Source organism: Helianthus annuus, chromosome 12, assembly GCF_002127325.2.
Source record: "Helianthus annuus cultivar XRQ/B chromosome 12, HanXRQr2.0-SUNRISE, whole genome shotgun sequence".
NCBI lineage: Eukaryota > Viridiplantae > Streptophyta > Magnoliopsida > Asterales > Asteraceae > Helianthus > Helianthus annuus.
The window spans coordinates 63,213,456-63,285,544 of NC_035444.2; the positions used below are offsets into that span (position 1 = coordinate 63,213,456).

General features: G+C 39.2%; 1 protein-coding gene across 1 annotated transcript; it reads right to left on the reverse strand.

Moving 5' to 3' along the window:
* Nucleotides 1–24,777: 24,777 nt before the first annotated feature.
* On the reverse strand, nt 24,778–26,403 carry LOC110892995. The gene has a single exon (XM_022140121.1). The coding sequence runs from the start codon at nt 26,401–26,403 to the stop codon at nt 24,778–24,780; it is 1,626 nt and encodes a 541-aa protein (XP_021995813.1).
* Nucleotides 26,404–72,089: the final 45,686 nt, after the last annotated feature.

Below are 72,089 nucleotides of genomic sequence, written 5' to 3' on the forward strand. Positions count from 1 at the left end.
TATTATCGAAAGGCGATCTACCATCGAAGCAAAGAAGAGCCAAAATTAATTGAAAACAATACAAAAGAAAAGTCAAGAGCTTGTGCAGTTTTCCATGATGATGAAGGATATGAATGGAGTGAAATTCTTCCAGAAGAAGATCGTATTGATTATCGATTCAAAATTAGAACAAAGGAAGATGCAGAAATTCTTCATAGAAAACATAATCATTATGCTTTTGTTGCTGAGGTAAAAGAGAAAAGCAGAGAAGAGATTTTGAAGGAGAAAACATCCAGAGAAAGAAGTATAGTTGGATACAGAATTGATAAAATGCAAGAAGATTATGAAGATGCTGTCAGCAGTAAAAGATGGGACAAGAAGCGAGAGTGTTATGTCAACAGAGATGGTGAACATGTTGTCCACAGGAGGGACATAGTTCATGATGATGTTCTTGTAGTAATTTCTCGATCTGGCGAATACTATTCAAATGTTGAAAAAGATAAAACATATGTGAAAAGGCTGGATAAAATCATAAGAGATGCCATGACATCAAGTTTGAGGAAGAGGGATGAAGCAAGAATGAAGAAAAATGTTGAGTGTATGGTAGAAGAGTTGAAGAAGGTGGCTGAAGAAGTGAAAGAAAAGGAAGAAAAAGTTGTGGTGAATGAAGAAGCTGTGAAAGAAGCTGTTACTGAAGAACAGCAGGTTGAGAAAGAAAAGAAGAAAGAATAAGAAGAAATGAAGAATGAGAGTTTAGTTGTTGGTGATGTTGGTGATGAAACTAATGATGGTGATGAAGCTGAAGGTAAAGAAAGAAAAGAGAATGATGCTGATCAGACAGAAGTTGCAGCAAACACCAAGGTGCCAATCACTGAGGTAAATTCTAATTCTGAAATCTTAATCAAAATCATTGAACAGTGCAAGAAATGCATGGAACCATGCAGTGCTTGTACTGAAAAAGACAAAAATTTCAGAACAAGAGATCTTGAATTTGCTAAAATTGAAGAAGTTTTCAAAGAAAAATGCAAAGAGATGTTAGAAAATGAAAAAGTTTTGAAAGATAATCATGAAAAGCTCACACAAAAATGTAAAAATTTTGAGAAAGAAAATGAGATTTTGAAAGAAAAGGTTTCGAAAAAGACTAAAGAATGTTCTCAAAAAGAAAATGAATGTCAGGAAATGAAAAAGGAATATGATTCAATAAAATTGGCTTATCACATTACTAAAAAGTCATATAAAGATGTGAAAGGTCAAATGAAACTTGTTCAATCGAGATTGAAATACTGTTCTGAAACAACTGATACGTTTAAGCGACAGTATGAAATAAAGCAACAAGTTGTAAACTCTTACATTGAGGATGTTGCTAAGCTAAAGCGTCAGATTGCTGATTTAGAACAGGATAACAACAAGTTAAAAAGTTATCATGCGTCATCATATGTGCTTGAAAGAATTTTCAACATAAAACCGGCTGATGATGATTCTGAGAAAAACAAAAAGGCATTGGTTCTGAGTATCATCAAGTTCCTCCATAGGAGAAGTTTGCATTTTATGATGATGAAAGGGTCGAAAAAGCTTTCAACATGGTAGATCAATTGCCAGATAACATTGACGTAACCTATTCCAAATCTGATGATTCTAGTGATTCAGAGGTGGTAGGTAAGGTCGTTGAAAGTGTGTTGAAAGAAGAGTCAGTTGATATAGGTAAATTTGAATCACATGATGAAAATGAAGGAAGTTTTCATGAAGAATATCTAAAAGACTCAAAATCTAAGAAAAAATTGAATGATGATTCAAAAGGATTGGCTTATTCCATGATTAGATCGGACAAATTATTCTTAGATATTGTATTCCCGATTCAGAATGTGACTTCAGAAAAGATTGACAAAGTTTTTAAAATGGTTGAGATTGAAAAGTCTGAAGTTCCAAAGTTTGTTGGAAAAGGTCACAAAACTTTTTATAACAAACCTGGTTTCAAGAAGAAAAACATGAACGCTGGGTTGGGTTATAAAAAGAAACAAAATTGGAAGAAAAATGAAACACTAAATTATCTGGAAAAGATGAATTTTGTTCACGGAATAAGTTCCGAAAAAGAGAAAGAACTCCAATTTAGACGACAGTCTAATGAAGAAGTTCCGAAAAAGAGAAAGAACTCCAATTTAGACGACAGTCTAATGAAGAGTTCTATGCTCAAAAGAAAAATCAAGAACAATAGGTCAAAGATGTCTCAAAAAGAACATGCTTTAAATATAATCAAACAGGACATCTTGCTAGCAAGTGTCCAAATATGAAACCTGTTGGTGTTGAGACGAAAAAGAAGTCTGTTTATGTTCAATAACAGAAATATGAAGTTGTGACTCAGAAGTCAACCAAGTTTGATTCAAAGCAAACTTGGAAGCCGAAAATGTCAAAGACTGACTCACAACAAACATGGAAACCAGTGACGTCCAAATTTAGAACAACACAAAGTTGGAAAACAACTGTTGATGCAACAAAACCAAACCAGTTTTGGAAACCAAAAGTTGTTCAGAATCAAAATGTTCAAAAAGAGTCACATTTTTACAAAAGAGGGACTCCAAAAGGTCAAACATGGTCTGTTAAGAAACAAATCACTTCACTAAATGATGAAAAAGTTGAAGTCAAAATTGACAAAGTCTTTGTACAGAATGACGAAGATTTTCCGAAGTTGAATGAAGTATATTGGGTTGAAATGCCTAAGGTCAAAAAGACCTGGGCTAAATTGTTCAAGTAATTGAATTAAGTTGAATGTGCAGGTGCTTCAGAAAGAGGACAAAAATCAAATCAACGGAGGAAGCAGCCTGGCACGAAAGGAAGAGGCTGCTGGTCCCTGCTACTGTTGAACAGGGAGTTTGTTTGATTTTTGTATATAAATAAACAATATTTCAAAAACCCTAAAAATTGAAAAATTTAAAAACCAAAAATATATTTTTATTTTGTCAAAAAATTGAAAAAAAATAAAAAAAAATATGTTTGTTTTTAAATTTGTCAAAAATTCTAAAATTCAAAAATTTGTTAAGTGAATATGCCGAAACCCTCACGGCGGAACAAACATGATTAATTTCACAAGATTGAAAAACGGTTTTCAAACTGTAAAATATCAATGTGTTGTAAATCATGGGGGTACATTATATTTTCTGCAAAATCAGTGCATGAGAAACAGAAAATGGATAGCGAGACGAAGCTATCAGTATCAGGTTGTCAAATTTTCTTTTAATGGTTTTGGATTTTAGGGGGAGTAAAAATTTTGAAAATACAAAAACATTAGAAAATTTGAAAAAGCCAAAAACATGATAAAATTCAAAATGATTTTTTGTGTAAAAAGAGGAAATGATAGTACATCAGTAGACAATCACAGTACGCTAAAGAAATGGAATGTTTTAAAGGGATAAACGGTCCCACTGATGATATGCCAGTAGGTTTTTACACGCTTAGTAGATTGTTTTCGAGATATAAACCTAAATATCAATACGTTACTTATCTCGTGGGAACATCTCTCGGATATATGGGTAACCCCCGAAATCTTGTTTGAGAGATTGCCTGATTCTGAGATACTAGGTCTTTATACTGTTTGATATCTGGGGTATTATACCTGGTCTTCTGATTTTGCGGAAGCAATGGCCTAGACCTCGTATATGTGACAACCCTCACCAAATCAGGTATCCGTACGAATTAATTAATATTTAATTAATGCTTAATTATTGTGCTTGCTTACAATTGTGGTTAAACTGCTACGTGATTTCTACATATACATGCATCATACTTTATTAACTGTCACTCCATTATTTACATACAAACTATAGTGACAAACTTGATGCACAATAGCACAGTAGCACAATGAACGGATAACCCAGTAAACATGCTGACATAGCCAGCATCAGACAGACACTGTCTCTAAGGCCATTATAAGCCGGGAATAGTTTGCTACACAAGTAGGAAGTGTAGGGAGGTGAGGATTGTAGAACTGCGTCACTAGGTGATAGTTATAGTGACCGGATGTTCCTAAAACATGTTTTAAACACAAAATCCTGCACTTTATTACAAAATTCAACATTTAAACTAACTAGTAAAGTGCAAAAACATGGGAAAATAATACTAGACACTTTCCAAAATGTCGGGAATTCATTGTGTCACTAAAAATAATGCTAAAGACACTTTAAATGCTTATTAAGCACTTTAACGGATCAGTATCCAACCGAACAACCGGACTTTACCCGGAACATGAAAATATTGTCAATGACATTGTTTTTCCTTTTTTGAGCTAGTTAGGGTCCCCGAACACCCTAACCCACGTTATATCTCATAACACACTAATAACTAATCTTAAACTCCTAACTAAACTAACCAACACCTAACTAGATGATTGAAATTCAACCAAACCCCCCTATAACCGAATCGGTCCCCCAAGGGGACACACCCTTACAATTTTGAATATTTTAATCCCTTGTGTCTCATATCTAGAATGCACATAATCTAATGGTTAATCAAGTAATATGGATTATAAATAGGACCAAGAGGCTACCATTTCATTCATAACCACACTTCAAAAATTTTCATCTCTCCCTCTCCTCTCAATACTCTCGGCCGAACCCTCACACACACCCACCGTCACTTTCCAACTTTGATCTTGTTAAACCACATACATCCAAGTGTGCTAGAGTTCATACGAGGAGGCTCAGTGCTTATGGAATCACAAGGACCTCTCTACATCACTATTAACCACCTTGTTTTCGCTTTGGTTCTTCCCTAGCCTTGAGCTAGTTGTAAGTGCTTCTACTCACTCTCTTGTTCATGTTTGAAGTGGTTAATAAGAAATTTAACGGATAAAAATCATGAACACTAAAGATCAAAGCTTAAAGACTTAAAAGTATGATGAATATGGTGGTTAAAGAGTAAATAATGGTGTAAAACTTATGAATCTTGTATAGTTATGGTTATTTTATGTTGTTGATTGCTAGTAGTGGAACGGATCGTCATCGAACCACGCTAGATCATGTTCATGGAACATGAACTAGCATTATGTTAAGTAGGAAAGTTATAAGATGACGAACCCTTTCATACATAAACATGAACTTGTGTAAAAATAGTTTTTCTTGTAAAATGGAGTTCTAAAATAGTAGATCTACAAGTGGTATTTTCGAAGAACCAAGTGTAAGATGAAACCACGTTTAAAAGCCGGATCTTTCATGAACCAAAAGCATTTTTGTGAACAAACAAGTGTGTAGACACTTGTGTAACGAAAGGATTTAACAAAGAAATGTTTTCTTAATTTTGACTAAGAAGTTGTAAAGTTACATCTTCTTTGAAAATAAAGTTTTCAAGAAACCGGGTTTATTTTTAAAGATAGAAAGATCTACTAAAAATATTGGAAAGTTACTACATACTTTTACACAACTTACAAGTTCATATGTTTGCGATTTATACTTGTTTTGACTAGTTCGATATTTGAATATTGTTTGTTGATGATGGGAAAATTGTTGATTGAATTTTGAAAAGAAAATGATACGCTAGTGAGCGTGGCCACCTCCAGTTACAGAGGAAACTCTGGCGAAATTTTTCCAGAAATATAACACTTGGAAAATATTTTTGTAACAAGTGTTGTGAATATATTCTTAACTTGTTTTCCTAAATAAAATTCGCCATGATTTTTATTACAAAACTTCCAAGTGTCGGAGGTGGATTTTCGTAAATAAAACTTGTTAAATATATATTTAGAATATATATTTTCCATAGTAACACTTGTGTAGATTTTATGATTATTTTGTGAACTACATAAATATTATTTTTAGGGTAAAAATAATATTACTGGAATACACTGAACAGTAACGACTCCAAAATAATACTAACGCTCTCACAATAAATATTTAAGTTGCACCGGTATTATTATTACCACGCGAACCATAAAATGTAACTTATGTATTTTCAGAAATACTCTTAAATGCGTATTTTGATAAAAGTATTATTTTGGAAAATTGTATGGAATGAAATATAATATTTTTGGGGAAAAATATTTATATTTTGGAAGTAAAATATATTTTATTAAGTGAGACTTAATAATATATTCTTGGAATTATACAAACCCACATGTATTAAAACCCCCATCCTTGGGAAGGAATATAATTAATAAATAATTACGAAGTGTAAATACGAAATAGTTGCCTAACTATTTCCCAAAAACGTTAAACCTTAAGCCAAGGCACGGCCGTCCGTCTAATAGAAGTTAGTACGTGTAGGTCGTCACGCAGCAGGTTGACGGGGATGTTACTATTTCGAGACGCACTTCTGTGAGTTCATGTCCCCCTTTTTCTCTTAACTGTTTTTAGTTTTTATACTTCGGGGGTGAAACACATGTTACTATGATTACGAATACATTTTACGTGGTATGGTTAGCGTAAGGAGGGTTACTACTTAGATCATGTGAGTGGGTAGGCGGGAACTGGAGGCCATTAATCCTCATTGTAGGACCGAGGGTCTTTAGCGGTAGATCTATCTGGGTGTAGCGAGCCCAGCCCTAGGCCCAACAGTACGGACCTCGGGGTGACTTGGTACCCGATGCAAAAATCTGCTAGGTTTGAGTCTTCCTACTGCACTTCACACATATCAATGGCCTTGCAAACCATTGGTGATCTCTTTATTTCCTTATTTGCTACATACCAGGGATTTTCATACTACAAAGGTTTTACATACTCACTACACATGAACTCGCTCAACATTTTTGTTGATTTTTCCAACTTACATGTATTTCAGGGAATTAAGGATCTGGCACGGTATGCTACGTTTTCACGTTGCGTAAGAGTTATGGGGTCATCCAAGTTTAGGGGTTGTGGCTTTTACCTGGACGAGTCACGGTTCTTAAACTACGTTTGTTTCATGTTGGTGGTTATGTCTTCCGAACAATGTTTTTTATTTTGTTATGTTGTAATTCCATTGCATGTGTCGACATTTTAAAAACTATGTTATGGTACTTTTATTTTAAAACATGAATCAATGGATGATCTGCATGGTTTTACTTTCATATAGCTTTGTTGTGATTAAGCTATGGTATTAAGAAGTCACACCAAATAAACTCACGCTTCCGCAAAGCCAGGGTGTGACAGCTTGGTATCAGAGCTTTGATCATAGCGAACTAGGATTCCTTCTCGAGTCTAGACTATGATCACTAGGGCTCTGATGTGCGTGAAGTGTGTTATATTTTTAGATGTATATTTAAGCCCTTTTTACACTTTTAACCAAGTTTTAAATTTATAAAACACGATATTTACTAACACTAAACACACATATGGGCAAGTGCACCCATCGTGGACGTAGTATAGTGTTGGTAAGATACCGAGGTCGTCCAAGGACACAAGAGCTTTTAATACCGGTTTATCCTCAACGTCTAATCAAATCAAAAAGGTTAGAAAAAATGATTTAAACTAAAAAATAAAAACTAACTAAATGCTGAAAATAAAAATAAAATAAAAACAGATAGACAAGATGAATCACTTGGATCCGACACGTGTATTAGTATAACCTTTGATTATTTTCGCACTTTTGCACTTGTTTAAGAGATTATCTTAGTTATTGTAGTAGGCCCCTCTTTTGAAGGCGACATTACCCTCAACCTAGTAGTTTGAGTCAGCAAGGATACAATCCTAAAGGGTCGGATTATTGAAAGATAATGAATTAAGTTATTAATGCAAATTATGGTAGGCCCCGCTTTTGGCGGTGACGTTACCCTCGGCTAAGTAGTCTGAGTCAGCAGGGATACAGTCCTAAATAGCCGGGTTATAGTATTAATAGTAGTTAACTTATGAGGGGGTCAAAGAGTTTGGATCCCCGCCATCCAATACCTATGGGCATTGAAGGAGATCCTACTAAATTTGACCCAGGTCCCAAGCAGGACCTCTAAACGCTGAACAAGGGCAAGACCCTTACCAAACCGTTCCCTTAACCCCCGACCAGGTAGCCAACATACCTCCATATAGACCGTGGAGATATGAATGGTGAAAATCTTTTATTTTATATAGACAGTAAAATAATGCCAAGACACCACGGACAAACGATAAGGAAAGATCACCTTCAACATAAGTAACTAGTTATTAAAGTCATTAATACAAAACCAAATAAAAAGTGCAAAAGATTAAAAATAAAAAGTATTATACTAAACACTTGTCTTCACCAAGTGATGTAAGAGACTTAGGCAAACATGGCCTTGATTGTCAAGAACTCTTACGATCAATCTTGGATCCCGAGACGACTCACACACTCTACGATGGACAATGGATGATGGTGGTGGATGATGGTGTTATGGTGGTGGTGGGTGGTGGATGAGGTGTGAGAGAGGTGGTGTGCCAAGGGATGAGGGAGAATGAAACCAAGCTCCTCTATTTATAGGCTGGACAGAACGCTGGACACGGCCCCGTGTCCGCTGGACACGGCCCCGTGCCCGTCTGACACTCTCTCTCTTCATTAATTGTAATTGCGAATTACAATTAATGCGCCTGCTGTACTTTCAACACGCCCCCGTGCCCGCTGGGCACGGCCCCGTGGTGAGCAATGGAAGCTTCTACTGGTTTGTCTTTTCTGCTGCTTCCTGGGCACGCCCCCGTGTTCGCTGGACACGGGGCGTGTTCAGACTCTGTTTTCTTCTCTTTGTTTTGGGAGGTGCCGTTGAGGGTCCGGGCAGTCCACTTTTGCTCCTTTTCTTGTATTTATGGTAGAATTAGTGGTCTTTTTGCTTCTTTTGTGATTTTGAGCTCATTTCATCCTGAAAATACAAAAGGAAGACAAAAACACTCTTTTTCCAACATTAGTACTTAAAAAGGGTTAGTTTTATGCCTTAATTGATGTGTTTTATATGTTGCATTTTACACACATCAGGCTCTCACGAAAACATTTTTACATTGCATACACTACGTCCAGATCCAGAGTACAATATATTTTTACCAACAAAAAGTATGAACATTTTTTTCTAAAGTTATGGGTCAGTCATATAGACTGAGGGGCCAATCTGAGAGATTGGGAAGGTTCTGGTCTGAGAGGCCAGGGAGTCAGTCTGGGAGGCTGGGAGGATTCTCTAGTGGGACTAGGGAGTCGGTATGGGAGGCTGGGAGGTTAGTCTAGTGGGACTAGAGAGTTCAGTCTGAGAGGCTGGGAAGGTAGTCTGGGAGACTAGGAGGTTCAGTCTGAGAGGCTGGGAGGTTAGACTAGTGAGACTAGGAGAACTATTTGATTGCTTATTGGTGACTAACATGTTTATTTGACTATGTGATTGATTATTTGTGCATATGTGTGTTTGTGTTACAGACGACATGCCTTCATCTGGTACTGGAGAGTCAGACACTACGGACCCCATGGCTATAGTATCAGACGACATAGTTTCATCAGAGCACGAGGTGTATACTTCAGATACTACCAGCACGGACGATGACGACTTCCAACCCTTTGCGCTGCCCGATGTCGTAGTAGAGCCTGCTGATGGCCATCTTGTTGGGGATTTGCCACTCGCGGTGATCCCTGCCCTTGTGCCCCTTGCCGCTTACCCTATTGTTAATATGCCCCTCAACGTAGTCGCTGACAACGACGTCGACTTGTTTGAGGAGGACCCACTCGAGGATGACTCTGAGGGCGAGGCCCATATTGCTGCTGGTGATATCCTACTTCTTGCTGATGCTCCTGCAGAGGAGGCACCCGTCCATTCACCTGTCCCAGACTCCTTTGAGTCTGTGGCATCTGCACCTTCACACACGCAGGGAGTGCAGCACCATTCGCACGACACAGACCCTGATATGGCATCATCCGCTGCACCTGCACCTGCCCCTAGTTTTGAGTTCGATCATGATATTGATGACGATTCGGATCATGTTTTTCCACCTGGCTTTGATCCCGATCATGACATTGAGTTTATTCATTTAGATCAGCCCATGGAGGATCCTGTAGCCCCTGTTGATCGCTTGTTTGCTGATCCAGCTGATTTTGAGATGGAGTTTGTATATCCGGAGCCTGCTGTGGCCCTTGAGCCGCTAGTTGCTCTTGACCCCGCGTTAGAGCATAACCTTGATCATGCTGATGCACCTGCTGTTGCTCCTTTGGTTGATGATGTACTTGTTGATGATCATCCTGTTGTTGTTCCACAGTTGGTGGATGATCATGTTGCTATTGATGCTCATGTTGATGCTCCTCATGTTGCTGACTTTCCTGTTGATCCTGTTGTCGCACCACATCCTGATCCCATGCCGGTGATGTTCGACTGTGCACCCTTTGCGACCCATATTGATCCCAGATACGCGCACACCCGCAATGGGTGGATAGACGATGATGATGATTTCCCACCTTTCGTGGTGCCTGTTACACCTGCTTCAGCACCTGCTTCAGTTCCCATTGATGCACCCTTGTTTCCCACACACGTCACAGATGCGCATCACACAGACCTTCCTATTACATTTCTTCGGGACATACCTCCACCACGTCCTAGGGAGGGTTCATCTCGTCATCCTTTTGGTCATATGCCTTTCATGTCAGGAGGAGATCAGTTTGTACCCCAGATTCCTCATCATACTTTTGTCCCCCCTATTACACCATCTGCTGTACCATCCTTCGCTCCATCTAGTGAGCCGTTCCTCTGGACTTCGCCACCCATCATGCCACCATCTGATCCTTATCATCCTTATCACATGGGTTATTCTACAGAGGAGATTCTCAGATCTTTCATGATACAGCAGGAGGCACTGACCCGTCGCGTGCAGGAGCTGGAGAGAGCTCAGCGACTCCTGTGCCAGTGCCAGACTCCACCTGCAGTATCACACCCTCCTCGTCCGTTATCTCCCGATTCTGCTGCTCGTTTTTGGACTCCGGAGCAGCAGATAGCTTATCTGTTGCGATCTCATCGCGCTATGGAGGAGGATTGGCTTCATATGCGTCGTTTGCTCTTTTCTCATTTTCCCCCTCCTCCACCGCCATCAGCTTAGGCCTTTTTGTACGACGCGGGTAGACTTTTGATGAGAGGACGGCGATTGCGCAGACTATACAGCTTTTGGAGACCGCATTTTGGATGATTATGACTTTTGTTGTTTTGTATATTGGATGTTGTTGACACTGGTTAGACAGTTTTGGACTAGGGCGATGTGGCCCTTAGTCATGGATGTTGTATGATATAGTTGTGTACTTGTAAACCTTACATTGTGGTCTCGATTTATGACAGTGCAATCGCAGTATTCTCATCATATGTGATGTTTGATTGATTTTTTGTGTTATATAACATGAGATGTTATGTGTTTGATTTATTTATAACATGAGATGTTATGTGTTGATATTGTTGTTACATACGTACACTTTACTTACTATGACCTGACCAACATGAACCATTTTTTAGAAGATGCCTCCAAGACGCCAGACGCGTATGCCTGCCAACGAGGCAGAACTTCAAGGAATCATCGCTGCCGCCATTGCGCAGTATGCAGCCTCACAAGGAGGGACAAGTTGAAGCAATTCGAACAACAACAACTGCAATAACAACCCACCTCATGGTAATGTTAAGTCGTTGAGACATAATGCGACACATTTGGACATTTTTAGCACGTTCGCTAATGCCATTTGTATATTCTAACGTATGTGTAGGGTGCACGTACAAGCAGTTCCTTGACTGCAAGCCTGTAAACTTTGACGGCACCGGAGGTGCTGTTGCTTTTGTTAGATGGGCCGAGAAGACGGAATCTGTTCTCCGAATGAGCAAGTGCGCTCCAGACCAACAAGTTACCTACATTTCTGGGCTATTCTTGGACGGAGCCCTGTCCTGGTGGAACTTACAAGTGCAAACTCTTGGTGAAGCCGCAACTTAAGCAATGACATGGATTGAGCTGAAAGAGCTCATGCGAAGGAAGTATTGCTCTTGCGCCGAAGTTCAAAAGTTGGAAACTGAATTTTGGCATCTAAAAATGGAAGGACCCAAGATTGCTGAGTACGTTCAGAGATTCCACGACCTGTCTCATGTGGTACCCTATATGGTTACACCGAAATTCAAGCGAATCGAGCGCTTTATTTGGGGTTTAGCTCCTCAAATCATGAGTATGGTCACTACTTCCAAGCCTGCAACAATCACAGAGGCTATCGATCTGAGCGTAGCTCTTACTGAGGAAGCCGTCCGCTTAAACAAGTTTTCGAATGTTGAGCAGAAAAAGAAGGAGACTCACGTCGAGTCGTCTGGCGAGAACAAAAGGAAGTTCTCGAACTTCAAACAAGGAACAAGCGGTGATGGTAAGAAAGGAGAATCAAGCACACCGGTCCAAGCTGCAACCAGTGCTGGAAAGAAAGGAAAGGGTTATATGGGTACACACCCCAAGTGTAACACCTGCCAGCGTCACCATTTTGGCCGGTGTGGGCCAAAGGTATGCGAAGCTTGTGGAAAAGTTGGACATTTGAAGGATAACTACTGGGCTAATGCTGGCCGGGGTGGCCAAGGAGGTTTTAGAAATAGGAATAATAATCGTGGAGGTAATGGAAATCGTGCACAAGGAAATAACGGAGGAAATGGAAACCGAGGCAACAACGCGAATCAAGCGGGTAATGTGAACCGAAATCAAAACAACAATCAAGCTGGGAATGGCAGTGGTAATGGGCAGAAACTTGGCTGTTTTAACTGTGGTGACATTGGACACTTTAAGAGAAACTGCCCAGAATTGAACCAAGCACGGGGAAAAGTCTTTAACATCGAGGCGAGGGAAGCGCGCCAGGATCCCAATGTTGTTACTGGTACGTTCCCTATAAACCAACGCTTTGCATCCGTTTTGTTTGATACTGGTGCCGATTATAGCTTCGTGTCATTAGAATTTAAGAATATGCTTGGGTTAGCCGCTAGTAAATTAGATATCCCGTACTCGATTGAATTGGCTAATGGAAAGCTGGATGAAGCTAATGAAGTTGTCAGAGGTTGTATGATCAAGTTGGGAGAGCGTGAGTTTACCTTGGATCTACTACCGGTCAAGTTGGGAAGCTTCGACGTGGTAGTAGGAATGGATTGGTTATCAAGCAACAAGGCAGAGATTGTTTGTCATGAAAAGGTCGTTTGCATCCGAACAGAAGATGGGGAAATGATTGTGGTTTATGGAGAAAAGCGCGATACACCTTTAAGAATCATCAGCTGCCTGAAAGCCCGAAAGTGTTTACAAAATGGATGTGCTGCCTTCCTGGCACACATCATGGATAAGAAGGCTGCTAAGCCGAAGATCGAAGACATCCCTGTCGTAAAGGAGTATCCGGAAGTCTTCCCAGAGGACTTGCCAGGATTGCCACCCCAGAGGCAAGTGGAGTTCCGCATCGACTTAGTTCCAGGCGCCGCGCCTGTGGCTAAGGCACCATATCGACTTGCCCCGTCTGAGATGCAGGAATTGTCGACACAACTTCAAGAGTTTCTAGACAAAGGATTTATCGGACCAAGCTTCTCACCTTGGGGAGCTCCAGTTCTGTTTGTTAAGAAGAAAGGCGGTAGTTTCGTATGTGCATTGACTACCGGGAGTTGAACAAGTTAACTATTAAGAATAGATATCCTCTACCAAGGATTGATGATCTATTCGACCAGCTGCAAGGTTCAAGCTACTACTCGAAGATCGATTTGCGATCAGGTTACCATCAGCTAAGGATACAGGAGGAAAGTATCCCGAAGACAGCCTTTAGGACTCGCTATGGACATTACGAGTTCCTAGTTATGTTGTTTGGGCTGACAAACGCACCTGTAGTTTTTATGGATTTAATGAACCGAGTCTGCAAGCCGTATCTCGACAAGTTCGTGATTGTGTTTATCGATAATATTTTGATTTATTCAAAGACGAAGAATGAACACGAACAGCATTTAAGAGCCATTCTAGAATTGCTGAAAAAGGAACAGTTGTATGCCAAATTCTCGAAGTGCGAGTTTTGGTTACGTGAAGTCCAATTCCTTGGACATGTAGTGAATAGGGATGGGATTCATGTGGACCCCACAAAGATTGAAGCGATAAAGAATTGGGAGACCCCAAAGACGCCAACCAAGATTCGACAATTCTTAGGTTTGGCTGGGTATTATCGAAGGTTCATCGAGGATTTTTCAAAAATCGCTCAACCACTGACACTCCTCACGCAGAAAGATAAGAAGTTTGATTGGGGAATCAAACAGGAGGAAGCGTTTCAGCTGTTAAAAGACAAGCTCTGCAATGCGCCATTCTTAGCACTACCAGAGGGTACAGAAGATTTTGTGGTATATTGTGACGCCTCGCGTCAAGGATTGGGTTGCGTGTTGATGCAGCGCCAGAAAGTTATAGCTTATGCTTCGAGCCAATTGAAAGCACATGAAAACAACTATACCACACATGACTTGGAGCTAGGCGCAGTGATATTTGCATTGAAGATCTGGAGACATTATCTATATGGTACGAAATGTACAATCTTCACAGATCATAAAAGTCTGCAGCACATATTCGACCAGAAAGAGCTGAATATGAGACAAAGACGTTGGGTCGAGTTGTTGAACGATTACGACTGCGAGATCAAGTACCATCCAGGGAAGGCGAATGTGGTCGCCGATGCCCTAAGTCAAAAAGAGAGGATCAAGCCCATAAGGGTTAGGGCTTTGGAGATGATTATCCAAACAGATCTTTCCCTGCGCGTTCGTGCCGCGCAGAAGGAGGCTCTAAAAGAAAGAAACATCGAAGATGAATATCTCCGTGGGATGGAGAAGCAGTTAATACCAAACGAGGAAGGAACGTTATGTTTTATGAAAAGGATTTGGGTTCCTCTGTTTGGTGGTTTGAGAAAAGTTATTTTTGATGAAGCCCACAAATCACGGTACTCTATCCATCCAGGAGCGGATAAGATGTACCAAGATCTTAAAGATTATTATTGGTGGCCTAGGATGGAAGGCGATGTTGCTATTTACGTTAGTAAGTGTTTGACGTGCGCCAAAGTAAAAGCGGAATACCAGAAGCCTTCAAGACTTCTGCAACAACCTGAGATTCCCAAGTGGAAATGGGAACAAGTTTCAATGGATTTTATAACGAAGTTGCCAAGAACGCCAAGAGGTCATGACACTATTTGGGTAATAGTGGACCGATTAACAAAATCTGCGCACTTCTTACCCATCAGAGAGAAAGATAACACGAGCAAATTAGCTGAAATTTACATGAGAGAAATCGTTGCACGCCATGGAGTGCCTCTCTCGATCATCTCTGATAGAGACGGAAGGTTTGTGTCAAGGATTTGGCAGTCTTTCCAAGAAGCTTTTGGCTCGCAATTTAATCTAAGCACTGCATTTCACCCACAGACCGATGGACAAAGCGAACAGACTATTCAGACATTGGAGGATATGCTGAGAGCATGTGTTTTGGATTTCGGTGGTAGCTAGGATAAGCATTTATCATTGGTCGAGTTTTCATACAACAACAGCTACCACACCAGTATTGGTGCCGCGCCATTTGAAGCTCTGTACGGACGCAAGTGCAAGTCACCGCTTTGTTGGTCTGATGCAGGTGATAGACAATTGGTTGGTCCTGATGTGGTCCAGGAAACCACAGATAAGATTTCACAGATCCGAGATCGCATCAAGGCAGCTCGCAATCGACAAAAATGCTATGCGGAACGAAGAAGGAAACCTCTAGAGTTTGAGGTAGGTGATATGGTATTATTAAAGGTATCACCCTGGAAGGGTGTGGCACGCTTCGGGAAGCGTGGAAAGTTGAATCCGCGGTATATTGGTCCATTCAAGATTTTGGAAAGAATTGGGTTAGTAGCATACAAGTTGGATTTACCTGCCAAGCTAAACGGTGTTCACGATACATTTCATGTATCAAATCTGAAAAAGAGTCCAACGCAAGATACTGTTGTCATTCCCGCAGACGAGATTCATATTGACGACACGCTCCATTTTGTTGAAGAACCCGTTGAGGTTACGGATTGGAAGGTGAACAAAACCCGCCGGAGCAGTGTCAAACTCGTCAAGGTTCGTTGGAACGCAAGACACGGTCCAGAATACACCTGGGAGTGTGAGGACCGAATGAAAGAAAAGTACCGCCACTTATTTCGCAAGACCTCTGCAAGTAGAAGCAGAGCCAAAATTTTCGGGACGAAATTTTTCTAACGGGGGGAGAATGTGACAACCCTAATCAAATCAAGTATCCGTACGAATTAATTAATATTTAATTAATGCTTAATTATTGTGCTTGCTTACAATTGTGGTTAAACTGCTACGTGATTTCTGATACATACATATACATGCATCATACTTTATTAATGGTCACTCCATTATTTACATACAAACTATAGTGACAAACTTGATGCACAATAGCAGAGTAGCACAATGAACGGATAACCCAGTAAACATGCTGACATAGCCAGCATCAGACAGACACTGTCTCTAAGGCCAGTATGAGCCGGGAATAGTTTGCTACACTAGTAGGAAGTGTAAAGAGGTGAGGATTGTAGAACTGCGTCACTAGGTGATAGTTATAGTGACCGGATGTGCCTAAAACATGTTTTAAACACAAAATCCTGCACTTTATTACAAAATTCAGCATTTAAAATAACTAGTAAAGTGCAAAAACATGGGAAAATGATACTAGACACTTTCCAAACTGTCGGGAATTCATTGTGTCACTAAAAATAATGCTAAAGACACATTAAATGCTTATTAAGCACTTTAACGGATCAGTATCCAACCGAACAACCGGACTTTACCCGGAACATGAAAATATTGTCAAGGACATTGTTTTTCCTTTTCTGAGCTACTTAGGGTCCCCGAACACCCTAACCCACGTTATATCTCATAACACACTAATAACTAATCTTAAACTCCAAACTAAACTAACCAACACCTAACTAGGTGATTGAAATTCAACCAAACCCCCCCCCCCTTTTAACCGAATCGGTCCCCCAAGGGGACACACCCTTACAATTTTGAATATTTTAATCCCTTGTGTCTCATATCTAGAATGCATATAATCTAATGGTTAATCAAGTAATATGGATTATAAATAGGACCAAGAGGCTACCATTTCATTCATAACCACACTTCAAAAATTTTCATCTCTCCCTCTCCTCTCATTACTCTCGGCCGAACCCTCACACACACCCACCAGCACTTTCCAACTTTGATCTTGTTAAACCACATACATCCAAGTGTGCTAGAGTTCATACGAGGAGGCTCGGTGCTTACGGAATCATAAGGACCTCTCTACATCGCTATTAACCACCTTGTTTTCGCTTTGGTTCTTCCCTAGCCTTGAGCTAGTTGTAAGTGCTTCTAATCACTCTCTTGTTCATGTTTGAAGTGGTTAATAACTAATTTAACGGATAAAAATCATGAACACTAAAGATCAAAGCTTAAAGACTTAAAAGTATGATGAATATGGTGGTTAAAGAGTAAATAATGGTGTAAAACTCATGAATCTTGTATAGTTATGGTTATTTTATGTTGTTGATTGCTAGTAGTGGAACGGATCATCATCGAACCACGCTAGATCATGTTCATGGAACATGAACTAGCATTATGTTAAGTAGGAAAGTTACAAGATGACGAACCCTTTCATACACAAACATGAACTTGTGTAAAAATAGTTTTTCTTGTAAAATGGAGTTCTAAAATAGTAGTTCTAAAGATCTACAAGTGGTATTTTCGAAGAACCAAGTGTAAGATGAAACCACGTTTAAAAGCCGGATCTTTCATGAACCAAAAGCATTTTTGTGAACAAACAATTGTGTAGACACTTTTGTAACGAAAGGATTTAACAAAGAAATGTTTTCGTAATTTTGACTAAGAAGTTGTAAAGTTACATCTTCTTTGAAAATAAAGTTTTCAAGAAACCGGGTTTATTTTTAAAGATAGAAAGATCTACTAAAAATATTGGAAAGTTACTACATACTTTTACACAACTTACAAGTTCATATGTTTGCGATTTATACTTGTTTTGACTAGTTCGATATTTGAATATTGTTTGTTGATGATGGGAAAATTGTTGATTGAATTTTGAAAAGTAATGATACGCTAGTGAGCGTGGCCACCTCCAGTTACAGAGGAAACTCTGGCGAAATTTTTCCAGAAATATAACACTTGGAAAATATTTTTATAACAAGTGTTGTGAATATATTCTTAACTTGTTTTCCTAAATAAAATTCGCCATGATTTTTATTACAAAACTTCCAAGTGTCGGAGGTGGATTTTCGTAAATAAAACTTGTTAAATATATATTTAGAATATATATTTTCCATAGTACACTTGTGTAAATTTTATGATTATTTTGTGAACTACATAAATATTATTTTTAGGGTAAAAATAATATTACTGGAATACATTGAACAGTAACGACTCCAAAATAATACTAACACTCTCACACTAAATATTTAAGTTACACCGGTATTATTATTACCACGCGAACCATAAAATGTAACTTATGTATTTTCAGAAATACTCTTAAATGCGTATTTTGATAAAAGTATTATTTTGGAAAATTGTATGGAATGAAATATAATATTTTTGTGGAAAAATATTTATATTTTGGAAGTAAAATATATTTTATTAAGTGAGACTTAATAATATATTCTTGGAATTATACAAACCCACATGTATTAAAACCCCCATCCTTGGGAAGGAATATAATTAATAAATAATTACGAAGTGTAAATACGAAATAGTTGCCTAACTATTTCCCGAAAACGTTAAACCTTAAGCCAAGGCACGGTCGTCCGTCTAATAGAAGTTAGTACGTGTAGGTCGTCACGCAGCAGGTTGACGGGGATGTTACTATTTCGAGACACACTTCTGTGAGTTCATGTCCCCCTTTTTCTCTTAACTGTTTTCAGTTTTTATACTTCGGGGGTGAAATACATGTTACTATGATTACGAATACATTTTACATGGTATAGTTAGCGTAAGGAGGGTTACTACTTAGATCATGTGAGTGGGTAGGCGGGAACTGGAGGCCATTAATCCTCTTTGTAGGACCGAGGGTCTTTAGCGGTAGATCTATCTGGGTGTAGCGAGCCCAGCCCCAGGCCCAACAGTACGGACCTCGGGGTGACTTGGTACCCGACGCAAAAATCTGCTAGTTTTGAGTCTTCCTACTGCACTTCACACATATCAATGGCCTTACAAACCATTGGTGATCTCTTTATTTCCTTATTTGCTACATACCAGGGATTTTCATACCACAAAGGTTTTACATACTCACTACACATGAACTCGCTCAACATTTTTGTTGATTTTTCCAACTTACATGTATTTCAGGGAATTAAGGATCCGGCACGGTATGCTACGTTTTCACGCTGCGTAAGAGTTATGGGGTCATTCAAGTTTAGGGGTTGTGGCTTTTACCTGGACGAGTCACAGTTCTTAAACTACGTTTGTTTCATGTGGGTGGTTATGTCTTCCGAACAATGTTTTTATTTTGTTATGTTGTAATTCCGTTGCATGTGTCGACATTTTAAAAACTATGTTGTGGTACTTTTATTTTAAAACACGAATCAATGGATGATCTGCATGGTTTTACTTTCATATAGCTTTGTTGTGATTAAGCTATGGTATTAAGAAGTCACACCAAATAAACCCACGCTTCCGCAAAGCCAGGGTGTGACAGTATAATACTTTATGCGCTTCAAAAGCTTACCCTCTGCATAAAAATTGAAAAATATCGAAAGATATGAATCAATTGCAGTTGAAGAAAAGATTCCCTAAAGGGAACACACCTAAAGTCGAGCCTTTATCTCTTTGACTGAACGAAAGTTCATATCTGAGCTCTCAAGGTCTCGCACTAACCCAGATACAGATATCAAATTGGTATACTCACCTGTAAGACTGAATCTAAGGAAATTTGATACGGGAGTATATTCTGATGTGGGACACGCGAATAAGTTTAAGTTCTTAAAACACTAATCTCGTATCTCAAATCAATTGAAGTTTGTGTGAAAATTTAAGTGGATCAGTATACTGACAATTTAAGTGAATCGTTTAGAAATTAAAGTGTTTAAAGCTCAACGGTACTAGTGATTTGTTATAAACTGATATGATCCTGTGACACGAACTCAAACAAAAATATTGCCTGTAAATATGTTTGTAAATATTTCTTTACTGCTTTATATTTCAGAAAAATACAAAAAGATTTTGATTTCTGCTTTATTTTCGACAACCGATGTCTGGGATGTTGAGTTTCAAAATCTAGTATGCTGATCGTGTTTCTGAAAATAAATCAAGTTCATTAATTTGAAACTTGTAGTTTTAAAATCAAAAATCAAAAACAGTGTGTGATATCTCCAAGGTCATTAAGTTGGACTTGGATGATTAACTATGAGGGATTTGGATGCTCATATTGTTAAAATCTGTAAAAGAGCCAGTTTCCGATCCTGTTTGCTAAAACTGCTAAATCTATGAAGATTGTTGATAGGGGGAGTGAATCAAGTATTTCTGGATATATTCATATTATTATATCTTAAAGCCAGGATCTTGATTTAGAAAGTTTAATAGAGCCAGGTTACGATTCCTGGAAAATCGAAATTGCTTTCATTGTCGAAATATTTTAGCATATGTTGAGAAAGCCAGGACATTAATCCTGGATGTTCAAATAGTTGTTACTTATAAACGTTTGAGATTTGCAGATGTTGTACCAGACTACGATCCCGACAGCTGAGTCTAAGGGGGAGTCTGAAGACGAGCTCAACGCAAGAGGAAGCGTGCATTCAAGGTGCCAGGAAACTATCCTGAAGGAGCTTGTATCCGGAAAGCCAGGTGTCGATCCCAAAAGCACGGAAGCTTGATGAAAGGGGGAGCCTAAAGAAAAGAGTCTACATAAAGGGGGAGCTGAAGCTGAAGACAGATCCACGGGGATTCTGTTCAAGCAAGAGGGAGTCTACGTTGATGAAAACGTGTTAAAGCTTCAAGAAGACTCAAAGAGAGAGAGTAAGACAAGATGCTACGGATTGACTGCGGCAATATCCAAGGGGGGGTCTGTTGGTGCAGTAATGTCTATCGCCTTCGTCAATACGAGTCGTAGCAGAAACAGTTTAATTCAAGCTTTATATTGTAATAAGTAGAGAAAAAGGCAAGGTGGCAATATTGTAATTAATGAGAAATCTCATTAAAGCCTTGTCCTATAAATAGGAGGCTTATGCCTTAGACTTTAGACTTTTGGCATTTGGAGCTTTGGAGAGCTAGAGCTAGAGAGAGAAAGTCGAGAGAGAGAAAGTGATATCGTGATTCAGGTGCTTTGTACAATTTCATATGTTTCAATAGAATCACTGATTATATTACGTCTCGTGTGTTCGGTCACGTTCGCGTACGCTTTCCGCACGTCACACGTTCGGTTCACAATCGTTCCGGAGTCAAAACCGGTCCTAACAGTTCCTCTAACCCGGATGTGGGAGTAGGGTAATAGTAACAGAGCTGAGAACAAAAATTCAGGTTTCGTTGATTGAGGGAACAGGGACTTGAGCCAGCTCAACTTAACACGATAACAAACCGATTCTTCAAGGGACAAAGTCCATCTAAACCTAATTAACCAACTTATAAAATCAAACCAAATTGAAATTAAATCTTAATAGAGATAATTCAAATTTCTAAAATACAAAAACCGGACGTGGAAGTTAGGATGTTATTTTTCGTGTTATATCTTCAATGACGGAGATCAGGATTCAAATACCAGATAACGGTAACATAGTTGAGGACAAAAATTCAGGTTTCATGTGTTGTGAATTTTGTTTGCAGTTGATATTTTCGTGTTATATCATTCATTTTTACACCATTGGATGCAAATCTTTGATTGTGTAATTTATAAACTCTTAGGTCCAAGTATCATCTTTGCAAGAGAAATTCACGCGTAGCCATTCTCCCGAGTGTATTAGGCATGTTAGAGAAAAATCATGTCTCTGACCATGGGATACGTGACGCTAACATGTAATTTTAAAAATTGTACTTTGTTTTGGACTTTTGGTAGCTTCTTAAAGGAAAAAATAAAAACTTCTTAGAGCATTCACAATGGATCTCTTATATTTATGTGACTGAGAAAACTTATATTATAAGGAATGATTGTGAGTTGTTTTTTAGTGATTATGAGTAGAGGAGAGAAAAAATATATAAGAATTTTACTGTTCATATGTAAATATATGGGAAACATTGTTCATCCTTTACAAATTTCTTAATATTTTTAAAGGTGGTTATAGGTGGAGGGGAGAAAAAAAGATAATAATAAAGATATAAAAATATTATTTAATTGAAAAGAGGAGGGATAAAAATGATATGAATATGGATAAAGAATCCAATGAAAATTCATTTATAGAAATATTAGTTGAACTAGGATTGCGACCCGCCGCAATGCGGCGGGAATACTTTAGTTATAATTAAGTCGATCAAGGACCAGCACGTTATGTTAAACCTGTCAAACGGAGAAAAATAGACGATATAAAAACGTTCACCCACACACGCATGCTACGTCGTGTTAACTCGCAAAATTTAGAACGAAATGTAAAAACGTTAAACCAAAGACGCACTTTGCGATGTGTTACGTCACAAAATTTAGAACCAAGCATAAAGCAAAAAATTTGCGGAAAATGAAAACTATAAACGATCAAAGTTGAAAATAAAAAGTTATGAGGATAGATTGCAAAAGATAAAAAGTTTTGGGTTAAAAGTAAAAAAAAAATAGTTTTGGGTTAAAAGTAATTTATGAAATACTTTTGAGTGAAAAGTTAAAAAAATCAATTTTTTTAGAAAACCCCCAAAGCCAACGTTATGACAACCACATGCATAACCATTTTTCTTTGAAACCTCCCAAAGCACACCCCGCGTTGCGGCGGGGCGTAAAACGGTGTCAAATAGTACTAATGTCACACAACCGTCATCGACCACCAACACTGACTCAACCTAGGATATGCGTGTTGCGACGAACCTGTCAAACATGGAAAAATAGAGGTAAAAACATTGAACCACAGATGCACATTGCGTCGTATTAACTCGAAAAAATTAGACCTATACGTAAAACGAAAATTTGCGAAAGATAAAAAGTATAAGTGACAAAAGTTGTGAAGTTAAATTGCAAATAATGAAAAGTTTTGGTTTAAAGTTAAAAAAACAAATTATGTAGGGTTAAAATTGAAAAAAGGTAAAAACCTTGAGTTAAAATTAAAAAATCAAGTTTTTTTTTTTGAAATACTCCCAAAGCACAAGTTACAACTCATGATTGCACAAAACACTTGCAAACTTATATATGAAATAATACCAAATATTAAATTCAGTCATCTACGAAAAAACAAGTTTGAAGAATCCAAATATAGTGTCTTCTCACCAAGCAAGTTGTTTTCTACTTCTTTTCATCATCTAATTGTACCTGTAATGTTATTAAGTTACCAATTTTGTAATTTTTATGTAGCCTACATTTCTCCTTAGATTGCAATTGTTCTAGCGTCGATCGAATCAAAATAAATGGTTTGTTTACGAAAGAGACTCCAGTTCAGTATTCGCTTTATCTTGTACAAAGGTTGAGCATGTTAGGTATCAAGTGGCCCAACGGAGCTAACATACACGCACAAATGATATAAAGACGCGGAGGAGATATTAATATATGACACAACACAAGAGTCCTAAGATGCTAGTTCAACGGTCAAAAGACCTGCACTTTCTAGTGGAAACACAAGTTTAATTACCGTTTGGGCCATTTTCGAGGGACATCTGGGTGAAGGGATGAATCGGGACTTTAATCCCGGGTTCGAACTTGACGGGGGTCGAGGGTTTATGGATTCCATCCAGTTCCCACGCATCAGAGGGGTATGGTCTCATGGCGGTTGAGTAGTCGATCTTGGACATAGCCCCGAACAGGGTGAGTTTACACGTAAGATTCTTTGTTGTTAAAAAAATGACACAACACAAGAATTTTACGTGGTTTATTCCCAGTGAAGAACTTACGTCCATGGGCTGCAACTATTTATTTCATTTAGGTCATAGGCACACAAATTACAATATATTTAGTTATTTCATTTAGCTCATAGGCACACAAATTACAATATACATAGACATGATATATATTGAGAGAGAACAATTAGATTGTTGAACAGGAAAACCCAAAGCGGGATTCTAAACAACACCCAATTAAAACAAGCCCAATAAAAAGGACCTCAAAGTTCAAAACCAACATAACACATTGACGGAACCAAAGGAAGGTTAAGAGGGTCTGATGACCCCTCATCACCAAAATGTGTTGATTTTTTATATATAATAAAAGCTTAGTTTTTTAGAACTTGACTATCTGACTAAAAAGTTTTATCTCCGTCAATTGAACAGCCCTACACTCTACGCCTTCTTATAAAATTTAAAACTCAACTGAAACCTCTAAGTTACATGTACCTTACAATCGAGTTGAGTTGAGTTGGGTTGGATTGAGCCGAATTCAAGGGTATCTACTTGATTAACACTACTATTACTATTGATCAATAGTGACAAACTTTTAATACAGATAATCAAGTGGGGTCAACTCAAAACATCAAAGTGGAGCCATTTGAAGCCATATTATTACAATTTGATAACTCAAATGATCACAACAACAGGATGAAGAAAAATATATCAAACGCATGCATCACATACTTGTACAAACTCATTTGCTACTACCGTTTCGAAGTTATATAGAGTACCACCACGTATTGCGTACTAAATAAAAATTCGAAAAACAATGTACAAACATCAATAGCTCAAAGGGTGGGGGTTTGTGTCCAATTGGCAAAACCGTTTGAGTTTTGAGCTCCCCTCGAATGTCAAGGGTTCGAGCCTTGAAAGAAACAGACTTTCAAAAATGAAACGCCACTAGCTCAAAACCCTAACCCAGCCGCGCCGACACCAATTGTGCCTCGGCTCAGCCGTTCCAACTTCCTGTTTTCCAACACACAACTCTCAGGTAGCAGCTTAGCCGCAGCCGACTTCAGCGGCTCCGACTTACACCTTGTCAACACAAACGGCTCGTAACCCACCGCATTAGCCAACTTCTGCTCTAACACCATAGCCATGGAAGCCGCCACCGGTAATGAACATGACGACCGCCCCGGCTGCAGTAACACCGTCGGTAATCCACCGTCGGATGTGATCGGCGGCGGTGGATGCGGCGGCTTTCTTCTACTGGACTGGCGTTGGATGAAATCTTTCTGGCAGACCCATGTTTCTTTTGATACCTCCATTGATAACTTGGGCTCATACATCATCATTATCAAACAATCAGGCAATACTTTTTCACTTTCTCTATCCTCTTTAACCTCACTTTCTCTCTCTAAAACTCCATTGTTATGTTCTTCTACATCATGTTCTTGAACCTTGTAATCTTGATTCACTATTTCCCCAAATAATGACAAAAGATTGAAACTTTCTTCTTCTTGACATTGACCCACTTGATATTCTTTCAAGTTTTCATGTTCTTGATCTGGACCCACTTCATTATGTTGCACATTATCTAGTTCTTGATCTTGGCCCACTTCATCTTGATGCACATGATCATGTTCTTGATCTTTTGTACTTTCATCTTGTTGCATATTAACAATTTCTTGATCTTGATCATGATCATGATCCAAGATCATGACTTTCTTCTGCCCCACTTGAAGATTTTCTTCCAAATCTTCTTTGATTTTATCTTCATTGTCAAAAAGTTCATCTTCTTCATCAGTTTTCTCAACATTCGGTTCCCAAGATCTACTAATACCTTCAACTTTAATGGCATCAGATCTACATCTCATCAACAACAAAGCATTCTTTGGTGGCACACAAACACTCACTCTTGCTTCATCTTTATACCCTTCAATTCTATCACCAACAATCTGCAAATCATCAAACACATGTCTCCTTTTCCCAACACTTTCTCCATCATCATCTTGTTCTTCATCTCCAACAACCAATTCAATATCTTTTCCACCGTCCTGCACCGCCACCAGCCACTGTGCCACCGTTGTTTTCTCTTCTCTCCGGCAAGGAAACAAGCAGCTGAACTCTGATCCAAACGCCCTCAAAGCATCACAAACAGTCACCGGAAAATGCACCCATTTCCTCTGCACCTGTGAACATTCTTGATCTTGATGGTCATTTTGAGCACCCTTTGATCCAAGATTCAAACTTTCTTTATGTTTATGACGTTTTGAAGGAAACCCATCAAGGGTATGATCAAATTTTCTAAAACTAACATCATCAGCTGATTCAGCACTATGTTTTCTTGATAAAGTTTTGAGCTTTTTGGCATTTTTCTTCTTGGTTCTGACCCTAACTTGACCAATGCAGGTGACTTTAGGGGAAGATGGTTCTGGGTTCTGGAAAGTTCCTCTCTTTTTGACGGTGGTGGTGAACACGCGCGGTGACGCGCCGCCGTTGACGCTGGCGCCGGTTCTGAGCCTCCGGCTGAGTGAGGTTGAGAGGGTGGTTTGACCCGGGGTCAAGATTGATTTGGATGAGATCTTCATGGGTTGTAATGTGGACTTTGTGGTGGTTATTGGTGGTTATATGGTGGTGGGGTTTGTCTTTTTTGCAAGATTTTGATTGTAGGAAAACAGGGGAGGGGTGAAATGACGGTCTTGCCCTTGTTCCCAGCTGGCTTTTTTTATATTTTATCCACGTCGGACAAAATTATTGGGGATGGGTAACATGCGTTAAATATTAAAACAACAAACCTTAATTTGTGCTATAGAAAAATAAGCACTTGTTAATGTATGATATATTTCAGACAAACTTAAGTTTATGCTATACAGTTCAAGTTTAGAGAATAAGCCTTGTAAATATAGTATTTATAATTAATTATACGTTTCATTTTTTTTTTATTTTTTTATTTTTTTATTTTTTTGATATTACATCAACTCTTTATGCTTGCGCTCATTTTCAGTCCTAGTTTGATTGAAACCGAATATAGGGTCAGACTAACCAAAACATCCAGCATGCGTGATACATGACAGATAAATAATTTACCTGACGGGTAACAAGTTATCACATATCAAACAAATGTGATTCACAGTTTTACAATCGAGTATGAGTATGAGACTTAGTTCACCGTTTCACCATTATTCATTCTATTATAATATATCCCTATCTGTCCTTTTTTTATGTTTTGTGTTATTTTTCATATAAATACAAACAAATTCTTTTGTAATGACAACAAATAAAAGGGGCTAAAAGAAAAGGCTACTTTATAGAGGGACAAAAAGGGACTGTCTACCGAATGTGAGCAGAAAAAGGATAGTGGCATTGTCGTTAGATAATTAACCAAAGCCAAAGTCACATGGGCAGTCATGTAATATGTACAACACATAGAATTCAAGAAGGTTGCTGGTTGAGACGTGTGCTTCATCGCATCATTTCTCTCTAAATTGTTTGCCCGAAATGATCTTTGATCTCTAGAATGAGCGTGATTAAACAAACTTGAATAAACAATAACTTGAATGTATGTACAAATCGAATGAATGTGTGTAGTAATACAAATGAAAACAAACGATCCTATTTATAGTTTTCAACGGGTACGAGTGAAGAGTTGTGTCTCTTTGCGAATAGACGCGTCCCTTGAATGTGTGGCTGTGATTAATTGTGAAGAGACACGTCGTTTCCTGTCCATACATTCCAACCGGTGCCTTTCTTCTTTTCTTTTTGCCTTGTCCGATCGGAAACAGTGTGAGAGAGGGACACACCCTTTCGGTAAGAGGTGGTGGTTACCACCTTTCATTTTGACAATATTGGTCCTTGTAGTTCATAACCGCTTATATAACAATGTATTCTAACTATCTAACTAAGTACTTGATGTTAAGAGATTAACCGGGTTTCATTCACCCCCCTAATCTCGAACATCCGTAAGTTGCTTCAAATCTTGAATCCCGAGCAGTTCCCTCATTGTAGCAAACTTGATCCTTGCTAGTGCCTTTGTTAGTATATCTGCCCGTTGTAGTTCTCCACTTATGTGTTCCACAGTGATATCTTCGTTCTCCACACATTCTCTTATGAAATGATAGCGTGTGTCAATGTGCTTGCTTCTTCCATGAAAGACTGGATTTCTCATGAGTGCTATTGCTAAAACATTATCTACTCTGAGTGTTATCTTCTCTTCCTTCCAGCATGTAATTTCACTTAACAATCTTTTAAGCCATAGTGCTTGGCATGCTGCTGCAGTGGCTGCCATGAATTCTGATTCACATGATGATAGTGCCACTGTCTGTTGCTTTTGTGTACACCAGGTTATAGGTGATTCTCCAAAGTAGAATACCAGACCAGTTGTTCCTTTTCCTTTGTCTGTATTAACTCCAAAACTACTATCACTATAACCTGTGATCTTACATCCTCCTTGCCTTTTGTAGATGATTCCATGCTCTTTAGTTCCTTTGATGTAACGTAGTATTTGCTTTACTGCTTTCAAGTGTTGTTCCTTTGGTTCTTGCATGAATCTACTAAGCAGACTGACTGGGTAACATAGATCTAGCCTTGTATGCAATAAGTACCTGAGAGAACCTATCAGGCTTCTGTAATGCGTTGCATCTACTAGATCTCCTTCTTCAGTCTTTGTTAATTGAGTTCCTGGAGTCATGGGAGTCTTTGTGTCATTGCAGGATAACATATCGGCGTCTTTGAGTATCTTGTTGATATAGCCTGTCTGTTTGATGGCTATCTCACCCCCTGCTTGAATAACTTCTATTCCCAGATAGTATGCTAGCAATCCTAGATCGCTCATATCAAAATTGTTCTTCATCTGAGATTTGAAAACATCTATCTCCTTTCTTGATGTTCCAGTGACTATCAAATCATCAACATAGACTCCAACTATTAGCGTAGAAGTCTCACTTGTCCTTGTATAGATTGCATTCTCTAAAGTGCACTTCTTGAAGTTAAGTGACTTTAGGGTTTGATCTAACTTCGTATTCCAAGCTCTTGGTGCTTGTCTCAATCCATACAGAGCTTTAGCTAGTCTATAAACCTTTCCTTCATTCCCTGGCTTTACAAATCCTTCTGGTTGTGATACATAGACTTCCTCCTTGAGGTCTCCGTGTAAGAATGCAGATTTCACATCTAAATGATGTACCTCCCAACCTTGATATGCTGCTAAAGCCAACATTAGTCGTACTGTCTCCATACGTGCTACTGGTGCAAAGACTTCGTCAAAGTCTATTCCGTGTTGCTGAACATATCCTTTTGCAACTAGCCTTGCCTTGTGTCTGACAATGTTTCCGTTTGCATCTTTCTTAGTCTTGAATACCCATTTTAAACCTATTGCCTTGTGATCTCTTGGCAACTCTGTCAAACTCCAAGTGTTATTCTTGTTTATTGAGTCTAACTCAGCCTTCATTGCTTCAATCCATTTTCTGTCACTAGATGCTTCCTTGTAATTCCTTGGTTCTTCTTCAGCGAGTAATAATTCATGTGGATGTACTTGAATTTCCTCTGTCTCTTCGTATAATTCTTCGAGACTTCTCAGTTTTACTGGAGTGTCACTAATACTTTCTGTTGTACTTTCAGAGGTGGATGGACCTCCACTTGATAAATTGCTTGGACTTCCTGCTGAGTTCTGATTGTACGAATGTGCTGGCGGGGTTACATAGGAGTCTTGTTCTTCTGTCTGATCTACTCCTGAATCATCATGATGTGGCCCGCTATTGCCAGGACTACTTGGTTCATTTTCCTCTAACTTTGGCGAGTTGTCATTTTCTTGAATGACAAAGTTTGTCCATTCGGGATTCCCTGAGTCTACCGTTTCCATATAACTATTCCAGTTCCATGGTTGACCTTCCATGAACTTTACATCTCTACTGACACATATCTTGTTCTTTGCTGGATCATATAATCTGTATGCCTTTGATCCTTCTTCTATTCCAAGGTAAACCATAGGTGCACTTCTATCATCTAACTTCTTTTGTTGAAGTGGTAGCACCTTAGCGTAAGCTGTGCAGCCAAAGACCTTCAAGTGTTCCAGATTTGGCTTTCTTCCTTTCAATGCTTCATATGGTGTCTTGTTTACCAGGGCTTTTGTTGGAACCCTGTTTAGTACATATCTCGTGTGTCGTATTGCTTCACTCCAAAAGTTCTGTGGCATGTTCATTGCCTTTAGCATAATGCAAGTAGTGGACAACATCGTCCTGTTTCGCCTTTCTACTACTCCATTTTGCTGTGGGGAATACGGTGCTGTGAGCTGTCTTGCTATGCCGTTGGTTTTGCAATGTTTGTTGAATTCAGCCGATGTGAATTCACCTCCTCTATCCGTCCTTAGCATTTTTAACTTGGTCTGTGCTTCCTTTTCCACCTTTTCTTTGAACTCCTTAAAAGTTTCGAATGCTTGATCCTTGGAAGTTAGTAAATATGCCCACATGTAGCGAGTACAGTCGTCTACAAGTAAGAATATATACTTTTTCCCAGCATGTGTTGGTGGGGATATAGGACCACACAAATCTCCATAGACTAAGTCCAGAGGCCTTAGAGATCTGAACTTTGCCTGATTTGGAAATGGTGCCCTACTATGCTTTCCTAATAAGCATGCGTCACAGATTTGACTAGCATGACTTATTTGAGGAACTCCATGTACCAAGTTCTTACGAGTCATTTCCTTAATAGCATCGAAGTGTAAATGGCCTAACCTTGCGTGCCATAACCATGCTATGGCTTCGGTTTTTGAGAGCAGGCAGATTGGTCTTCCAGTCTTCAGTTTGACTTTGTACAGCCTGTTCTTCATTCTCTTGACTCGCATTAGTAGCTTTCTATTTCGATCTCTGATAGTTAGTAGATCTCCGTCCATAACCACTTTGCAACCGATTTCTGTAAGTTGTCCGAGGCTCAATATGTTGCTTTTCAGACTTGGAATGTAGTATACTTGTGAAACAATCTTTTGTTCTTGGTTCAGACATTCCAGCAGTATTGAACCTTTGCCTTTAATTTCTACGTGCGACCCGTCACCGAACCGAACTTGCCCTGTCACCATTTCATCTAACTCTCTGAAGTGACTTCGCACTCCTGTCATGTGGTTGCTGGCCCCGTTGTCTAAATACCATAGACTTTCATCTTCTGAGGCGTAAGTTGCTGGTTCCATGCGTTTTTCATTTAGTAGAATCCTTTCTTGAACAATGTTTTCTTCTTGTATTGCCATTAGCAATACGGGTGCTTCGTCTTCCTCGACGAGGTTTGAATGTTCTTGTATTTCGTCTTTCTCAGAATAGTCCTTCTTGAAGGGTCCAAACTTCTGACACTTAAAACATTGGATCTTACTTAGGTCGGTTCTTGCAAACTTCCTCCAATTTCTAGAATTTCCATTTCTAGATCTAGATGTAGATCCTTCGTTTCTGGGACTTTGCCTATTTCCGTTGTTTCGTCAATTTCCACGCGTTTGGTTAAATCTACCACGACCACGGTTTCCAGATTGTCTTCCTCTGGTGTTATCATGATGTGTGAACATAAGCCTATCTTGGCTTTCTCCTTGATTTCCTTTCTTTAACCTGAGCCGTTCTTCATACGTCTTTAATCTTCCGACTGCTTCTTCTAGCGTCATAGTTTCTAGATCGGAGTATTGTTCCATGGAGGCAAAGATTTGAGTAAACTTATCCGGTACGCCATTTAGAAGTTTGCGTACTAGAGTCGGTTGACTCAATGTCGTTCCTACTTCAGTTGCCCGGGTAACGATACTATTAATCTTTGCGGTAAATGAGTCAATAGTGTCGTCATCCTTCATTTGCAACAATTCAAATTCTGATAATAGCGTGTGCATACGTGCCTTTTGTACCCGATCAACACCAACGTGTCTTACCTTTAGATTATCCCAAATTTCCTTTGCATTCTTACAACTTGCTACTTGCAATACAACATCTTCTGGTATTGCTTGAAACAAATATGCAATTGCAGACTTATCTTTCTTAGTGTCTACCGTTGCATTTTCTGCCGGTTCGATCGTTTCCCACAAACCATTCGCTTCAAGGATCGTCTTGATACGAATAGCCCAAACTGTAAAGTTTGTTGGTTTCAGAATCGGACACTGAAACTGGGAAAGAGAGTTTCCTTCTTTCTGTATTATTATTGGATTTTGTCCGGATGTTCCTGACATGTCTTCCTGCCGAACAATCTTCACTTCTACTAAACTTTTACTTTCTTGGTTTCAATAGATCTCACAAACCCACGATTACCCGAATCGTGTAACAATCAAACAATCAAACAATCTAATTCGCACTAAACCCCGGAATCAAACAAACCCTAGATTCCTAACCAACCCTTCGGTTCAACCGATTACCCTAGAACCGAAATCAAAATTCTGAATTGAACTTGCGAATTAAAAAAACGAAATTGAAACCTGATCGCGAATTCCCTGCGATGCCTTGTGATTCCTACGCCTAGAGCCTGATGCTCTGATACCAATTTGTTGGCCCGAAATGATCTTTGATCTCTAGAATGAGCGTGATTAAACAAACTTGAATAAACAATAACTTGAATGTATGTACAAATCGAATGAATGTGTGTAGTAATACAAATGAAAACAAACGATCCTATTTATAGTTTTCAACGGGTACGAGTGAAGAGTCGTGTCTCTTTGCGAATAGACGCGTCCCTTGAATGTGTGGCTGTGATTAATTGTGAAGAGACACATCGTTTCCTGTCCATACATTCCAACCGGTGCCTTTCTTCTTTTCTTTTTGCCTTGTCCGATCGGAAACAGTGTGAGAGAGGGACACACCCTTTCGGTAAGAGGTGGTGGTTACGACCTTTCATTTTGACAATATTGGTCCTTGTAGTTCATAACCGCTTATATAACTATGTATTCTAACTATCTAACTAAGTACTTGATGTTAAGAGATTAACCGGGTTTCATAAATATCAAGATTCATGACGGTTCAACTGTGTAAATTATTCGAGTCGAACTTATATAAGTTCGATAATAAATAATAAATAAGCCAAACTCGAACTTGAAGACTTTCTAAAGAACCGATCTCAAGTTTTGGATATAGAGCTCGAAAAGAGCCAAGCTCGAGCTTTGTAAAGCTAAACGGACAGTGCTCAAGTCCGTTCAACGGTCGGCCAAATCTTAAAAAACCAACGGTTCAGCAAAAGAAAGAGGCGAGCATTGACAGTTTTACGATGTTTTCCACTGTTTTCATCGGTTTTTCACTCATATTTAAAAAATATCTAAACTTGTTAAAACTATCTAATACACTAAAACCATTTTATAACAATTTACCTTTCTTTTCGTCAATCTATGTATTTGGTTTTTTATAGAACATCATACCTACAAAGAATATCACAATGAATTATTATTATGTTTAATATTAGGTACAAACTACTCCATCTGAGAATTAACTTGTGGGAGAGTAAAGAGTTCTAACTGAAGCTGAGTTGACCCTCAATGCAAATTAGTCAACAGATGAAACTACAAGCTGCGTTATCAAGAATGTGTGTAAGTTAAGCACAACAAATACTGCAAAAAGTACCAAGTTAACTCACTTGAAGAGGCAGCATGCACCTTTTACGATAGCAGAATCCTCTTGAGCCATCCATTTAGCTCCGATAGCATAGCGTCTATTTTGGAACCAATTCCACACTTGTTTCATTTGAACTTCAATCGTTACTACACAAAGTGATAACTGATAAGACATCTAATGTGACGATGATAAAAGATAGCCTAAACACTTAAGAACGTGCTTAAATTTTAAATAAGTTGTTATATACCTGAATTTTTCAGCTAGAGAAACAACAACTTGATGTTCAGGCATAGCTGTTTTGTGTGCTTCCATTTCCACAATCTTTGAAGAAGAAAATAGTTATTAGTACCAACTTGTTAAAAATATATGTATGAAAAAAACTAGATATCATATCATTGTTGCGTTATGTCATGATTCATGAGCATACATGTATATGCAAGTGACAATTCATAGCCACAAAAACCAAACCATTTGTATCTAAAAGAGTAAATTGCCATTTTAGTCCCCGAGGTTTGGTCTAAATTGTCATTTTAGTCCAAATAGTTTTTTTTCTCCTCTGGGTCCCTGACTTTTCCATTTTCTTGTCATTTGGATCACATTGCCTAACCCAGTCTAAAAATCTGGTTATAACCAGGCAGGGGCGTAGCCTAAGAGGGGTCGGGAGGGGCGTCCGACCCCCCTGAACTTTTCGCTCAGTAGTGTTATATATCTGGTTTTCGTATAATTTTTTTGGGTATATACGTTTTCGACCCCCCGGTTCTATAGAAATTTTTTGGCATATATGTTTTCGACCCCCCCCCCCCCGGTCTTCATTGTCAAGCTTCGCCACTGTAACCAGGGGTATTTTTGGTATAACTGTTGTGTAGTGATAACCAGTGGTAGTTTACAACATAATTTATAAACCTCATAATAATTTAATGCCAAAAATTTTCCTGATTATAACATGGTTTTTAGACTAAGTTAGGCAATGTGATCAAAATGGCAAGAAAAAAGAAAAGCCAAGGACCCAAAGGAGAAAAAAAATTATTTGGACTAGAATGGTAATTTAGATAAAAACTCAGGGACTAAAATGACAATTTACTCTATCTAAAACCAGCCAACTCTGTTATGAACTGGACCTGAGCCCAACCAGCCCAGTAAAGGAGGCCCAACAAATTTGATGAATGTGGTGTTTTCATCTTCTATGTTAGTTGTTTGATTTCTCAGTGTAATTGCTCTATGAATCGGTCGAATCACAATTACTTACTTTCTAATTTATTATCTATTCATTTGAGTACACAACAAACTCACTTTGATTTGTGTTTCAACGGTTTAAAACACCCCTACCTTTACCCATATGTGTGTGTCTAATCGAAAAGTAATTTTTTTCAAACTTGATTTAGATTTGTAAAATTCAAGCACCTCATTTTTTTCCCCTCAGTAATATATTCCATGAAATTTTATTTAAGTATCATGTTTTCCACAAAATTTCAGATGAATTCTAATTCTAATGCCCTTTTGTTGTTCATCTAATCACTATCAGATAAACATAACATCTTCATTCTTTAGGACGGATACATTCCACTAATAACAATTCAAAAACGTCACACATATCTCACAACCAAAGTCACAAAGCCCTTTTGTTTTTCTCAAAATGTAATAACTCATGATTGTTATATGCATGTATATAACCTGAGCATACGTACACATGATATTTGGGGACCATTATATTTGTTGTTACGACGGGTGTGTCAATACTATACTAGCCATGTGTTAACGTCTGTGGTGTAGTAGGCAATGATTGTAGTGGGATGTAAGTCACGGGGTCCATGTGTTGGGTGTCGTTGGTCACGTCGGGTATAATGACATGAGCAGGTATAAGTCATGAATGTAATAATGTGATTTACAACTTGCGTATATTCATGGACTCACCAGTGTAAGCTGACGCCGTCTTTTAAACATGTGTATGAGGCTTGAAGATAGGCAGTTCTAGGGTTACTCTTAATCCAAGACTTGTGATGGTCGGTGAAATGTTGTATCCTAGGGTTGCGTAATCTGGTGGAATGTTGTAAATCATGCTAGGATCAGTATGATAGAATGTTGTATTTTCCCCCAAGACAAAGTACAACAATTGTGTATTAATAAAAACAGATATGTTTTTGCTGCTAAGTCTGTACCAATTATGCATGATCACCCAGATTACGGGTGTGGTGTTACATATGGGCAACAAATGTGTTGGAACTTACAACTGGTTACAGAATGTGGGGTTTATAGCCCAGATAGGCTCCCTCACTTACCAGACTAGTCTTTATAATTGAGTTTTTTTGTTAATGTTGTAACAGTTTGTCATATACCTGTGTTCTATGGAGTTGTTCATGTATAGTAAATTTAATTTTACTCGTGTTTGTTTTATCCAACATTCTATATGATTTGTGGTTTCAAACTTCTTAGAGTTGCTTTTTACAAATGTGTTTGTTATTTTACTCGTGTTCTATAAAATTATTCATGTGTACTGAATTAATTTTACTAATGTTCGTTATATCCTACATTCCTATATGAATTGGGGGTTTTAAACTTTATCTTAGAGTTGTTTTTTAAATATTTTTTACAATAAGAAAGTGTTCAAAATGCTCAAAAGCTACGAAACGAGGCAAAGTTTTTCATTAATTCTTGAAGCCATTAACAAGAAACATGATGATATTGCGACTTAATGGATTGACTTATCGAATGATAAAGTTAGTGGGCTTGAATAATGCTACACTTTTGGTTATCATTATGATTTATGAGCGCCCTATCCCTATGTATAATACTTATTGTGTTGTTTTAACATTTATATAATCTATATATGCTTAATAATTAAACAGATATTTTTTTTAATGACAAATTTGGATTACTGACGAACCACTAGTAAAACTGAGTAATCTATATATGCTTATAATAATTAAACAGATACTAGTAAAACTAAATATAGAACTTTGCACAAATATACACAACCAATGAGTCAAAAGTAACTGAGGTAATCTTTATGTCCATGAGTCCATCCCTTCAATTTCATATAGTTCATGTATTCGATGTTGTGAAATCACAATAAATCGATAAATCCTTAAAAATAGTTATAGAATCATCTGCTTTTTAAAATCACAAAAAATCGATGAAAGGATTAGTCTGGTTATATAACCAGTTAAATTACCAATTAGGTTAAGAAAACGGTTGCTTTGAATTAGGGATGTTCAACGAAGCAAATCGGATTTATCGATTTTTTTAACCTAAATTCATATTCGATTTAAATTTGAATTATTTTTATTTAAAACTCAAATTTGATTTAATTCAGGTCACCCAAAAAAAAATAACATTTTTTTAAACTACTATAAACTAATTATTTTTAACATAAAAAATACTAATCTACAAAATTAATAAAGTATCAATATATCAGAAGACAAGAATTTAGAAGTGAGGTTAGTTACTTGTAGCGATCTGAGTTGGGTAAGAATTTAAAAATAAGTAGTATGAGTTATTTATCATTTGGGTCTGGTAATGTTATGAATAATATTGATGCAATTTATACTTTGGCCTAAATTTGGAGTTATGTGTGTGCTGTGTTTATATTAAAGGGTATTTATAAACTTAATTCGAATTTTGAATCGAATCGAATTGAAAATTATAAATCCGTACTCAACTAGATTTCGATTACTTAATTGGAATACGAATCAAATCGAATTCATATTTTTAAAAGTTGAATTCGAATCTTGATAATCGAACTCGAGTCGAACGAGTCAAATTTCAATTTTACAAATGCAAATAGATTTTTTTTAACACCTCTACTTTTAATAAACCATTATCAATTACCAAACCATGGCCAACCACACAAGTAACTTATCACATTGTTATTCAAAGTAGAGTCTAATTCCCAAAAATTTTATGATTACATTGTCCTTTTGACGAACAAGGACAACTTTATTGACTTGAATTAAATTATACATATTATATTACTATATTGAATTCATATTAAAATATACATGTGAATTGTCACACTTAAAAACTTATTTATGTTTATCACTTTTTATGGACGAGGACCACTCTATTAATTTGTATTGAACCAAACATATTTATATATTTATTACTTTTTATTGTTTTTTCCTTCACATATCTTTTTTTTTAATGGCAAATTTGGATCACTGACGAACCACTAGAGTATCATCGTGTCACCAGCAGAACCACCCGATCATATCCATCTCCACTAGGCAATAATGCCTATACACCAATTTAGTAGAAAACCCAATAAATCTTGGAAAAACCCTCTTTGTGGGAATCGAACTGACCTAATGGTCATAAGCCTTATCCCACCAATGTTCATTAAAAGTATTCTCTAAAATGAATTAAAAGTATTCTCTAGGAAGAAATTAAAGAATCTATCTACTATAATAAAAGAAACCTAATTTTGGACACATGTCATTTATTGAAGCCATCTATTTTTATAGATAATTATACAATTAAATTTAATATAAATTTAAACAATTCATATAAGAGATATTATATATATAATATTTTAAAATAGAGTAAATTACAAAAATCGTCTTTTATGTATGTCCCTTATTGCAATCAGTATCCTTTTTCTTCAATAATTACAGCAAACGTACTTGATGTTTGCAAACCCTTGCAAGTTATGTCCTTTAGCTCTAGCTCAGTTAATTTAAATGGTTTATTTATTTTTTAAACTAAAATAGTTAAGGGTAGAACCTATTTAAAAAATGTTTAAAAGGTGTTTATTGGTTTATTGGTAATCAGTGTGCGTGACATTTATAAGAACAATCACCGCAATCACCCCATCTATCATATATCGAGTATATCCGTTAGTTTTTTTTAAGATATAAATTTTTATTATATTCATTCAACCCGTGTAATAAACGAGATTTTTTAAAGATATAACATTTTTATTTTTACTATACAAAATTACATTTATGGAACTCGTGTAATACTCGGGGTTTTAAAAATATAACTCTTTTTATTATGTAGTATATAAAATTAGATCTATTCAATACATATAATACATAAGATTTATAAAGATATAACTTTTTATTGTTTGGTATATAAAATTACATGTGTTCAACCCGTATAACACAGTCTCCCGCTTTAGTCTCCCTAACGGTTGAAATTAGTCTCGCTCCTCAGCTCGTCGACGAGGTTCTTAAAAATGTAACTTTTTTATTATTTAATATATAAAATTAAATTTACTCAACCCGTACAATACACGGGGTTCTTAAATATATAACTTTTTAATTATTTAATATATAAAATTGCATTTATTCAACCAATGTAATAAACGAGATTTTTAAATATATATTGTTTTATTATTTAGTATATAAAATTGCATTTATTCAACCCGTGTAATAAACGAGATTTTTAAAGATATATTTTTTTATTATCTGGTATTTAAAATTGCATTTATTCAACCCATGTAATACACGGGATTCTAACCTAGTCTATACATATAATATCATATATGGGACACATGGCGCTCTGTGGAGTTATCTCATTTATGTTTTCTCGCCTAATAAAATAGATATAGATAATATTTGTTAATAAGATTCAAAAAAAATTATTTTAATTCATGAATTTTATCTTTTTATCCTTTACTCTAAATAAATAGATATAGATAATATTTGTTAATTAATTTTATCTTTTTATATTTTACCATTTTGTTTTTCATCTATGTTAAGTTCATTTCATAACTTTAATAAAGAGTTGAGTTCATTTCAGAACTTTAAGTAATTACAATACTTTCAGAACTCTTAAGAAATAACCAGTTTATTTATACATTCTGTCGCTTTCTCATATCAAATATTCGATGTCACGTGTCAATTTGTTAATAAGATTAAAAAAAATATTTATTTTAATCCATGAATTTTATCTTTTTATCCTTTACCCTAAATAAATAGATATAGATAATATTTGTTAATTAATAAGATTCAAGTAAAAAATATACTATTTTAATCCATTAATTTTATATTTTTATCTTTTATCATTTTATTTTTTCATATATGTTTATCCTGTTTTTGCTTTATAAAAGGGATTAATAAAATTGAATTATAACAAACTAAGCATAAATAACTCTTGGCTTCTACTAACCTTTTACACTTTTAATGTAATAAAATACAAAAATAATAACGTATAACAAAATACTTTATGTTAATACTCTAACAATCTATAATATGTAATATTTTATAATAAAGAGTTGAGTTCATTTTAAAACTTTAAATAATTGCAAAACTTTTAGAACTTTTAAGAAATAACCAGTATATTTATACATTCTGTCTCTTTCTCAAATCAAATATTCGATGTCACATGTCAACTTCTAATAAACTATAGATTTTAAAAACTATATGATATGTTATTTAAAATTAATATTAAAAAAACATTTAATTAACCTATGTACTATAGAGGTCCCTAATCTAGTATTCATTAAAATAAATCTCTAGGAAGAAATTAAAGAGAAACTATTCTTAAATTATATTTTGCAACAATGTCAATTTTGAGACCAATGTTTTCGCCCAAATCTATACTATATAATAAAAGAAACCTGTTTTAGGACACTTGTCTCATTTAATTGATTAAAATTATTAATAATACTAATAATAATAATATTTAATCTAATCTAATACAAATAATAATAATATTTAATCTAATCTAATACAAATAATAATAATATTTAATCTAATCTAATACAAATTCTTATTATTAATTCAATAACCTATTGTTAAACTAAAACTTCAATAGAATCTTAAATCCTAGCTAAACAAGTTTCGAAATTCATAATAATATTAATATGTTAGACTAAATATATTATTGATATATATATATATATATATATATATATATATATATATATATATATATATATATATATATATATATATATAGGATTAGGTTCAAGAGTGAACACTAGTGTAGCTTGCAAACTGAGTGAACTAATCCTGGTCATACACGTGTGTAGATCAATGGCCATGATTTGATGTTGAAATACACTAGTGTCTTTTACGATTTGATGATGAGATCCTGGCCATACACGTGTGTAGATCAATGGCCAGGATTTGTTCACTCAGTTCGCAAATACACAAGTGTTCGCTTTGGAACCTCACCTTATATATATAATATTATTGATATATATAACTAAAATTATTATCAATAATATTAATAATAGGTTTAGAATCAAATACAAAGATTCAAAAAATAAGAAGTCGTACAAAGGGTATCAAATAGACTCTGATTGACCTCATTCAACCGACATTAGAGCCGTCTTATCGAACTCTACGACATTAATTAATATGTACGAGTTGATGGGTTACATTTATATTAACTCATTTATGTCAATATGGTATGTAAATGTCTATGTCTTTGTTTTGCATTTACAGGAAATATCTATACTATATAGTTTAAATTGTTTAACCCGTGTAACACACGGGGAACTAACCTAGTATTTTATCATAAGTTAGAGAATTTTATCAAGTCTTAAATGTTATATTAAAATTGCTTAAACTTTTTTAATATAAGATCTACTTATTTTTCAATATTGTTAAGCTGTTATGCATTTTTTATAGGCAAATTGGAAATAAATAATACCAACTCATTGTTATTGGCCAATAATAATCCAAACTCATTTAATCACCAATAATAATCAGCAAATTGGAAATAAATAATCCCAACTCACTGTTATTGGCCAATAATAATCCCAACTCATTTAATCACCAATAATAATCCGAACTATTCACTTTTGTTTGTAAAATACTCTCACGTTAAAAAAACACTAACTAGGTTAAAATATTGCTGATGTGGCTTAACATGTGTGGACTGATGTTGTAACACCCCCAAAATACCACCTGCGGAAACCCCCGCGAGGCGTGTTACACATCAGAGTCTGAGCCACCAATCACATTGAACCAATAGAAAATACTTAATAAAACATGTTATCAATTCAATAATGTCGAGTAGCGGAAGCATATAATAAATTGTTTTGTAATCGTTTCATAATAACTCAAAACCAAAGTGTCGACACTAGTAATCTCATAGCTTCGATCCATGACAACTCCAGCACTCCCAGACAGCAAGTCCGTGTTTCCAGTGTTAATGACCTACAAGCATGCAAACAAGTGTGTCAGACTACGCTGGTGAGTTCAAGGTGTTGTTACGCGTGGTGTTACCAGATAGATGTTAATACGATTCAATGTTATGTTACGATGTTGCTCAAGTTAGATTACCCTAGGGACTACGCCCTTAGGTAACCGAGGAGTGTGCCTCTAAGCAACCCACTATGTTGTCCGGTTAGTTACCCTAGGGGAACCGCCCTTACGTAACCGAGGAGTGTGCCTCTGAACAACCATAGTGAAACCCAGATAATTAGTACCTAATAGCGCTATCAACTAATTACCCCCATTGCTCTCCAGGCAATAACCAAAACCGATTAAATTGTTTACCCAAAGTTTCCCTTCCAAATATTTACCAGTTGTCCCAAACCACCGGGACGCATGCTTGAGAAAAATGCAATGAACTCACCTGGGATTGCTCGGTATGATACACACAGTTCAATTAAGTTAAAAAGCGATCAACCACGTCCTACCAAAGTTATCATACTAATCAGATTCGTATTCAAGTATTGCACGTAGGTTCTACACGTATTGTAACAGGTTGTACAAGTATTCATCATCGTATAGGTATCAGCGTAAGCAGTTACATAACAAGCATAGTCCAAGTGTTCAGCCCAATCAGTTGGGCTCGTGATAGTGTGCAGGCCCAATAACAAAGTGTACGTGTGATAAGGGCCTCGAGTCGAGACCGGAGGTCTCGGGTCGCAACGAAGGAAGTTTCGAGTCATATAGGTGTTGAGATTTCGAGTCGCAACCAAAGGAGGTTACGAGTCGCAACGGGACTCGCAACTGTGGTTTCGGCTTGTCATGGTCCGGTTTCGAGTCGCATCCTGACTCGCAACCGTGATCTCGGTTCATGCTGTTTTGTGTCGGTTTCGAGTCGCAACCGGACTCGCAACCACGGTTTTCGAGTTGTGCTGCTGTGTGTCGGTGTGAGGTCTCGAGTCGCAACGGGTGATTCCGACTCGCAATCGGTGTCGCAACGGTGCATGTAACAACTTTCCTTGATTACACAGCAACAATCATTCCGTAAATTCAGTAAACATCTATGGCAGTTTCACAATCAGATCAAGCACGATTTCAAACAGTTTCATTCGTATTCATATCATTATCAAGAACAGTTAATTCATCAACAACTAATCATACTATCGGTTCACCAAACTAGCCGATTCTACACTAGCATGCAACCTAGTCATGTGTATAACAAATCTGTGAGCATGTTATATAACAAATCCATTAAGTTATATGATCAATATTCAATTCTATTCACAAGAACATAACTTTTTAGTATAATCATCATGTAACATCCGAAGGTGTGATATGCTAACCGAGAACACTAAAAATCATGAACCAAGCAATAGTGATATACTAACCGAGAATGTGAAGTGATTAACTAGATCGCGATATGAGCCGAGATCCTAAGAACTTCGATGTTGATGTGTTGCCGTTGGGTTCCAAGGGAAAACGAGAGGGAGAGAGTTCTTTAGGGTTTGTGTGTGTTTGTGTTGTTGTAACAATGAGAGAACAAAACTCCCCATAGTGTTTACATGTTTAAGAAAGGTGGGCCGACCCCTACTTGGGCCGTCCCCAAGGTCTCGAGTCCAACCGCATGGACCGAATGGGTTGTATAGGCAAGTAGATTGGAGTTTGGTCCGTTTATATCTGATGCGCACAAAATCATAATCACATAACATTCAAGTTCACACAATCAGTTCAAATATTCACATAAGTTTCAAGCGAGTCATACTAGGTTAGGTTCAAAATACGAGTTGTCACAGTATCCCCAACTAAAAGGAAATTTCGTCCCGAAATTTGGTACGCACTCACTAACGTAAGCTATATAAGTTAAAGCTAGGTAGGTTACATCGTTTACTGGTTTTCCTGGGGTGTCACATCCCCCCCAACTTGAATGGGAATTTCGTCCCGAAATTCGCTAGTTGCATCAACACTAGGTTCGCTAGGTTTTGACTGGTCTTCGGGGAATAAATGTGGATACTTAAGTTTCATCTGGTCCTCGCGTTCCCACGTGAACTCTGGACCACGTCTTGAGTTCCAACGAACTCTCACAATTGGTATACGACTGTGTTTACGAACTTTAACTTCCCGATCCATAATCTCAATTGGTTCTTCGACAAACTGCAATTTGTCGTCTATCTTCAGCTCTTGAAATGGTACTACTAGTGTTTCATCAACCAAACACTTCTTTAGCTGCGATACGTGGAATACATCATGGACATTACCCAACTCGGCCGGTAATTCCAACCTGTAGGCCACCTTTCCAATTCGTTCTAGAATTTTGAATGGTCCCACATAACGAGGGTTTAGTTTGCCGCGTTTCCCAAAACGCACCACACCCTTCCAGGGTGAAACCTTTAACATAACGCGGTCATTAACTTCAAATTCCAGTGGCTTACTACGCTTGTCAGCGTAGCTTTTCTGACGATCGCGGGCTGCGGCCATACGGTTTCTGATCTGTACAATGCTTTCTGATGCGTCAAGGACAAACTCAGGGCCTGTGATCTGGCTGTCACCCACCTCATGCCAACAGAGAGGCGAGCGACATTTTCGTCCGTACAGTGCTTCGAACGGAGCTGCCTTAATGCTTGAATGGTAGCTGTTGTTGTAGGAGAATTCTATCAACGGTAGGTGCTTCTCCCATCCTTTTCCAAAGTCGAGTACGCAGGCCCGAAGCATATCTTCGAGTGTTTGGATGGCGCGCTCACTTTGACCATCCGTCTGCGGGTGATAAGCGGTACTCATGTCGAGTTGGGAACCAAACGATTTATGCATAGACTGCCATAACTCTGAAGTGAAACGCGGATCACGGTCTGAAATGATAGAAGTTGGCACTCCATGCCTAGAAACTACTTCCTTAAGATACACTGCTGCCAGCTGAGAAAACTTGTCTGTTTCCTTGATTGCCAAAAAGTGTGCTGATTTCGTGAGGCGATCAACAATCACCCAAATAGTGTCGTTCCCAGCCTGAGTTCTGGGTAATCCTGTCACGAAATCCATAGCGATCTGTTCCCACTTCCATGTGGGTATCTCTGGTTGCTGCAGTAGACCCGAGGGCTTTTGATGTTCTGCTTTGACTTTAGCACAGGTCAGACATTTGCTTACGTAGGTTGCTATATGAGCCTTCATGCTGGGCCACCAGTAGGTAGTTTTCAGATCGTGGTACATCTTATCTGATCCAGGATGTATAGAGTAGCGTGATTTGTGTGCCTCTTCCATTACAAGTTCCCGTAAGTTGCCAAAGAGTGGAACCCAAATGCGTCCAGTTACGTAGTAGGCGCCGTCTCCCTTTTGTTCTAGTCGTTGTCTCGAGCCACGTAAGGCTTCAGCTCGAACATTCTCTGGTTTCAGCGCTTCTAACTGAGCATCCCGTATCTGGGAAGGGAGATTGGACTGAATCGTGAGTTGCAATGCTCGCACGCGCCTAGGTGCATTATCCTTTCTGCTGAGGGCGTCAGCTACAACGTTCGCCTTGCCCGGATGGTACTTGATGGCACATTCATAATCGTTCAATAATTCCACCCATCGTCGTTGTCGCATATTCAGCTCTTTCTGGTCGAAGATGTGCTGGAGACTTCTATGGTCGGTATAGATGGTGCATTTGGTACCGTACAGATAGTGCCTCCAAATCTTCAACGCAAACACCACCGCTCCTAACTCCAAGTCGTGTGTCGTGTAGTTCTTCTCGTGTACCTTTAGCTGACGAGAAGCGTAAGCTATTACCTTCTCGCGTTGCATCAACACGCAACCGAGACCCTGAATTGACGCGTCACAATATACCACAAAATCTTCGGTGCCCTCTGGTAAAGACAAGATCGGTGCACTGCAAAGTTTCTGTTTTAACAATTGGAAGGCCTCTTCCTGTTTCGTTCCCCAAGAGTACGTCGTGTTCTTCTGTGTCAGTGAGGTGAGAGGTTGTGCGATTTTCGAGAAGTCTTTAATAAACCTTCGATAATACCCTGCGAGACCGAGAAATTGTCGCACCTCGGACGGAGTCTTTGGTGCCGCCCAATTCTTAACTGCATCCACCTTCGCAGGATCCACGTGTATCCCTTTTTCGTTAACAACATGCCCAAGGAAGTGCACTTCTCGAATCCAAAAGTCGCACTTAGAAAATTTCGCATACAATTGTTCCCTTCTCAAAAGTTCCAAAATGAGACGTAGGTGGCGCTCGTGATCTTCCTTGTTCTTGGAATAGACTAAGATGTCGTCAATAAATACTATAACAAACTCGTCGAGATATGGCTTGCATACGCGGTTCATGAGATCCATAAAAACTGCTGGTGCATTGGTCAATCCAAACGGCATGACCAAAAACTCATAGTGTCCGTAGCGCGTTCGAAAGGCTGTCTTGGGAACATCCTCTTCCCTAACCCTTACCTGGTGATAACCCGACCTTAAGTCGATCTTTGAATAGAAACTCGACCCTTGCAACTGGTCGAACAAGTCGTCGATACGTGGTAACGGATAGCGGTTCTTAATGGTCACCTTGTTGAGCTCTCGATAGTCGATACACATACGGAATGACCCGTCCTTCTTCTTTACGAACAACACTGGGGCTCCCCAAGGCGAAGAACTGGGTCGAATAAAGCCCCTGTCCAACAACTCCTGCAGTTGATTAGACAGTTCCTGTAACTCTCCTGGTGCTAACCGGTAAGGAGCTCGAGCAATTGGAGCCGCCCCTGGTGCAAGATCAATCTGAAATTCTACTTGACGGTGAGGAGGTAACCCTGGTAGCTCTTCTGGGAATACGTCAGCGAATTCCCGCACCAGTGGTAGATCCTCGATTTTACCTTCCTCAGACTGAGCGTTGGTAACTAATGCTAACAGTGCAGAATACCCCTTTCGTAGATACTGTTGCGCACGCATGGCCGTGATAATCCCAACCATCGTCCCACTACGATGCCCTTGAACTAACAGTGACTCTCCATCAGGGAGAGGAATACGCACAATCTTCTCTTTACATAGAATTTCTGCTTGGTGCTTGGACAACCAATCCATGCCCACCACTATGTCAAAACTACCGAGTGTAACGGGAAGGAGGTCAATATCAAACACCTGACCCACGAGATCTAGTTTGCATCCAAAAAGGACATTTGAGGCTTCTATCGTCTTACCATCTGCTAGTTCTACTACTTGTTTAACTTCTAGAGGTGTTGGGGTTATCCCTAATCGCTGACTAAACTCTAGGGACACATAACTCCAATCGGCACCCGAATCAAATAATACAGAAGCAATACGATTGTTAACAGGAAACGTACCAGTTACAACGTTGCCGTCATTCCTGGCATCCCCTGCTCCAAGCTGAAACACTCTGCCCCGAGCACCATTACCCCCGTTGTTGCCGTTGTTGTTATTGTTGTTGTTGTTCCCAGCATTGTTATTATTCGGGCGGTTGTTGTCGTTAGCGTTCTGGTTTAACTGAGGGCAATCCCGCTTAAAGTGACCCTCGTCACCGCACTGAAAGCACCCCTTTCTGAAACCCTGGTTCTGCTGGGGTGGTTGCCCCTGTTGTCTCTGGTTTTGCTGGTTCTGTTGCTGCTGGTGTTTGGGTTGTGAGGTTCTACAATCCCTGGCCTCATGGCCTGGCTTACCACACTTGTTACACGTCCGACCACACGGCCCCCAATGATGATAGCCACATTTGTTACACCGTGGCTTTCTCCCTGCATATGAACCCTGGCTGTGGCCACTTCCCTGGCCTTGATTGACAGAAGACGACTGGCTGACGTTGCGGTTGTTGTTGTCTGGCCTTTTCTGAGTCTGACCAGCACTGGATGCTTTGTCGTAGTCGCTCCACTTTCGTTTGTTATCGTTAGCAGATGCAGTAGCAGTGGGTGTTGCAGCAGCAGTGGCTGAAATGCGCGGAGGTAACGATTCGCTTTCCACCTCTTGGTCCACAATCTTATGAGTCAGACGAACGATCTGTGTCAAATCATTGAGATGGGCTGCAGTGAGCAAGCTCTTCACACGCGGAGGCAACCCTTTGATGAATAACTCAATTCTCCGAGACATAGGCCGGGACAAGTTCGGGCACATGTCGGCCAGTTCATACGATCGCTTCACATACGCTTCGACTTCAGATCCAACCATCTTCAAGTCGTAGTATTCATTTTCTAACTTCTGGACCTCGTCCCGAGGACAGTACTCCTCCCTGATCAGTTCTTTAAAATCTTCCCAAGTTGTGGCATTCGCTGCCTCGATGCCCAACAACTGTACTTGGGCGTTCCACCATGTTAGGGCACCATCAGCCAAGGTACCCGCAGCATATTTCACCCTGTCCCCAGCGGGACAGTTACAGATAGCAAACACAGACTCTGCTTTTTCGAACCATCTTAGGAGTCCCACAGCCCCTTCAGTTCCGGTGAAGGTCTGTGGCTTGCAGTCCATAAACATTTTGAATGTACACACAGGCTGGTTGGGTTGAGGTTGCGCTTGTTGACCTAAATAACGGGAGGAAACACATTATAGGAATGAAAAGACGTGTACGTGGTATAAGAGTAAAGAGTACTTGGTACATTCCGTACCAGCTTGATAGGCTGCTAAAGCCTCAGCCACGCGGGTATTGATTAGGTCATTCAACTCAGCCTGAGTCATGTTGATGTTGCCACGTCCGTGTCCTCGTCCACTCATGTTTCTATAGTTGGGAATAAACCGATTTAGAAATCGAAATGGAACAGGAGTCAAGTATCATACTGATATTCGCGTACTACTAAGTTCACACATAGTAAGGCAGAACCCTTCTCACGCTCGATAAGCCGCACTGGGACTTGCATGCACCCCGCGTTATTATTAAGTGTGCACCCATAATAATAAGGCGATTCGCATGTTCATCTCAGAGCCTCTTAGCTTGCGCTCGAAGTTTCCCCCGTTCAAATAACACAACAGACGGTATTACAGGTCTATGATCTACATGAGTCGAAGAGTAATGTCACACTATCAAGTCACTATGGTGTCATACGTTTCAGTTCATATACGTTGTGAGTGTGTGACTGCTAAGCTAGTAATGTATAAAGTGAGAGAGTAACGAACCTTGCAATCTGGTGCTGAGTGTCATGATCGATTTTCGAAGACGTTCGGTTGTAGTCTGGTTTTACAAAACGTTTTAAAACCTAGTTCACTATAACCAGTGGCTCTGATACCAAACTGTAACACCCCCAAAATACCACCTGCGGAAACCCCCGCGAGGCGTGTTACACATCAGAGTCTGAGCCACCAATCACATTGAACCAATAGAAAATACTTAATAAAACATGTTATCAATTCAATAATGTCGAGTAGCGGAAGCATATAATAAATTGTTTTGTAATCGTTTCATAATAACTCAAAACCAAAGTGTCGACACTAGTAATCTCATAGCTTCGATCCATGACAACTCCAGCACTCCCAGACAGCAAGTCCGTGTTTCCAGTGTTAATGACCTACAAGCATGCAAACAAGTGTGTCAGACTACGCTGGTGAGTTCAAGGTGTTGTTACGCGTGGTGTTACCAGATAGATGTTAATACGATTCAATGTTATGTTACGATGTTGCTCAAGTTAGATTACCCTAGGGACTACGCCCTTACGTAACCGAGGAGTGTGCCTCTAAGCAACCCACTATGTTGTCCGGTTAGTTACCCTAGGGGAACCGCCCTTACGTAACCGAGGAGTGTGCCTCTGAACAACCATAGTGAAACCCAGATAATTAGTAGCTAATAGCGCTATCAACTAATTACCCCCATTGCCCTCCAGGCAATAACCAAAACCGATTAAATTGTTTACCCAAAGTTTCCCTTCCAAATGTTTACCAGTTGTCCCAAACCACCGGGACGCATGCTTGAGAAAAATGCAATGAACTCACCTGGGATTGCTCGGTATGATACACACAGTTCAATTAAGTTAAAAAGCGATCAACCACGTCCTACCAAAGTTATCATACTAATCAGATTCGTATTCAAGTATTGCACGTAGGTTCTACACGTATTGTAACAGGTTGTACAAGTATTCATCATCGTATAGGTATAGCGTAAGCAGTTACATAACAAGCATAGTCCAAGTGTTCAGCCCAATCAGTTGGGCTCGTGATAGTGTGCAGGCCCAATAACAAAGTGTACGTGTGATAAGGGCCTCGAGTCGAGACCGGAGGTCTCGGGTCGCAACGAAGGAAGTTTCGAGTCATATAGGTGTTGAGATTTCGAGTCGCAACCAAAGGAGGTTACGAGTCGCAACGGGACTCGCAACTGTGGTTTCGGCTTGTCATGGTCCGGTTTCGAGTCGCATCCTGACTCGCAACCGTGATCTCGGTTCATGCTGTTTTGTGTCGGTTTCGAGTCGCAACCGGACTCGCAACCACGGTTTTCGAGTTGTGCTGCTGTGTGTCGGTGTGAGGTCTCGAGTCGCAACGGGTGATTCCGACTCGCAATCGGTGTCGCAACGGTGCATGTAACAACGTTCCTTGATTACACAGCAACAATCATTCCGTAAATTCAGTAAACATCTATGGCAGTTTCACAATCAGATCAAGCACGATTTCAAACAGTTTCATTCGTATTCATATCATTATCAAGAACAGTTAATTCATCAACAACTAATCATACTATCGGTTCACCAAACTAGCCGATTCTACACTAGCATGCAACCTAGTCATGTGTATAACAAATCTGTGAGCATGTTATATAACAAATCCATTAAGTTATATGATCAATATTCAATTCTACTCACAAGAACATAACTATTTAGTATAATCATCATGTAACATCCGAAGGTGTGATATGCTAACCGAGAACACTAAAAATCATGAACCAAGCAATAGTGATATACTAACCGAGAATGTGAAGTGATTAACTAGATCGCGATATGAGCCGAGATCCTAAGAACTTCGATGTTGATGTGTTGCCGTTGGGTTCCAAGGGAAAACGAGAGGGAGAGAGTTCTTTAGGGTTTGTGTGTGTTTGTGTTGTTGTAACAATGAGAGAACAAAACTCCCCATAGTGTTTACATGTTTAAGAAAGGTGGGCCGACCCCTACTTGGGCCGTCCCTAAGGTCTCGAGTCCAACCGCATGGACCGAATGGGTTGTGTAGGCAAGTAGATTGGAGTTTGGTCCGTTTATATCCGATGCGCACAAAATCATAATCACATAACATTCAAGTTCACACAATCAGTTCAAATATTCACATAAGGTTCAAGCGAGTCATACTAGGTTAGGTTCAAAATACGAGTTGTCACAGATGTGGCTGGTTAACATCTTACCTGTGTATAAAATGATTATCAGCCTCACTTGCACACACAATCGCACTCTCCTTCAAAACCCTAATTCTACAAATTGGGCAAATTCAGTCGATTGTGTGTGCAAATGAGGCTGATAATCATTTTATACACAGGTAAGATGTTAACCAGCCACGTCAGTCCATACATGTTAAGCCACATCAGCAATATTTTAACCTAGTTAGTGTTTTTTTTTAACGTGGGAGTATTTTACAAACAAAAGTGAATAGTTCGGATTATTATTGGTGATTAAATGAGTTTGATTATTATTGACCAATAACAGTGAGTTGGGATTATTTATTTCCAATTTGCCATAATAATCCGAACTATTCACTTTTGTTTGTAAAATACTCCCACGTTAAAAAAACACTAACTAGGTTAAAATATTGTTGATGTGGCTTAACATGTGTGGACTGACGTGGCTGGTTAACATCTTACCTGTGTATAAAATGATTATCAGCCTCATTTGCACACACAATCACACTCTCCTTCAAAACCCTAATTCTACAAATTGGGCAAATTCAGTCGATTGTGTGTGCAAATGAGGCTGATAATCATTTTATACACATGTAAGATGTTAACCAGCCACGTCAGTCCACGCATGTTAAGCCACATCAGCAATATTGTAACCTAGTTAGTGTTTTTTTTAACGTGGGAGTATTTTACAAACAAAATTGAATAGTTCGGATTATTATTGATGATTAAATGAGTTAGGATTATTATTGGCCAATAATAGTGAGTTGGGATTATTTATTTCTAATTTGCTTTTTTATATATATCTTAAAAACTTAAGTATGCTAAGTGAACTTGATAATTATTTAGTTATTATTCTTTTGAATTTGAAATAAAAATGAAACACGTGTGAAGAAAAAAAAAAGATAAGTAAACTATAGTTTTCCAGCAAGTATACAAGAAGAAAAGAAAAGGTAAACTATATACCAAGTATGGAAGGATCTTTCTACCTTCATTATTTGATACACCACTTTGGCCTTGTATGTTGAAGAACGGTGAATGTTGTCAAAGAAGGTCTATGAGACAAAGTACTCCTTAAGAATCGCTATAAGGTAGGCTATTGAAACTCAAATAAGGTCTATGAGACCAACTACTCCTTAAGGATCGCCACAAGGTAGGCTGTTGAAACGATTTTATTCAACTCCGCTTAATTAATTGGAATTGATTAAAGGCGGTCAACCTTAACCAGAATCGAATCTAGTTGGCCGAATTTGACTTAAAGAAAACGTAACCTCTATGTCTATCATATTAAAGAGAGTGAATATCATTTTTCAAAAAATGAATATCAATTTTTGATATACTTTACTATTTAAACATGTATCTTTTACTCTATATTGACGTTCATGTGTTCTGTTATAAATATTAGTAAAATTGTGATATTTAACCTATATATAATTTCCCAAGAATTAACTTCTTTATAATTTATCACGTTCGGGTACTCCCTGAGTACTCTCCGTCTAGGCCGGGTACTTGCAACCATGCTCTTAGCCTACTGGTGCAGGTTTAAGTCCCACGAAGTTAGTGTATTTTATGAGTAGATTTTAATAGAGATGTATGTTCATCGTTAAAATAAAATTAGAAAATAACCAATATTTATGATTAATTTGATGTGTTTAAAAGTTTAAATGGCTTACTAAAGTTTACATAAATAATTACCATTTTAGGTTTACTTTTCTTTTCAGTATATAATAAGTTACTTCTTATATAGGTCCAGGCTATTCACACACGACCCTTAGCTATTCACATACACTGAAATACCCTGTTTTGGCCAAAGCGGGACGCTTTGGTGTAAAGTCAACAGACAAGGACTGAGTCTGTCATGTTTCCGAACCACATCGTTTAAAAAAATATAGGATGCATGCTTCTTAAATAGAAGAGAAAAATGCTCGGATAGTCTCTGTGGTTTGCTTATTTTTCAACTTTAGTTCCTAACTTTCTAAAATTACACATATAGTCCTCAAGTTTTTGAATTTTGTTCCCGGATAGTCCCTGGTGTGAATGAGGGTTAGTTTTTTGGTGTTAGTTGCGTGTGAAATGACAAAAATACCTTTACTGCCAAATTAATAACTAAAAAATTAAAAGAAATATAATTAATATTTTACAATTTATGTGGGACCCATCCCACCACCACCACCACCACCACCACCACCACCCCACCACCACCGTTGCTTATACTCTGCAAATTAACACTTTTACTTCTTTTTCAATAAAATTCAGTTGCAACTCTCAATTCTAAAACTATTGTCGCAAACAACAATATCTACGATACAACTAGCACCTAACCAATTTAATGATACCTTACTTCTTTCTTCGTTTCTGAAACAAATCACAAACACTCAACTTCTATTACTCACAATTACCTCAACAACACATACATATCAAATATCAATCAGCCTAACAATTTCAATTTAAGATCTAATAACCTGCAAATCAACCTTTCAATCCTACTTGCTTTTGTTTTATACAAACAGCAACAGTAATATTCAACGATATCAGCAAGAAACATCAATTCTTTTTCAACCTGCAAGTTCATATATATAATTAATTTCCATTTTTGAAAATTTCAAAAAAAAACCCTGCAAGTCCACCGTATGTAATGCCTTTGAAAAACAAAATACAATATTAAGAACATATATTGCATTTCACCAAACAATTTCCTGGCGATTCCTCCTCCTCCGGTGCCGTTAGCACCAGTGTCGTCTTGCGTCTTCTCCGGCGGTGGACTGGAACCCCAACTGGTAGGAATCGCAGCTATGATTCCAACTGTCGTCTATTCACTATTGGACTCTCTTCTTCGTCATCTAAGCACCCTACGTCGCCGCCAAGTGCCTGAACCCTAACCGCAGTCAACATCCCCGTCGTCGCCATGGACCACGGTAACCACCGTCTAACACAGTTGCACGCTACCGAACCCTAGCCGCTGCCTGTGGTTGTCTGAATCAGAACCACCTCGATCTTCGTTTTTGGATGGAGGCAACGGTGAGAGAGGGAGAGAGAGGTGTGTCGTGGTGGTGGGGGGTAGTGGGGTGGGGATGATGATGGTGGTAGTGTGTGTGGAAAGTAAAGTAGGTAAGAGTTATAATTATATAGTGGTGGGACCCACTTATATTTATAAATGATCTATTAATGTTTTTTTTAATGAAGGGTAGTTTTGTCATTTTACACTCACTTAACTGTGAAAACTAACTGATGTTAGGCCTAGGGACTATCCGAGAACGAAAATTGAAAAGTTGGGGACTATAGAGGTAATTTTAGAAAGTTAAGGACTAAAGGTGAAAAAAAACCAAACCACAAGGACTATCAGGGCATTTAACTCTAAATAGAATGATAAATCATGTTTCAAAATTATCCACGATGGATGCTACAGTATGTCAAGTCTGCATCGACTCTACTTTGATTATAATTTTTTTTTTGTTGTTTGTTTGAGTTTTTCAAGTTTTTTTTTTTCAAAAACATTGAGGAAGTATTTTCAAACATTTGGGGTATGATTTGAAATGAAAATCAGTACAAAATACCCAACTAGCGAGTCTTATATAAAAGTACATGCAGAATTTTGTAGACCGTAAAATATCATGAAAACCATCTTCTTTTAAAATATATTTCAATCTATAACATCCTAAAAAGTTTAATTATGCATATGTGTTTAAATTAACTAGAAACTTAACCTAGTTAGAATATATATTAGATGTTAGTTTAAGTATGGACAATGCCTAAATAAAAAATAAACACGGCAAAACATGAGGAATGATAAAGTAAATATATTAAAACAAACTAAAAATAAAAACACACACATCTGAGTGTCTCTAGGATTGATGAAGGTGGGAGAAAAGGGGAAAAATCCCTCTTCATCTGAAATCAACAAATTGGAAGGGAAATTCAAGGCCAAACTAATACATGAGCTCTAATTCTTGATCATCTAAGCTTTCTTAACAAGTGGTAAGTCGAATTTTATGATTTGATGATTATGAAGAAAGTAGGTTTAACCAATCTTGGAGTTTATAAGAAAAACTGAATGATTGTAAGTTAGATTCACACTATAGAGCAAGAAATATGTTAGAGATTACTCATCTTGATGATGACTACTAAAAACCCACTTGTATGATAGTATAATGATGAATGATGAATATGTAGATGCAACAATTGGTGTAATGTTAAAGTATGAACTAGTATGAAATAGTTTTTTGGGTAGATAAATTGTTGTAGAATGTGAATTATGTTAATTAGCTTGATTTTTGATAATCTATGATATGAACTAGAAGGATTATGCTTTGAACACTTGTACATAATGCTTTGTTAGTGGTACACATGGCAAGTGTTTGATGAAATGTCACAACTAGAAATTCTGCATTTTTTACTTCGGTCCATATATGATGATCATGATTTGAACATGTAAATGACACTTGTGTTAAGTTTATGATGTTTTATCCAAGAATACACAAGCAAGTCAAGACCGAGGTACGTTATTGGTTCAATCTAAACCTTGTTAGTAGATTTGCTTATATATTAGTTGTAGAAACGATTATGTCTTTGTCTTGATACGAGCGAGTTAAACGAATTAAAATGTCAAGATAGAAAATAATTATGTTATTGACTCAATGTGAACGGGTCAAATAATTAGAACGCCTACTAGAGAAAGGTTATGTTGTTGACTCACTGTAAACAATTCAAAACAACTTGAACGCCAACATTAAGAATGGATATAATATTGGCCATTACGAATGGGTCAAACAATTAGTATGTTAAGAAATAAGGAATGGTTATGAAAGTAACCCGTTGCGAGTGGGTTAATCAAAGTTGAATGTTATATGAAAGAATGGTCAAGTGAATGACCCGTTGTAAACGGGTCAAGCGAGAAAGAATGTTATGTCCGGAATGGTGATATAAATCGAATTGGCAAATAATAATTAAGAAAGAATGACGAAAGAATAGATATGCAAACATGTTAATGGAATGTTCAACATGTTAAGGGAATGTTCATCATGTTAATGGAATGTTCATCTCGTTTATGGAATGTTCATCATGTTTGTTGGAAGTTAGTCGGTTATGTTTATTTGTAATTGCATTGATTTGTGTTAGTATGTTTGTTGTAACACCCCGTGTTTTCCAAAAGTCAAAGTCAAGTGTTGACTGTTATTGGAATTAAAGATTAATAAAGATTAATTTCATTTTAGTTTCATTTTGATTTTCATATTATTTGGAGTAAGTGTTGTATAATCAAACTAATCGACCGATAATCGAACTGTGAATCAACGACCGACTGTGAATGATAGGAAGTAACAATGCAATAAAGTTAGTCAATCAATAATCAAGCTAATCAAATCAATCATCAAACTCAAGTGTGGGGATTTTAGTACTTTTATACGTGTGTGTGTGCCTTATGTGTTACTTGTGCATGTTTACTTTATGTTAAAGTGTGTGGTGAATCAATCAAAATCAATCAAGACTCAAAGGTGAATCAAACTCAATGGAAATCGAACCCGAAATGGTTGTAAGGATGCTTGTATGTTAGACATAGTCTCGACTACTACTAAAAGTAATTTGATTAGGAATTCTATCATCCTCAAATCATCGTTCATCGAAGTCGAAATATCAGAAATCGTCGCGAAACACTCAAAACCAGGCAAGCCGATCGAACAGGGCAACCTGATCGAACAGGCTAGCCGATCGAACAGGGCAACCTGATCGAACAGGCTAGCCGATCGAACAGGCTGTTCGATCGAGCAGCTGCTCGATCAGGGATGCTGTTCGATCAGCTGACCCTTTCCTCTTTTGGAAGCCTATAAATAGGGCTGTCTTTGTCAAACTTTCCACTTTTGGAAAAGCTCTGACCGACCAGCCTCTTCTTCTCACTAAATCCCAGATTTCTCTCAAACCGGTAAGTATTTCACTCTAATCCTTGTACGTTTTTGTTCATTAATCGATTCTCCATCTTTCTATCTTTCAAAATCTGAATTTCATCCATGAAATCACCAAGATCTAGGTGTTCTTGAGTGATGTCATCATGGTGTTCTTGGTGTTCATCAAGAACTTCATGTTCTTGACTTCATTCAACCATGAATAAGCTAGATCTAACCGATTTCCACATCAATAACTTAAAATCTACCAAAGATCTTAACATTTCACGGGGGAAAAGGATTGGAAGATGGGTTTTCATCTATCTTTCAACTCTTTTACACTCAAAAAGGTGAAAACGAGACTTGAACCGATTTACAAATCAACCTAAACAAACACATGGTTCAAGATTCGGGTTCTACCGAGAGATATACCGATTTCGGGTTAAACGTTAAACTTGGGTTCCAAACCGTCTCTGGCCGAGCTTGGGTGATTCCTGCTCGAGTCAGTAGACTAAGTAGGGACTTCAGCTTTGTGGTTCAACTCGTAGTCAAAATATCTCTAAAACACCAACAAATAACGGGAATAACCAAGTGTTAAGTGATAGGTTAACCGAATCGAGAAGCTGGCCGAACGGCTAGACTGTTCGATCGAACAGCCCAACCGAACGACTATGCCAGCCGATCGGCTAGGCTAACCGATCGACTAGCACTTAGTCCCCCAAACTCACAAGGTGTAATATTGACGAGGTACTGTTCGATCGACTACGCTACTCGATTGTAATCATTACTACTCGAATCATGAGATACTACACTTCAACACTTAGACTTTTCGAAACATTGGAATGTCACCCGATCGAACATGCCAACCGATCGAGTGACATATTTGAAAACAATGAAGTGCTAACCGATCGGTTGGGCTAACCGATCGAACAGCTGTTCGATCGGCCAACTTGAAAGGTAGTACAAACCATCATACACAAACACATCCTTCACATCAGAGGAAGAAACAATCCACTTGAAGGAACCAGCCGATCGAGCCAGCCAGCCGATCGAATGGATGTTCGAACGGACTTTCAAACCAATCGAACAGCCCACTCGATCGAACTGCTGTCCGATCGAATGGCCTACTCGATCCAAATACATTGTTTACTTTTTCCGCGTTACTCATCGTTGTGTTATCGAACTATTCAGGCTAACCTATTCTCAGTGCTCCCTTCAATCCACGATCAACCACTGTGAGTATACTCGATCCCTTTTTGCTTTCAGCACTTTTGGGTGTTACATACGTAATCTATCAAATTCACAAACAACACAAACTATTTGAACGCTAACCTACTTGCATGTATTACTTGTCTAAATGATTGCTGTTTATTATGTTTACACGTGGAGTGCTATCTGCCTGCTTTAGCAACGTAGTACTATAGTTTGGACCCAGCACCCGTTCGCACGGGGGTTGCTAAGGACAATTACTTGCATGGATTACGGTGGTAATCATGTATTGCGAACTGTCTCGGACAGTCAACTTGAAGTCATTGGTATCGATGGTCCCATGTTGATAATTTACATGCATCGTTTGCCCTTGTGTACGTGCTTGGTTATGCGTAAACTATTCGAACTCTATATGCTATATCAAACTTGTGTACTCACCTTTACATTAGATGTATTGACTTTTATTTTAACGTATGTGACAGGTGTTTAAGCTACTAGCGTGCTAGGGAAGCGAGGCAATAATAAGCTTCTAGGAGCCTGTGACCTTAGGACAGTGTCCACATACCTGCTCCAGGGTCATAATTATCTGTAGATCTTGTACTGGCACCTGTAGTCAGTAAGATCTATAGTTAGCCGTCTAGAAGTCTTAAAACAATATTTACTTATGGTCTGTAATAATTAAGATTTGAGTTGTCGGAACAGTTCCCATATTGTTTAGTTGATTTCTATGATAACTTGTTATTATTTGGGACACGGTATGGGACGTGTTATATAACTGAATTGTATGATAGTTGTTGTGGAAACTTCTGAACAATCTGTTTCGCTCAGTGCCGCGCCCCGATGATTCCGCCATCGGTTGGGGTGTGACATTTGTAGGTAAGGCTCAACTTTAGATGCTTGCGACACGCGGAACGAACACACTAGCACTTCATGCCCGCTATGCGCTTCCGATCTTTTTGTAGTAAACGGGTCGATTTTGTTGTTATAAAACTTTAATTATGGTTGTTGGAAACATTAGTTAAAGACTTGTTCTTTTATCTCTTTTGTACTTGTTGGATTTTTGTGTAAGTATCTTAATTGGTTAACATGTTGTGTTTGACCAATGTTTTTCTTAAGAAATTGTAAAAGTTCAAATTGGTCGTAATTTTTGTATCGTTTGGTTAACCCAAATAACCTTTAAAAAGTTTGTGCGTTACAAGTTGGTATCAGAGCTTAGGTTTGAGAGATTTGAGCATGAAATAGATTGCTCGAATTTAAACCGAAAGCTCAAGAGAAGGTGTGTGTTCGTTTCAAGTCGCAAAAGGGAGGTAAGTATTTAATTATTCCATATAAGTTTCATTATGGTTGGGTTGATGTTTGGGGACGGTTTGAAAAGAATTTAAAACTGACAGAACATTAAAAGAAAGGTTAAGGATGTACAGAATGATAAGTCATCTAAACATATGATGGCATATAAATGCTACGTGATCGTTTTGGCTATACGATAGCAAGAAAGCCTAAGTTGTAATACGACTATGATCGTTAATGAAAATAGATATGATGAATTAATGATTGTGATATGCTAATAAAAGAAATATATGGTTGTGTAGATGGCAGATGATAGAGATGTGAACGATGACGAAGTGGCACGCCAAGAAGAAATGGAAACACCGATTGCGGAAGAAGTTGGAAGGGCGATAGAGGCAAACATTCCTCGGTTAGCCTAAGAAGTAGAAAGCCATGTACTAGAGATGGTGGAAACGATGATGACGAGCAAGATGGATGACTTAAAGGAAATGATAGGCGAGATACAAAGGAAGAAAGGGACTCGTAGATGCACTTATAAGGAGTTCATGGCTTGTAACCCCTTACCATAGAAAAGGGAGATTGATCCGATAGCGTGCCAAAGGTGGATCTCAAGTACAGAAGCGGTGTTTGTAAGAAGTCGATGAGAGAAGGAGGATCAAGTGATGTTTGCAACAGGCCTTCTAAGCTAAGGATTGGTGGGACGCCCACTGCAAAGAGATGGGGGAAAATAAAATTCAAGCTTTGACATGGCAAGAATTTAAGGAGCCGTTCTTAAAGTACCATTGCCCACAGTCAGTGATAGACAAAATTCATGAAGACTTCCTGCGCCTTCGACAAAAGGAGGAGTCGATCAATGAGATTACCAATACGTTTCTTGACAAGTTGAAGTTTTGTCAAGACTTTGTGAAGTCAGAAAGAATGAAGATAAATCTCTACCACGACATGTTGAAGGCAGAATTTAGAGAATTCATCACCCCTTCGAAATGTGAAACCTTGAACGAGCTCATCAATTGGGCCTGGGATAGGGAGATTGAGCTAAAACGACAAGTGGAAAGGAGTGAGAAGAGATCATCTGAAAAGTTTCTACCACAAGCCCGTCAAAGAAGTTGAAGTTTCAAGATCATGGTAAGAGGGAAAAAGCGAAGGGCAATATTCCCAACTGCAAGACTTGCGGAAAGCTCCATAAAAGGGAGTGTCTAATGAGTAAAAAAAGGGTGTTACAACTGTGGTCAAGAAGGACACCCATACTATAAGTGTTCTTATCCCTTGAGAACTTGCTATAATTGCTTTCAACTGGGTCACGTCAAGGCTAAATGCCCAAAGCTTCAGCAGAAGACGAGAAAGGAAGGAAGAAAAGAAGAAGCCCTAAAGACTCGGGGCAGGATGTTTCAGATATCATCTGAAGAAGCCAAGGCTCTTCCAAATGTCGTATCAGGTTTATTTTTACTAAATTCAATTCCCACGTATGTACTATTTGATACCGGAACTAGTAGGTTGTCTATGTCGGATGAACTTACACGTCACCCATTCTTTAAAGTCAAAACGATGTCGGTGCCCCTAGAAATAGAAATAGCCGATAGTAAGAGTTACTTATTGCGAAAAGTATGTAGAAATTGTGAAATCACTATAGAAGAGGAGAGATTTAGTATTGATCTTATCCCCATGTTATTGGGATAATTCAAGGTTGTGATACGCATGGATTGGCTAGCCAAACAGCATGCCGAAATCCAATGTGAAAGAAAGGTTATACACGTCCTAACACCCAGGGGAAAGCAAGTATGTATACAAGGGGAAAGAAATGTCGATCCAAAGCTCTGTTCTATTGTTCAAGCAATCAAGTATGTACAAAATGGAAGCAAAGCATTTCTAGCATACGTGATAGACACCAACTAAAGCACTCCAATGTTAGAAGATGTTAAAATTGTAAATGAGTTTCTTGATGTATTTCCGGAAGACCTACCGTGGCTCCCACTAGAGCGCGAGGTGGACTTCAGAATTGAATTATATCCTGATGCCAAACCCATAGCCAAGGCTCCTTATAGGTTGGCCCCGACCGAAATGCGGGAGTTAATGGCTCAAATACAAGAATTACTTGATAAGGGTTTTATACGCTCGAGCGTATCACCTTAGGGAGCGCCCGTCTATTTGTGAAAAAGAAAGACGGTTCGATGTGCATGTGCATCGATTATTGGGAGTTAAATAAGTTAATGGTGAAAAACCTGATCGAACAGGCTAGCCGATCGAACAGGGCAACCTGATCGAACAGGCTAGCCGATCGAACAGGCTGTTCGATCGAGCAGCTGCTCGATCAGGGATGCTGTTCGATCAGCTGACCCTTTCCTCTTTTGGAAGCCTATAAATAGGGCTGTCTTTGTCAAACTTTCCACTTTTGGAAAAGCTCTGACCGACCAGCCTCTTCTTCTCACTAAATCCCAGATTTCTCTCAAACCGGTAAGTATTTCACTCTAATCCTTGTACGTTTTTGTTCATTAATCGATTCTCCATCTTTCTATCTTTCAAAATCTGAATTTCATCCATGAAATCACCAAGATCTAGGTGTTCTTGAGTGATGTCATCATGGTGTTCTTGGTGTTCATCAAGAACTTCATGTTCTTGACTTCATTCAACCATGAATAAGCTAGATCTAACCGATTTCCACATCAATAACTTAAAATCTACCAAAGATCTTAACATTTCACGGGGGAAAAGGATTGGAAGATGGGTTTTCATCTATCTTTCAACTCTTTTACACTCAAAAAGGTGAAAACGAGACTTGAACCGATTTACAAATCAACCTAAACAAACACATGGTTCAAGATTCGGGTTCTACCGAGAGATATACCGATTTCGGGTTAAACGTTAAACTTGGGTTCCAAACCGTCTCTGGCCGAGCTTGGGTGATTCCTGCTCGAGTCAGTAGACTAAGTAGGGACTTCAGCTTTGTGGTTCAACTCGTAGTCAAAATATCTCTAAAACACCAACAAATAACGGGAATAACCAAGTGTTAAGTGATAGGTTAACCGAATCGAGAAGCTGGCCGAACGGCTAGACTGTTCGATCGAACAGCCCAACCGAACGACTATGCCAGCCGATCGGCTAGGCTAACCGATCGACTAGCACTTAGTCCCCCAAACTCACAAGGTGTAATATTGACGAGGTACTGTTCGATCGACTACGCTACTCGATTGTAATCATTACTACTCGAATCATGAGATACTACACTTCAACACTTAGACTTTTCGAAACATTGGAATGTCACCCGATCGAACATGCCAACCGATCGAGTGACATATTTGAAAACAATGAAGTGCTAACCGATCGGTTGGGCTAACCGATCGAACAGCTGTTCGATCGGCCAACTTGAAAGGTAGTACAAACCATCATACACAAACACATCCTTCACATCAGAGGAAGAAACAATCCACTTGAAGGAACCAGCCGATCGAGCCAGCCAGCCGATCGAATGGATGTTCGAACGGACTTTCAAACCAATCGAACAGCCCACTCGATCGAACTGCTGTCCGATCGAATGGCCTACTCGATCCAAATACATTGTTTACTTTTTCCGCGTTACTCATCGTTGTGTTATCGAACTATTCAGGCTAACCTATTCTCAGTGCTCCCTTCAATCCACGATCAACCACTGTGAGTATACTCGATCCCTTTTTGCTTTCAGCACTTTTGGGTGTTACATACGTAATCTATCAAATTCACAAACAACACAAACTATTTGAACGCTAACCTACTTGCATGTATTACTTGTCTAAATGATTGCTGTTTATTATGTTTACACGTGGAGTGCTATCTGCCTGCTTTAGCAACGTAGTACTATAGTTTGGACTCAGCACCCGTTCGCACGGGGGTTGCTAAGGACAATTACTTGCATGGATTACGGTGGTAATCATGTATTGCGAACTGTCTCGGACAGTCAACTTGAAGTCATTGGTATCGATGGTCCCATGTTGATAATTTACATGCATCGTTTGCCCTTGTGTACGTGCTTGGTTATGCGTAAACTATTCGAACTCTATATGCTATATCAAACTTGTGTACTCACCTTTACATTAGATGTATTGACTTTTATTTTAACGTATGTGACAGGTGTTTAAGCTACTAGCGTGCTAGGGAAGCGAGGCAATAATAAGCTTCTAGGAGCCTGTGACCTTAGGACAGTGTCCACATACCTGCTCCAGGGTCATAATTATCTGTAGATCTTGTACTGGCACCTGTAGTCAGTAAGATCTATAGTTAGCCGTCTAGAAGTCTTAAAACAATATTTACTTATGGTCTGTAATAATTAAGATTTGAGTTGTCGGAACAGTTCCCATATTGTTTAGTTGATTTCTATGATAACTTGTTATTATTTGGGACACGGTATGGGACGTGTTATATAACTGAATTGTATGATAGTTGTTGTGGAAACTTCTGAACAATCTGTTTCGCTCAGTGCCGCGCCCCGATGATTCCGCCATCGGTTGGGGTGTGACAGATTGGTATCAGAGCCATAACTATAGGGAATTAGGTTAGACACGATCTAGTCTGGATCGCCGTCTTAGAAACCTAGACTATAGTTAGGAACCAAGAGACCAAGTTTATGTGCTTATTTTATGTTGTTTCCTTCTATTCTATCATTACATCCGAACTCCGAGCCAAATTTTGTAATTTGGACGGGATTAGGAGTGAAACCCGCAAATTCCTGCCTAAATTACGAATTTTTGCCAATTATTTTCTATCAACAAACGGGGGAGAATTATACCAAATCAGGGCTGAAACCCGTAATTTGATGAAAATTTTCCTCTAAAATTTTCTTAAAACAAGGAAGAAATTGCTGAGCTAGGGGTGAAACCCTAACCTTGGCAGTTATTCCGACTTTATTTCATCTCGCCAAGGCAATTGACGGACTCCAACGACCTGAACTCACGAGTATGACCTAGAATGCGCATGCATAATGCCCAAGAATCGAGGCAGGAACATGTCCCCTAGAGTCGAAAGTGACGACAAGTCAACTGTGAATAGTTAAATTGCCATGGTTAGTCAAAGTCTAGTAGCCGCAGACAATCCATTTTCCGATTTTGAGTGTTGCTTCGTTGATTTTATGTGACTTACCTGTTTACGTGTTTTAAGAATCGTTGGTTACTCCATTTGTTATCAATCTGCGTGACCTTTGTTGCTATTCTATCTCGATTCAAATCCCTGTTGATGCGATCTAAACGAAACCAGTGTGCTATGCTACGCTATACGACTAAGTTAGACGATACAGTGTAATGCTACCCGATATGCAAAACGAACGACACTCGACTTGTGGCTATAGGTTTCTGTTTTCTGACTACCTCTGTGATAAAATTTCGTACGTGTTTAGGGAATTAAGTGCTCTACTTGCTTAATTGCTTATGTGCCCAAATTGCTTCTGTGCTTATGTGCCTCTATGATTATGTGCTTATGTGATTATATGTGTTACGTGACGTGAGATGCGACGTGATTCTAAGCTTTAGTAAACTAAGACGTGCGAGATTCGAATTCGTTGTGTTGAGCCCTATGGCGATGTCTATTGCAGACCATGTCGTCATCATCAAGGCCTCGCCAACCTCTTACCCGTCAGGAAAAGAGAGATCGACGTCTCGCCGCGATCATCTCAAGGTCTGTGGCAAAAGCCGTCAGTGATGTGTTCGAGAACGCAAGCAAGTCATCTGAGGAATCCCGAACCCTCACGCCCAAAGACTCCAACAAAGCTACTTTTAGCTTCAAACAATTCAAGGCTTGTGGGCCAAAAGAGTTTACCGGTGAAGATGGCCCTACGGCTCTGTTTCATTGGTTTGACTCGGTAGAAGTCACCCTTCGTCAAAGCGGATGCCCAGATCACCTCCGTACTCTCAATGCTACCGGTGTCTTCCAGTCGCGAGCTTTGGACTGGTGGACCGCAGAAAGGAACAAGCGCGGGAACGACGCTCCATACGAGCTGACGTGGAAAGAATTGAAAGCGATCATGATGGACGAGTTCTGTCCTCCCCACGAACGCCAAAAGTTGGAGGATGAGTTATGGAGTATCAAGCAAAAGGAGGGAGACAATGCTGGCCTCACCGCCCGTTTCAAACAACTGAGCATTATCTGTCCAGACCAGGTCAAGACTCCCGAGATGACCATCAAGAAATACATCCGTGCTCTTCCGGATTGTGTTGCAGATTATGTGTTCGCCGCCAAACCCGCATCAATCGAGGAAACCTACCTACTCGCTGCCGAGATTAACGACAAGCGAGTTAAGGCTGGTGTCTGGGATAAGCCATCCAAGTCGTTGCATCAAGTTACTGCCGCATCAACCGACAACCCTACTGCTCAAGCCTCCAAGTCCTCGAGAAGAAGAAAGAAGAACAAGGGTTGTGCCGCCGCAACCAATGCTGCTCCTCTTCAGTCAGTACCGCCACAACAGCAACAACCACAGCGCACTGCGCCAGTGATCAATGCGCCGCCGGCTAAGCGTGCGTACACCGGCCCCCACCCACTCTGTGCTACATGTTCTTATCATCACCCGGTGGGTGTGGCCTGCCGTTACTGTGCCCACTGCAATGTTTACGGGCATTTCACTGCGAATTGCCGCTATGGTCCTCGTCAAACGCAAGCTCAAGCCGCTGTTAACCAAGCCCTGCTACCTGCTCCTCAAGCTCCTCAAGCTGCACAGGCCCCGGCAAACAATGTTCGGACCTGCTTTGCATGTGGTGACCCTAACCACTTCGCAAACCGGTGCCCGAACAGAGTGGTGAAACAAGAAGCTCAACAACCCCAGCAACAACAACAGCAGCCTCAACAACAAGCCGCTCACGCTAGAACTTTCAACATCAACGCACGCCAGGCTCAAGCTGACAACAACGTGGTCAATGGTACGTTCCTCGTAAATGGTATATATGCATCATGTTTGTTTGATACTGGAGCCGATAACTGCTTTGTGTCATTTGAGTTTGAGAAACTTCTTAGACGTAAGCGCTCTTATCTTTCGACACCCTTCGAAGTAGAAGTCGCTACCGGAAGAACCATTGCTGTCAATTCTGTGCTCCGTGATTGTACTCTCGAGCTCAACAATCATGTATTCCCGATTAATCTCATTCCGATGCAGCTCGGAAGTTTCGATGTCATAGTAGGCATGGACTTTCTTCGTGAAAACCGTGCTGAAGTTGTGTGTTCCGATAAGATGATTCGTTTTGTGCTAGCTAGTGGTGATATTCTATGTGTTTATGGTGAAACTACTGCGAAAGATCTCAAGCTCATGTCCTGTCTTCAAGCTCGCAAATATCTCCGCAAGGAATATCGAGCCTTCTTGGCCAACATTGTTGTAGCAGAGACGGACAAGAAAAAGAAAGTTGAAGTCAAGGATGTTCCCGTTGTCCGAGAATTTCCTCAGGTGTTCCCTGATGATCTTCCTGGATTACCTCCAAGTCGTGATATCGACTTTCGAATCGACCTTATTCCAGGAGCCAACCCAGTGGCCAAAGCTCCGTATCGACTCGCTCCATCTGAGATGCGAGAACTCTCAAACCAACTCCAAGAGTTACTTGAAAAAGGCTTCATTCGCCCGAGCACTTCTCCATGGGGCGCACCAGTCCTTTTCGTCAAAAAGAAGGACGGGTCGTTCCGAATGTGCATCGATTACCGGGAATTGAACAAGCTGACCATCAAGAACCGATACCCCTTACCAAGAATCGACGATCTGTTTGACCAACTACAAGGTGCTCAGTGTTTCTCCAAGATTGATCTACGTTCAGGCTACCATCAGTTGCGGATTCAAGAGGAAGACATACCCAAAACCGCTTTTCGAACCCGATACGGCCACTACGAATTTGTTGTCATGCCTTTTGGTTTGACCAACGCACCCGCGGTCTTTATGGATCTGATGAATCGCGTGTGTAAGCCGTTCTTAGACCGTTTTGTCATTGTATTTATCGACGATGTCCTGATCTATTCCAGATCGAGGGCCGAACATGCGCAGCATTTGCGACTGGTTCTCGAGTTGCTTCAGGGAAACCAACTCTACGCCAAATTCTCCAAGTGTGAGTTCTGGTTGGAGGAGGTTCAATTTCTGGGTCACATTGTGAATAGTCGGGGTATACACGTTGATCCTGCAAAGATTGAGGCAGTCAAGGGATGGGTTACGCCAAGGAATCCGTCAGAAGTTCGCTCTTTTCTCGGATTAGCTGGTTACTACCGGCGATTCATCGAAGGATTCTCAAAGATTGTTGTACCGCTTACCTCCCTTACTCATAAAGACAAGCCTTTTGTGTGGGAAACCGCGCAGGAGACTGCTTTCCAAACCCTCAAACACATGCTGTGCCATGCACCAGTTCTTACACTGCCGGACGGAAGCGATGACTTCGTTGTCTATTGTGATGCTTCAAACCTTGGACTTGGCTGTGTCCTCATGCAACGAGACAAGGTTATAGCTTACGCATCTCGACAGCTCAAAATCCACGAGAAGAACTATACAACCCATGACCTCGAGCTAGGCGCAGTTGTCTTTGCCTTAAAGATTTGGCGACACTACCTGTATGGTACAAAGTGTACGATCTTCACCGATCACAAGAGCCTACAACATATCTTTAACCAGAGAGAACTCAATATGCGTCAACGCCGATGGGTAGAACTTCTCAACGATTACGACTGTGAGATCCGTTATCACCCAGGCAAGGCGAATGTAGTTGCAGACGCCCTCAGCAGAAAGAATTACGTGATAGGTGTTCGAAACATCCAGGCTCAGTATAACCTCGAAGCTCTCATCCGCGAAGCACAACACGTTTGCTTTAACGAGCGTACGTTGAAGAAAGAACGAATCTATCACGATGGAACTCAGCTCGTGAGCAAAGCCAACGGGATATTCTATTATCTGGACCGAATCTGGGTTCCGAGGAGGACAGATTTGCGAAGGATCATCATGAACGAAGCCCACAAATCCCGATATTCCATTCATCCCGGTGCGGACAAGATGTACCAGGACCTTCGCTACAAGTACTGGTGGCCTGGGATGAAAAGGGATATTGCTCTATATGTTGGTAGCTGTTTAACTTGTGCAAGAGTCAAGGCTGAACACCAAAGACCTTCAGGCTTACTCGAACAACCGCCGATACCCGTATGGAAGTGGGAAAGCATAGCTATGGATTTCATAACTAAGCTTCCGACCACGCCATCAGGTCACGACAGTATTTGGGTTATAGTCGACCGTCTGACCAAATCAGCCCACTTTTTGCCAATACGAGAAGACTATAAGGTGGCCAAGCTAGCCCAAATCTACACCGACGAGATCATCAAGAATCATGGTACGCCTCGAGACATCATTTCTGATCGCGATGCTCGGTTTACATCGAGATTGTGGGAAACTTTTCAAGCAGCTCTTGGTACGACGCTGAATTTAAGTACCGCATTCCACCCGCAAACCGACGGGCAGACTGAAAGAACGATTCGTACTATTGAAGACATGCTCCGTGCGTGTGTTATCGATTTTGGTGGTAGTTGGAGCAAACACCTACCGTTAGTCGAATTTTCGTACAATAATAGCTATCACTCCAGCATCGAAATGGCACCTTTCGAAGCCTTGTATGGTAGGAGATGTCGCTCGCCTATTGTATGGCACGAGGTCGGTCATTCACAATTGACTGGGCCCGAGATTCTGCAAGAAACGACTGACAAGATCCACCAGATAAGGGAAAATTTGGTAAAGGCCCGGGACAGACAAAAGATGTACGCCGATAAACGACGCAGGCCCCGCGAATTTGCAGTTGGCGACTACGTGCTCCTAAAGGTATCACCTTGGAAGGGAGTAGTCCGATTCGGCAAGAGAGGGAAACTTGCGCCTCGATTTGTTGGACCTTTTAAGATTCTGGAAAGGATCGGTAAAGTTGCCTACAAACTCGAATTACCGGAGGAACTCAGCAATGTCCACCCGACTTTCCATATCTCAAACCTTCGAAAATGCGTAGCCGACCACGACGCAATATACCACTCGACGATCTTCAGGTCAATGAGACGCTACACTTCGTGGAAAAGCCTGTTGAAATCATGGACCGACAGACCAAGCAACTCAGACGCTCTCGCATTCCTATTGTAAAGGTACGATGGGAAGGCAAACGAGGCGCGGAGTTCACTTGGGAACTCGAAAGTGACATGAAGGCCAAGTACCCGCAGTTATTCAGATAGATCTGAAGCATCAAATTGGTAAAATCACACGGCGATGTACGGTTCTCGGCCTAATTTCGGGACGAAATTCCCTAAAGGAGGGGAGACTGTAACACCCCGTGTTTTCCAAAAGTCAAAGTCAAGTGTTGACTGTTATTGGAATTAAAGATTAATAAAGATTAATTTCATTTTAGTTTCATTTTGATTTTCATATTATTTGGAGTAAGTGTTGTATAATCAAACTAATCGACCGATAATCGAACTGTGAATCAACGACCGACTGTGAATGATAGGAAGTAACAATGCAATAAAGCTAGTCAATCAATAATCAAGCTAATCAAATCAATCATCAAACTCAAGTGTGGGGATTTTAGTACTTTTATACGTGTGTGTGTGCCTTATGTGTTACTTGTGCATGTTTACTTTATGTTAAAGTGTGTGGTGAATCAATCAAAATCAATCAAGACTCAAAGGTGAATCAAACTCAATGGAAATCGAACCCGAAATGGTTGTAAGGATGCTTGTATGTTAGACATAGTCTCGACTACTACTAAAAGTAATTTGATTAGGAATTCTATCATCCTCAAATCATCGTTCATCGAAGTCGAAATATCAGAAATCGTCGCGAAACACTCAAAACCAGGCAAGCCGATCGAACAGGGCAACCTGATCGAACAGGCTAGCCGATCGAACAGGGCAACCTGATCGAACAGGCTAGCCGATCGAACAGGCTGTTCGATCGAGCAGCTGCTCGATCAGGGATGCTGTTCGATCAGCTGACCCTTTCCTCTTTTGGAAGCCTATAAATAGGGCTGTCTTTGTCAAACTTTCCACTTTTGGAAAAGCTCTGACCGACCAGCCTCTTCTTCTCACTAAATCCCAGATTTCTCTCAAACCGGTAAGTATTTCACTCTAATCCTTGTACGTTTTTGTTCATTAATCGATTCTCCATCTTTCTATCTTTCAAAATCTGAATTTCATCCATGAAATCACCAAGATCTAGGTGTTCTTGAGTGATGTCATCATGGTGTTCTTGGTGTTCATCAAGAACTTCATGTTCTTGACTTCATTCAACCATGAATAAGCTAGATCTAACCGATTTCCACATCAATAACTTAAAATCTACCAAAGATCTTAACATTTCACGGGGGAAAAGGATTGGAAGATGGGTTTTCATCTATCTTTCAACTCTTTTACACTCAAAAAGGTGAAAACGAGACTTGAACCGATTTACAAATCAACCTAAACAAACACATGGTTCAAGATTCGGGTTCTACCGAGAGATATACCGATTTCGGGTTAAACGTTAAACTTGGGTTCCAAACCGTCTCTGGCCGAGCTTGGGTGATTCCTGCTCGAGTCAGTAGACTAAGTAGGGACTTCAGCTTTGTGGTTCAACTCGTAGTCAAAATATCTCTAAAACACCAACAAATAACGGGAATAACCAAGTGTTAAGTGATAGGTTAACCGAATCGAGAAGCTGGCCGAACGGCTAGACTGTTCGATCGAACAGCCCAACCGAACGACTATGCCAGCCGATCGGCTAGGCTAACCGATCGACTAGCACTTAGTCCCCCAAACTCACAAGGTGTAATATTGACGAGGTACTGTTCGATCGACTACGCTACTCGATTGTAATCATTACTACTCGAATCATGAGATACTACACTTCAACACTTAGACTTTTCGAAACATTGGAATGTCACCCGATCGAACATGCCAACCGATCGAGTGACATATTTGAAAACAATGAAGTGCTAACCGATCGGTTGGGCTAACCGATCGAACAGCTGTTCGATCGGCCAACTTGAAAGGTAGTACAAACCATCATACACAAACACATCCTTCACATCAGAGGAAGAAACAATCCACTTGAAGGAACCAGCCGATCGAGCCAGCCAGCCGATCGAATGGATGTTCGAACGGACTTTCAAACCAATCGAACAGCCCACTCGATCGAACTGCTGTCCGATCGAATGGCCTACTCGATCCAAATACATTGTTTACTTTTTCCGCGTTACTCATCGTTGTGTTATCGAACTATTCAGGCTAACCTATTCTCAGTGCTCCCTTCAATCCACGATCAACCACTGTGAGTATACTCGATCCCTTTTTGCTTTCAGCACTTTTGGGTGTTACATACGTAATCTATCAAATTCACAAACAACACAAACTATTTGAACGCTAACCTACTTGCATGTATTACTTGTCTAAATGATTGCTGTTTATTATGTTTACACGTGGAGTGCTATCTGCCTGCTTTAGCAACGTAGTACTATAGTTTGGACTCAGCACCCGTTCGCACGGGGGTTGCTAAGGACAATTACTTGCATGGATTACGGTGGTAATCATGTATTGCGAACTGTCTCGGACAGTCAACTTGAAGTCATTGGTATCGATGGTCCCATGTTGATAATTTACATGCATCGTTTGCCCTTGTGTACGTGCTTGGTTATGCGTAAACTATTCGAACTCTATATGCTATATCAAACTTGTGTACTCACCTTTACATTAGATGTATTGACTTTTATTTTAACGTATGTGACAGGTGTTTAAGCTACTAGCGTGCTAGGGAAGCGAGGCAATAATAAGCTTCTAGGAGCCTGTGACCTTAGGACAGTGTCCACATACCTGCTCCAGGGTCATAATTATCTGTAGATCTTGTACTGGCACCTGTAGTCAGTAAGATCTATAGTTAGCCGTCTAGAAGTCTTAAAACAATATTTACTTATGGTCTGTAATAATTAAGATTTGAGTTGTCGGAACAGTTCCCATATTGTTTAGTTGATTTCTATGATAACTTGTTATTATTTGGGACACGGTATGGGACGTGTTATATAACTGAATTGTATGATA

Coding starts and splice junctions, on each gene's coding strand:
- LOC110892995 (XM_022140121.1), bottom strand. CDS start 26,403: ATGAAGATCTCATCCAAATCAATCTTGACCCCGGGTCAAACCACCCTC.